This window comes from Salvelinus namaycush, chromosome 4 (genome assembly GCF_016432855.1).
Source record: "Salvelinus namaycush isolate Seneca chromosome 4, SaNama_1.0, whole genome shotgun sequence".
NCBI classification, from domain to species: Eukaryota; Metazoa; Chordata; class Actinopteri; order Salmoniformes; family Salmonidae; genus Salvelinus; species Salvelinus namaycush.
In genome coordinates, this window is record NC_052310.1 from 25946705 (window position 1) to 26018793 (window position 72089).

The following is a 72089-nucleotide window of genomic DNA, read 5'->3' on the forward strand; positions in this document are numbered from 1 at the left end:
GTCAGGTTCCAAATGCCAAAATCAGCAAACCATGTCCAAATGGCCTATATAACGTCCAAATGGCACATGTAAATATTGAAAGTACCAAATCAGGATGTTATGTCCATTTGAAACATATGATCATAGGAAGTCAGGTACTAAAAGTCAATGAAGTCAGGTACTAAAAGTCAATGAACCATGTCCATGTCCTACTGTAGGGGCAGTGCTCAGTGACATAATTTCCTGGAACAGGAGGTAAAAATATACAATGTAGGTTCACAATATCAACACTTAGTATATTAAAATATATAGAACCATACATGAGGAATGTGATATATTTACAGTGATATATACACTGAGTGTACAAACTATTAAAAACACCTTCCTAATATTGAGTCCCTTTTGCCCTCAGAACAGCCTCAATTCATTGGGTCATGGGCTCTACAAGGTTTCAAAATCATTCCAGAGGGATGCTGGCCCATGTTGACTCCAATGCTTCCCACAGCTGTGTCAAGTTGGCTGGATGTCCTTTGGGTGGTGGACCATTCTTGATACACACAGGAAACTGTTGAGCGTGAAAAACCCAGCAGCGTTGCAGTTCTTGACACAAACCGGTGCACCTGTCACCTACTACCATACCTCATTCAAAAGCACTTCTGAATGATCCCTCTGAATGTCACACATAGACAATCCATGTCTCAAGGCTTAAAACTCCTTCTTTAACCTGTCTCCTCCCCTTCATCTACATTGATTGAAGTGGATTTAACAAGTGACATCAATAGGGATCATAGCTTTCACCTGGTCAGCTTATGCCATGGAAAAAGCAGGTGGTTTTAATGTTTTGTACACTCAGTGTGTATATATACTACCGTTCAAAAGTTTGGGGTCACTTAGAAATCTCCTTGTTTTTTAAACAAAAGCACATTTCTTTTGACCATTAAAATAACATATAATTGATCAGAAATACAGTGTAGACGTTTTTAATGTTGTAAATGCCTATTGTAGCTGGAAACAGCAGATTTTTTATGGAATATCTACATAGGCGTAGAGGACCATTATCGGCAACCATCACTCCTGTGTTCCAATGGCATGTTGTGTTAGCTAATCCAAGTTTATCATTTTAAAAGACGAATTGATCATTAGAAAACCCTTTTGCAATTATGTTAGCACAGCTGAAAACACTTGTGCTGATTAAAGAAGCAATAAAACTGTCCTTTAGACTAGTTGAGTATCTGGAGCATCAGCATTTGTGGGTTCGATTACAGGCTCAAAATGGGCAGAAACGAATAACTTTCTTCTGAAACTCATCAGTCTATTCTTGTTCTGAGAAATGAAGGCTATTCCATGTGAGAAGTTGCCAAGAAACTGAAGATCTCGTACAACGCTATCTGAGCAGCTTACCGATCGCTGCAGCTGTACATAGCCCATCCAACTACCTACCTCATCCCCATATTGTTTTTATTTATTTACTTTTTTTCACACCAGTATTTCTATTTGCACATCATCATCATCTGCACATCTATCACTCCAGTGTTAATTTGCTAAATTGTAATTACTTCACTACAATGGCCTATTTATTGCCTTACCTCCTTACTCCATTTGCACACACTGTATATAGATTTTTCTATTGTGTTATTGACTGTACTTTTGTTTATCCCATGTGTTGTTTTTTGTCGCACTGCTTTGCTTTATCATGGCCAGGTCGCAGTTGTAAATGAGAACTTGTTCTCAACTGGCCTACCTGGTTAAATAAAGGTGAAATAATTGTTAAAAAATATCTCCATAAAGCTGTGCCCTTGGTGTAATGAACATGAGTGGAGACAGAGAGCTGGTTTCAAGCGCAGGGAGAAGCAGGTGTTTACTGCAAAGGACCACAGGAGGAGGCAGGTTCCTGGGTCCAGGGGCAGGCAGAAGGTCATACACAGGGGGTCCAAAAGGGCACAGTATAGGCAGGGAAAAGGCTAGTAGCGTAGTCCAGGAGATCAGGCAATAAGTAGATATAACAGGAAATCCGATAGGCTAAAGTACAGGCAGGGAATAGGCAAAAGGCGTCGTTAGTGAGGCAGGCAAAAACTATCCTACACGGGAGGAGAAAAACAGAGCTCAGAAAGACGTGTCACACAAAACAAAAAATACCTCACAGTGATGGGGTGCAAATAACTGAACTAAATAGCGTGTGATAATGACATACAGGTGATTAGAATTCAGGTGATTGGGATCTGGAAAGTGAGCTGCGTTCAGGGGATCTACGTGTTTGAGGGTGTGAGTTGGAAGCAGACGTTAGACTTGGTAGATAGTAAAAGAACAGGACGGACTGAAGATCTGTGGTCACTCAGAGGCTCTTTGTCTTATGCCGTGTGACCAAGTTAGTCAGAAGCAAAGATGATTGGGAACAATACAGGTCTATTCTGTTCCTCAACTTTATCTCTATCCCATGTACTTGACTACACACCTAGACCAGTTATGGGGAGTGAACATGGAAGAGAGGAACCAATCTTCCTCAGAAGCACAGCATTGGTAGGATAGATATGTCTTACTATTGTTAAGCATATAATTGCCAACCATTACTATATACATGGTTGGCAATTACAATATTAATTTGAATGTTTACATATCTTGTATTACTCATCTCATATGTATATACTGTATAACATCTATTGCATCTTGCCTATGCTGCTCTGTCATTGCTCATCCATGTATTTTTATATTCTTTTTCCATTCCTTTACTTTCCATTCCTTTCCTTTGTGTTTATTTGGTAGTTGTTGTGGAGTTGTTAGATTTCTTGTTAGATATTGCTGCACTGTCGAAACTAGAAGCACAAGCATTTCGCTACACTCGCAATAACATCTGTTAACCATATGTATGTGACGAATGACATTTTATTAGATTTAATATTAACCAAATCAGGTAAATACTTAATTTCTCTGTCACATTTTGGCAGTACGTCCAACCAGCCTCACAACCGCAGACCACATGTAACCACGCCAGTTCAGGACCTCCTCATCCTTCTTCTTCACCTGTGGGATTGTCTAAAACCAGCCACCCGGAGAGCTGATGAAAATGTGGGTTTGCACAACTAATGAATTTCTCCTCAAACTGTCAGAAATCGTCTCAGGGAAGCTCATCTGCGTGCTCGTCGTCCTCACCAGGGCCTTGACCTGACTGCAGTTCGATTTCAGTGGGCAAATGCTCACCTTCGATTGCCACTGGCATGCTGGAGAAGTGTGCTCTTCACGGATTAATCCAAGTTTCAACTGTACTGGGCAGATGACTAACTGCGTGTTGTGATAGAAAAATTACATTTACCTGATTTGTTGGATATTTGACGATAATATACTTAACTAAACAGTGAGACATTTATGTTCTATTAAATGTCTGTGTGAACTGAGAGGAGCCTAAAAACCTACAGCTGGCATTCCATAGATAAAATGTGGTGCGTGTCACCGAGATAGAGATTGTTCTGTACCTCCAGGCCAAGGCCTCAGTATTCCTAATTATCCTGCTATCTGGGAGACAATAAAGGCAATAAAGACAATAAAGGAGGGGGTGTGATGGTGCTTTGCTGGTGACACTGTCGGTGATTCATTTAGAATTCAAGGCACACTTAACCAACATGGCTACCACAGCATTCTGCAGCGATACGCCATCCCATCTGGTTTGCGCTTAGGGACTATAATTTGTTTTTCAACAGGACAATGACCCAACACACCTCCAGGCTGTGTAAGCTCTATTTGACCAAGAAGGACCTGGCCTCCACAATCACCCGACATCAACCCAATTGAGATGGTTTGGGATGAGTTGGACGGCAGAGTGAAGGAAAAGCAGCCAACAAGTGCTCAGCATATGTGGGAACTCCTTCAAGACTGTTGGAAAAGCCTTCCAGGTGAAGCTGGTTGAGAGAATGCCAAGATTGTGCAAAGCTGTCATCAAGGGAAAGAGTGGCTACTTTGAAGAACCTAAAATATATTTGGATTATTTAACACTTTTTTGGTTACTACATGATTCCATGTATGTTATTTCATAGTTTGAATGTCTTCACTATTATTCTACAAAGTAGAAAATAGTAAAAATAAATTAAAACCCTTGAATGAGTAGGTGTGTCCAAACTTTTGACTGGTACTGTATATGATTGCATGGTTTCCCCATTACTCCCAATGGTTTTGGTTAGCAGTGACGAAAGTTAGCTGAAGTTAGTACTGGCTGTTTTAAGAAATACGAACCGAGGATTACAGTTTCCCTTGGGAGTAAGAAACAATATAACTGCAATGTCTAAAATACCGAACCTATCCTTTAAGTAATTATTTTAGGCACTGTTATAGATCAATTGATACGAACTTCTGACTTAAATCTAAAAGCTTGGTTAGTAAAGTGTAATTCTTAGAATTTCTGTTATTCCATGTTTTACCACAATATTTATTTATTCTGTTTTAAGAATGCATTTCACACAGACACAAAATATTGAAGTATGTTTTCCATGTATTAAGGCACACGTAGTGTATATAACCAATCATTACATAAAAAATACACATTTTCTTCATAAAATATTTTTTTTACATATGGACTCCTCTTTGCACTGTAGCCAGCATAGCTGCATGGTTATTACACATACAACCATATTTGCTACAAAAAGCTTTTATTTTCTTCCTTGCTAGTATGGTGGATGTTTACGTCATGTTTTTTTGGCTCACTGATAGGTAGGAAACATCCCAATCGAACAAACCCTCAATGTACAGTACCAGTCAAAAGTTTGGACACACCAACTCATTCAAGGGTTTTTCTTTATTTTTACTATTTCTACATTGTAGAATAATAATGAAGACATCAAATCTATGAATAACACATATGGAATCATGTAGTAACCAAAAAAGTGTTAAACAAATCAAAATATATTTTATATTTGAGATTCTTCAAAGTAGCCACCCTTTGTCTTGATGACAGCTTTGCACACTCTCTCATTCTCTCAACCAGCTTCATGAGGTAGTCACCGAGAATGCATTTCAATTAATTGGGGTGCCTTGTTAAGTTTATTTGTGGAATTTCTTTCCTTCTTAATGTGTTTGAGCCAATCAGTTGTGTTGTGACAAGGTAGAGGTGGTATACAGAAGATAGCCCTATTTGGTAAAAGACCAAGTCCATATTATGGCAAGAACAGCTCAAGTAAGCAAAAGAGAAAAGACAGTACATCATTACTTTAAGACATGAAGGTCAGTCAATTCAGAAAATGTCAAGAACTTTGAGGCGCTATGATGAAACTGGCTCTCATGAGGACCGCCACAGGACAGGAAGACCCAGAGTTACCTCGGCTGCAGAGGATAAGCTCATTAGAGTTAACTGCACCCCAGATTGCAGCTCAAATAAATGCTTCAGAGTTCAAGTAACAGACACAACTCGACATCAACTGTTCAGAGGAGACAGCGTGAAATCAGGCCTTCATGGTGAAATTGCTGCAAAGAAATCACTACTAAAGGACACCAATAAGAAGACAAGACTTGCTTGGGCCAAGAAACATGAGCAATGGACATTAGACTGGTGGAAATCTGACCTTCGGTCTGATGAGTCCAAATCTGAGATTTTTGTTTCCAACTGTTGTGTCTTCGTGAGACGCAGAGTAGGTGAACGGATGATCTCTGCGTGTGTGGTGCTGGTGACACTGTCAGTGATTTATTTAGAATTCAACGCACACTTAACCAGCATGGCTACCACAGCATTTCGTAACGATACGCCATCCCATCTGTTTTGCGCTTAGTGGGACTATCATTTGTTTTTCAACAGGACAATGACCCAACACACCTCCAGGCTGTGTAAGGGCCATTTGACCAAGAAGGAGAGTGATGGAGTACTAAATCAGAAGACCTGGCCTCAACAATCACCCGACCTCAACCAATTGAGATAGTTTGGGATGAGTTGGACTGCAGAGGGAAGGTAAAGCAGCCAACAAGTGCTCAGCATTTGTAGGAACTCCTTCAAGACTGTTGGAAAAGCATTCCAGGTGAAGCTGGTTGAGCGTGTGCAAAGCTGTCATAAGGCAGTGGCTACTTTGAAGAATCTAAAATATATTTTGATTTGTTTAACACTTTTTTGGTTACTACATAATTCCATATGTTATTTCATAGTTTTGATCTCTTCACATTTATTTTACAATGTAGAAAATTGTAAAAATAAAGAAAAACCCTTGAATGAGTAGGTATGTCCAAACTTTTGACTGGTACTGTATATAAAAATATTCACAAGAAAAAGTACAAAATGCCACCTGCGGTCCCATCCTCACATTAATTTGTTATAAAGGGGAGACTTGGGGAGGGTAGAGGCTGTTGAAATTGTGTGTTTTTTTTTAGATCAACTACATTGCAGTTAGCAACTGCAGACTGACTTATCCAAAAATCATAATGAGTAGTCATTTAGGATGCAAGTTGATTTGTAGATCAGTCAGTCTGCAGTCTCCGACAGCAATGTAGTCGATCTCAAACACGTACACAGATACAGTGTCAGAGTGCAGAACTTCATGTAGGGGGAGGGAACCCCAGTCCTGAAGGGTCAGCTTGGATTGCTTGCACCTCTGTGATTAACTTAGTGGCTGATTGGCTGATGAGCCCACTGATTAAGGCTTCCCAAGTCTAAATTAACCAATGTGGATGGGAGTAAGTATCTCTTGAGGACTGGAGTTGTGTGGTTGCACCTCCAAGTTTAGTTTTTTTTTGCCCTTGTCTGAAATCTCTGGCGTTGTAAAATAGCACTAAACTCTTTAATAGGCCCCAGATTTCTCATATCGTCAGTGGAAAACCTTGTATCTCCAAAAAGTTAACTTTCAGGAATTGAACAAAAAAAATGTTTATTATAGTTTTGGAACCTCAAGGTATTTTGAATGACTTTGATTGGTCCTAGAGTCATGAAACTTTTACAGCACGTGGAAGGGAATGACTGTCAATATACTGTATGTAAAAATCTAAAATAAACGATATGAGATCTGTCAATGGCTCATCAGAAACTGCTGACAAAGCTCGTCTAAATTCTACGAGTACAAAACTGCTGGTTGTATGAAAAGCTATTGGCCGTAACTTCGGAGTTGTATAATCAATATCTATCAAATTTGTTAAGACATCCCAAATGCTTCAGAAACAAAAGCAACACATTTATGAGCGGCTAAAATTCTAAGCTTACCCATATGAGGACAACAAGATTCCAAAGCAAATGTGGCTAGTGCCGTTGCCAATACCTCAGGGAAGAAAAGTTTTTTTTAAAGTCATTAAAAAAATCTAATACTTTAACCATCCCCACCCGACAATGACACACATAACTCATTGTTTGGTCACTATCAGGAAACTAACCAGCAAAGATTAATTGGCACTTGCAAAGTACATTGGATTCCAGGAGTGTTTTCTCATAAAAAAAATGTGCAAGCACCTTAATCCATGATGAACCAATATAGATCTTGGGAACAAACATTTGGCTGAATAGGGGCAAAATGGTGATTTCCTGTCGAAAGCGTTGCAGTTATTCATTCCTTTTAGGTCACGTGTTTAAAAGTCTATGAATCCATACAACCCCTCCCCATACAACCCCATTCAAAAATGGTGGATAGTTCCCAGTCCCTCCCTCCATGCCAACTCCAAAACTTTCACACCAGAAAACCCAGGATTTCGCCCTCTTTTCAAAGCAGAAACGTGTTCACTGGTGGTGGAGGGGACAGTTGGTAGGAGAGTTATTGATCTTCCCACACGTCCATAAAGAAACAATGGCTCCATTGACTTGTCAGTATCCCCCTCACAGCCAGAGAAGTTAAAGGTCCAATGCAGCCATTTTTATCACAATATTAAATAATTTCTGGGTAACAATTTAGAACCTTACTGTGATTGTTTTCAATTAAAATGGTCAAAATTAAAATGGTCAAAAATAAACAAAAATAGATTCTTAGCAAATAGCAATTTCTCAAACAATATTTTTTCTAGGGCTGTCTGGGAGTGGTCTGAGTGGGGAGGGGAAAACCGAAAACTAGCTGTCATTGGCAGAATTTTGGAACTCGTTCTTGTTGGTCTATTAACTAACTTACTGCCTGGTAGGCATGCAAAAACTCCATCCCACCACAACAGGCTGAAATTTCAGGCTGTCTTTTCAAACAGCTCTTATACTAAAAGGGCAATATCACAATTTCACAGTATTATTCCAAACTCAGTGTGGAAATATGTATAAAACAGAGAGAAATCACATTTTTGACTGCACTGGGCCTTTAACATGGAAATCGCCGTTTAAAAAATGCGGTCGATTATTAACTAGAAGTGTGGGCTTGTTGCCCAGAGGAATCTGATCAATGCATTGATTATCAAAAACAACGAGGGACACATTTCCCTCTTCAGAATCACACTCAGCAAGAATAAAAACATGTGTCATAAGAATAAAAATACATTGGTTTCTTCCAACTTCAGGGCCACCAAATTCTCAAAATATTCAACCGTAGTATTAGAACTCAATCTTCACTTTTCTTGGGCGTCCATGATCACAACGTTTGGGACACAGTGGAAGAATAACACTGGACCCCATCTTGGAAACTTTGGGAGTTATGCAGTGCATGTATTGCACATACTGCATTGTAAGCAACTGAAATTAAAACACAAATAACCTTTTCAAATGAAAATGTGAAACTTTTGCCAATGTGGTTTTCCCCTATTCAGCTGGAAACCTGGAATTCCTTCGTACAGTAGTACCTTTTCCCAGAAATGTCACTGGTATGCTGTAAGAACTTATCAAGAACATTGCACACTGCACAAAGTCCAAGTTTACACAAACCCCCTTGGTCTTCTATATGTCAATCTACCATTTTAAAGCCACATTAATGAACACATGTATTCTCTGGCCACAATGGCTGTCTTCTAAATGCATAATGTATTTCTTTCATGGGGTACAGATGTCGGTCAGATGGTCAGCAAAGCCCTTCTCTTGGCCAAACAAAATGGCTTTGATTGTACCGAGCCCCATCAGGTCTTCGAGCTGCTCACCAGAATATTAAACTTCTTCCTTATAAGCATATAAGTGGGGGAAAATGGTTTTAAAAGACATCATATACAGGGCTTCCCTGCAAAAGAGACCTTGGTCTCAATGGGACTCCTTGCTAAAATAGGTTAAATACATTTCAACCAGTTTTGCCAACTAGGTTGTTTTTGTCTGAAGCCCCACACATATTAGTGTGTTGTACATTTTCCCCCCATAAAACCGGGAAGACGAGCAATGTCTTATATGTATGATTACAAGAAGGAAAGGATAAGGGAATCAGACACTCACATAATGATTCACGCACAAATATGACAATATACCACACAAACATGAATGATAACTTTCAATAAAATTAATCTAAAAACTAAAATATTTCAAATTTTATATCCCTAGTCCAGTGTTACTTGGATAATTCTCCCATTTATCATGAGATTACTTAAAATATTTAGATATTGTGGTGCTGTCTGTCTTTTGCCTGCTAGTAGTACCATATAGTCAGGATTTGAGAACTGTTTATTTCCGGTGAGTGAATTTCCTCGACCTTCAAAGTACCCAGTGTTGTTTCCGAGGCTGTGTTAAAAATGTTGACATTGAGGTGCTACCGTAGGGAGACAAGGAAGAAAGAAACCTTGGTGCGCGTTGAAACAAGTTCAGCACACACACGCTAATAATAACGTCCCTCCGATAATGCTACATTGTATTGGGTGGTGTTGTGTAACACCCCAGGTTTTCAGGAGATACAAGCTGGACATCCTCTGGCTGACAGTCCTGTGAGTGCTACTCCAAACAGTACACCTCCATTCACTCGATCACACACTAGTTCCCCACTCATGCTAACTTAATCTCAGACACTCAACGTGCATTCACTCTTAATGCATTTTCTCTCAAATCCATGCACACAGGCACACACAGTCCTCACATACCCCTGCATCCCACACACACACACTCGTTCCCATCGTCCATCCCTCCCCCTCTCCTTCTTTTCTACAGCAGTAGCTACCCTATCACCTGTCTGTAACCCAGGTTCATGCCTCCTCACATAAATTTCCTGTCAGTCTCATCAGGTGTGCTCTCTCTGGCCGCTCCAGGTGTCTGCTAGGCCCAGGTACTCTGGGTTCTCTGCCGTGGGCGTCACAAAGTCATTCACCTGCCTGGGAGGAGGGTTAGGGCCCCCATCCCTCTCCCCACCACCACCCCCTCCGGCCACAGCCTTAGCCACCAGGTCCAGGTAGTAGGGATTGTCGAAGGCAGGGGAGGTGGAGCCGGAGGTCATCATGGGGACCAGGTACTCCGGGTTCTCCACGCTGTGTCCCGAGCTCAGGCCATTGGGGAGGTGCCGATGCCTCTCGGCTGCCCCCTTGCGGGGCAGGGTGCTGGGGCGCTCGACGGCCCCCGGCCGGAGGTCTTGCACCTCCTGGTTGATGTACTCTGGGGGAGGAGAATGAGGAGAGGAGAATAGTTCAGATATGTAGTTTCACATAGAGATATACAGATTTAATTATATTTATACGGTAGTCTTTGAACATAAAGAAGTACAGGTGTAGGCACAGCCATATTACGTGAATGACAAATTAATAGGATAGGGACAACACTCAAAGACTGATTATGACTTGCACAGATGTTTTTCAGCACCACGTATAAGTAGATGAATGTGTATATTCAGACCTGAGCTCAAATACAATTTTTTTCCCTTCAAATACTTGAGCATTTGCTTGAGCTTGCCTAGAGTGCCAGATGCAAGGTTGTAAGTTTACACTTATCCACTGCACTTATCCGCAGTGGTGGAAAAAGTACCCAATTGCCAAAATTGAGTAAAAGCAAAGATACCTTAATAGAAAATGACTCAAGTAAAAGTGAAAGTCACCCAGTAAAATATTACTTGAGTCAAAGTCTAAAAGTCTTCGGTTTTATATATACTTATTTATATATACTTATTTGGCGCTGGCCCCCATGGGAAGTACATTATTTTCTTTAGGAATGTAGTGGAGTAAAAGTTGTCAAAAATATAAATAGTAAAGTACAGATACCCCAAAACTCTACTTAAGTAGTACTTTAAAGTATTTCTACTTAAGTACTTCACACCACTGCTTATCCATTGGTTCCTTTGGACCAGGCAAAACAGCACAAGTCTATTGTGTACTGTCTTTGACCTAACTCACCTGGTAACGCGTGATTATGATTATACGCATTACCCCTACGGGGCAGCGAGTGATGATTAAGATGATTATAATGATGCATCGGTGACGGTCCATCCGTCTCCAGGTCGCTCTCTCCTCCATTGGGGAAGGTGGGGTCTTTGCAATAGCGCCCGGGGCTCGCTGGGGCGTCATCGGGACCCCCGTCCAGGAACACAGAGTCCGAGTGTCCCCCCGTAGAGAGGTGTGAGGTGGTGCGGGCCAGGAGGGAGGGGTAATGGGGGTTCCAGGGCCCGTTGGAGATGGCGCTGGCCCCCATGGGCAGAGTGGGGTACTGGCTGCGCCCCAGGGTGCTCACCGAGGAATACATGCTTCTCGGGCCGCCCGCCATGGAGGGCTCGCTGTCCAATCCCTGGTCCGTACTCTGAGGGGGTGGAAGAAGAGTTTGTGTGTGAGAGAGAGAGCGAGAGAGAGAGAGAGAGAGAGAGAGAGAGAGAGAGAGAGAGTGTATGTGTGTGTGTGTGAGAGTAGATCAAGGAAACTTACTATTAGGGGAAGGAGAGGCAAAAGGGGAGAGGGAAGGGGCAGGAGGAGGGGGAAAGATGGAGAAGGAAATTAAATGAGGGAAGAACAGGAGAGGTAGCAAGTAGAGGGTAAGTGATTGTTCCAAAGACAAACAGGACAGAAGAAACGGGTAAATGGGAGGAAAAGGCAGAGAAAATAATTCAGAGAGGACAAAGTGAGTTGAGTACTGACCCTGTGTGAGTGGTGTCGTGAGGGGCCGTTGGGGCCCGAGGTCTCCGCTTGGGGTCTGAAGAAGTTGGGCTGGGGCACCAAGTACTCCTCAGCATCCAGCAGGTCTCTGATTTCTGCTCCCTCCTCCTCCAGTAGCATCCTGAAGAACTGACTGTCAACCGGACTGGACAAACTCATCTTGTCATCATTCTGGAGAGAGAGAAGGGAGGGAGGGAGAAAGAGGAGGTGGAGGGAGAGGAAGAAAGGAATGATTTAGGAAATAAAGTAAGCTGGTAAGCAAACAGATGGTGAGAGTTTGGCTACATGTATTTGAACAAACAAACTCACATGCACACAGATTCCACTCATACTCATCTCACAGACTGGCAAACAATATCCACACATCAAGCATGTCTACAAGCATGCACACACACAGCCACCCAGTCACAGACAGACAGACCGCAACATACACAGAGACAACAACAGACACACCGACATACACACACACCTGGATGACTACGTAGCGAGGTGGGTCTCGTGCCATGGCGCTGAACTCTGTCACCAGCTCCTTGAATTTAGGCCTGCTGTCTGGTTCAATCATCCAGCCTGTGTATCAAACGCAGACACAGGTCTGAACTATACTAATCAATGAAATACATTTAATTTGTGTTGCGCTTTTTAAAAAGACTTGAATAGATGAGTCTTTTCCATTTATTTGGAGTTTAGGCATATGAGCGGTGTCTACAAACTTTGATTTTGGGGTGAACCGCCCATCTAAGAGGTCATCTCTTAAAGGGAACCCCCCATTTTGTTAGTATGGAAGAAACGCTAAGGTTCCAGTGCCACTTACACTTGACCATGATCATGTAGACGTCAATGGTGCAGATAAGGGGCTGGGGGAGCCTCTCGCCCCCCTCCAGCAGCTCTGGGATGTCTCGTGCCGGGATCAGGTCATAGGGCTTGGCCCCAAAGGTCATCAGCTCCCAAACAGTCACCCCTAATGAGATAGAGAGATACAGTTGCAGATAGAGATGGTTCCAAATGCTCCATCCAACATTAAAAAACAGTATAGTGTAATATGGTATAAATGCTGTAGTGTTTTTGCAGACTTTACTGTTGTATATTCACTTTAGTATTTTTGGTTAATGTTCTATACTGTAGTGTTTTTGCAGACTGTATTATACTGTAGTATTTACTGTAGTGTTTTTGCAGAAATAAATGTAGTATTTACTATAGTGTTTTTGTTGTATTATCTTTTACATAGAGGTGGAGGCTTTCTCCTTCAGGAGAAATACTAAATGAGCAAATTTTCCTTAACCTTTAGGTAGGTAGGACTAGGGGGTGAATGGATAGTTCAGAGCTTCTGCTCCCTAGTTCTATTACCTGTAGGGAACACAATGTGGTCTATATTTGGCATGTAGGTTTATCACTTATGGGTGTCACAAATTGTGATTATGAGGGAGGGGAATTGGCAGGGTATACGCAAATTCAACAATTTAGCATTTACTATAGTTAAAAAAGTGTAGTGTTTTTGCAGACATTACTGTAATTTTTACTACAGTGTATATCTGCAGATAATACTGTAGTAGTTACTGTAATATTCTACGACAGTCTATAGTAAGTACTACACATGATCGAGGGATACTACAGTGTGTAGTATCGTATTCTACACTAAGTACTGTAGTATTCTATAATAAACTGTTGTTTTGTCATGTGTGATATTATGGCAATAACAGTCTATTCAAACTAGAAGGTAGTCTTTGAATGTTTGGTGCCAACATGGCAGCCAATTAAATGTTATCTCTCACACTCAGTTTGCTGACTTTATTCAGAGCTATAGATAAACAGTTGTGGGCACTAAAACCTGTGGTAGAGGTTTTTGTAAACAAACTATTGCTATTCGATAGAGTGCCTTGATGCATACGCATTATGGCAATTGTTCTGCCTATACGACTTAACTTTTAATTGCCCACAAATGTACAGAGGTACTGTTGAGTCTGAAATAGTACAGTCGACGTTGCTGTCTTAGTGAATATTTAAATGCTTAGTGGCATTATTTATATATTAAGTATGTGTATCAAGATGGGTTAGAAGTGTCTAGACTGACCGTAGCTCCACACATCACTCTGGTGGGTGAACTTCCTGTGGAGGATAGACTCCAACGCCATCCACTTAATAGGCACCTGAAGAGCACAGATACATTACATTGAGTGAGCAAAACATTGGGAACACCTTCCTAATATTGAGTTGCACCCCATTTTGCCCTCAGAACAGTCTCAAAGCATCGGGGCCAACGGGATCCCCCCCAGTTTGTTGTGTCAAGTTGGCTGGATGTCCTTTGGGAGGAGGACCATTCTTGATACACACAGGAAACTGATGAGCGTTTAAAAAAAACAGCAGTGTTGCAGTTCTTGACACAATCAAAACGGTGCGCATGGCAACTACTACCATACCCCGTTCAAAGGCACTTAAATATTTTGTCTTTCCCATTGCCTAGTTAAATAAAATACAAAACTTCACCCTCTGATGGCACAAATACACAATCCATGACTCTTAAAATTCCTTCTTTAACCCGTCTCCTCCCCATCATCATTTTTTTTTTTTTAAACAGGGATTCACCATTGAGACCAGCGTCTCTTTCTCAAGGGAGCCCTGCACATACAATTCATAGACAAAATCTAATAAAAATCCGATCAGTACAAAAACAAAGTAAAATATAGCACAACAAACAATCAAGAAAAACAGCAATATTCCTCCGCAAATAGTTCCCCAATTAATATTTTAAGTTGCCCAAGCGGCATCAGAGCATCCAATTGCAGTGTATTTTGCAGTTGGTTCCAGCAATGATGTGCATTAAAACTAAAAGCAGATTTACCTAATTCGGTAGAGACCTGAGAAACCTCAAGTTACCAAACCCACTCAGGGTTGGTTCTCTCATATATTTTTTAAACTTTAACAACAAAGTTAGGTAAGTTGGAAGCTTGTGTAGTAAGGCTTTATAAACAAAAAGGGAGTGATAAATTGATCGACAGGACTTCAACGAGGACCAGCCCACCTTTAGATACAGGATGCAGTGGTATTAAGTATTAAGACTGTCACCATTGATAAAATGAATGGCGCTATGGTAAACGGCATACAAAGTTTAAGAGTAGTGCCTGCTGCAATCTGGTAAATGGTGTCACCAAATATTTTTGCATCAGCACACTCTAGGAGCTCAGATTATACACCATATTTTCAAATGGTGTCACCATAATCATGAACTGGCAGGAAAGTTGACTGTATCATTTTCAATTTAGGGAGAGGGAAGATCTATTTCTAAAAAGAAGCCCACTTTAAAATCTTAGTTAAAAAGCTAACTCATCCATATTTGTTTTTTAAACATTAAGTATTTGTTAATCCAAATGTGCAGATTTGTAGGTGGGAACCTGATAAATGGGAGAATCATCTAGGGCTGGGTGATATGGACAAAATTTCATATCATTATATCTTTCAAATATTTTACAGTATTTGGTGTTATTTTATGTTTATGAATAATAAAGGTTTTACATACATTTATGAGAAGTTCATGACCCTAGGGTGGAAACATACATTATAAGTGATTTCAATGAGACTTTCTCTATTCTGAATGTTTTATACTGTTCAATCCAACTTCAAACCAAAATAACTTTCTGCATTTTCATACATTTCCGGATTTCCTGCACTTCGTTATTATTTCCACACAGTACCCCAGAGCTGCATAATATGGGCAAAAAAAATCTAGGCCTAGTTAATTGGTGAACTGTTGGAATCATGGAAATAGAATGATTTATCTAATTCTATAGTTGGAATATAGTGGGCAGCACCTTGAATACATTGTTGTTTGACATGACAATGAATGAATAAACCAGGGAGGAATTACTGACAGGGTAGAAACCAAAGTTTTGGTCAGTGTTTCCAGGGGACTCTAATTAGAGGTTACATTACATGTTTTCTTACCTCATGTAGCTAGCTAATATATTCATGCTTCGTCTATTCTTCTCTGATTTGGTAGATACCGTTGCACAAACAACCTGGCTGCGTTAGCTAGCTACTTTTGCGCTGACTCATTACATCATCTAACTAGCGATTAGCGGCTAACAATTTATTTTAGCTAGAACTTGCTAAGAAAAGACAAACTAGCAGACAGTAAGATACACAAACTAATAATGTAGTTATAGATAATGATATATAATAATGTAGTTAATGCTTGTAGAAAGCAGCATCCTTGTCACCAACACCAGCATATGACTATGCAGACTGCAGAATTAATGGTAAGAATGTGCTTGTTACACCTTGGTTGAGCAACTGCTCTCTCCTTGAGTGACAGAGGGCAGAGCTTGGTGTGGAAGCAGCAGGGGGAGAGGGAGAAAACGATTCAAGTAGCAAATGGAGTAAACCATTAAAAAACGGACATTACAAGCGCCAGAGTTGCATGTCACATTTAACAAAACAAACATTGAAATACCATTATAGAAGGTAAAGTAAAAACACAAACTGGTTCCAGCCCTAGAACAATCCAATGAATAAATATGTATCCATCTGAAACATTCTTGCGAGAACTAAAAGAACATCAGAGCTGCCAACTCTCACGCATTGGCCGTGAGACACATGCATTTGACGCTCTCACGGCACACCTCGATTATCTCACGCATTGAAAACTGCTTTAAGTTTTCTAATTAGTCCATTATAGTAAGCGCATTAACTTTCAACTGTGCTCCAAATTGTTTTGAAATCGGAGCATCTGCGCCTCGTATTTAACATCACGACCGGAACCTCTATCATTGTCCTGCTATGCCACAGCCCTGTGAACCGCAGATTATTGAAGCATATGATTGGTCTAGTTATGTTAGGGATCAAGGGGATTGGATGAATGTTTTAAAGAAACGCCCATCAAGATTAGAGTGGAACTGAATGGAGAGAGAGAACGTTATCCTCTGAGTTCATAAAACGGTAAAAATAGCAGCACGGTAGTGCTGACAATGTACAACGTCGACAAAATGTAATTGCTGTTACCCCTGCCCCATTGGAGAATGCCGCCTTTTGACAGCATGTCATCCAAATTTGCATTAGTCCCCTGGTTTGGTGATTGGCATTTAGGCTGTGACAAAGAAAAGACAGCAGACAGACCTAGAGCATGTTTTAGCAGGGAAGTTTGGTAGGGTGACCTGATTTGTAACTATGAAAATCATATTGTCAAACAGGTTGTGAACAAAAAAGTGTACTTTTTTTGTTGTTTAATTTTAGAGGGGGGACAATAAATAGAAACATTATTTGGATAGGGTGAAGGGGCAGATTTATGTAATCTTGTTTTGAGGAGATTTTATTATCTCTTTACTTTATTTAGTCTGATCAGTGGAACAATTCACTTTTTTTAATTTTATTTTTTTACATTGGGCAATACTGTAGGGTAATTACTCTGCTTGTCAGCAAGAACATTACTGTTATTCCCCAGTTATTTTATTATTCCACTTCTTGATTCGATTTTTCACAATTTTGCAGGTGTAATCACATATTTGAAATCTGATATGCATACTTGTGTCTTTGAAAATGTATTATATAAGGCTATGTATTTTTTCAGCCATTCATGGACAGTTTTGAATATGTCATACAAATAAGCATTGGATATTGAATGCTCCAGGAATCAAAAAATATTTTTGACATTTTAGGGGGACTCACAACTCATAAACACATATTTTGTATATGTAGAATAAGATGATGGCAAGGATCTTCAACTAGTCTGCATAAACCACCTGAATATTGATATTCATTAGACTTTTCTTGAATGTTGGGTGATTTTGAGAAATGAATTGTTATTACAAGAACATTTTTAAACACCCAGCCCTTGGGAAACATCAGGGGTGGCCAACCCTCCTGGAGAGCAAGCAGGATTTTCTTTCAACCCTATTTTAAAGAGATAGTTTACCCAAAATACAAAATGATTGTGTCCTTACCTTAAAAGGAGAATACAATTTATGATTTGGTTACACACTGCCATCAACTATTAATATTAGTATTTCCTGTGCAGAGCTTTGGTGTAGTGGTAACACTCCCCGGCACGTGTCACATACAGCTTTCCACCTGAGAACAGGGATCAATCCCTGCACCCAACCATCCCAATGTTTCTCCCATTTTCCTGTCACCCCATTTAATTACTGTCTGAAAAAGTGTCAAACCACCCAAAAAATATTAGCACACTCAAAGTAACAGTAGTCCTAAATACACCTGACCTGTGGTAAAAAATAAAATAAAAAAAATCCACCCTGGTCATTGGCCTAAGCCATGTCAGAATATGTAGAATTGCAGGAAATTGGCACAACTAAGGGTTGTGTCATTGGGCAATGAAATTCACATTGGCAGCCCTGCAACATTTATTTAGTCTTGCACGCATTAAGTACAAGTTTTAAACCAACCACGGCTTTCTGTAAGGTAACAAGGTCAGATTGCAGCTCTAACTTAGCCTGGATTTAACAGGTGACATCAATAAGGGATCATAACGTTCACCTGGATTCACCTGGTCAGTCTATGTCATGGAAAGAGCAGGTGTTCCTAATGTTTTGTACACTCAGTGTATATATAAAACACACACACAGCCATACCTTGCCTCCGTCTGCATGGTACTCTGTTTCGTCTATGTCCAACAGGCGAGCCAGGCCGAAGTCAGTGATCTTGACGTGGTTGGGGTTCTTTACCAGGACGTTACGTGCTGCCAGGTCCCTGTGCACAAGACGCACATCCTCCAGGTAGCTCATCCCCTAAACATACACACACAAAATAAGGCATTTCACCCATAGACATTATGATCCCATGCAGACGGACGAACGAATGAATGATGGACAGATCATATCTCTCGTAGCCTCACCTTCGCTATCTGCACACACCAATTGAGGAGGTATTGGGAGCCGATGTGGTCCTTGTTCTCTCGGACGTAGTCCAGCAGGCAGCCGTATGGCATGAGCTGGGTGACCAGCTGAACTGTAGAGGTCAGGCAGATACCCAGCAGACGACACACATAGGGACTGGCCACACCGGCCATTACGTACGCCTCCTATGTGTGTGTGTGTGTGTGTGTGTGTGTTAAAGAAAGAGAAAAAGAGCGAGAAAGACAGTGAGATTCTGTGTGTAAGAATTCATTAAAAGAAGGATGGGTTGATAACAAAACTCACATCCAGGATCTCCTTGTTGGCCTTGGGTGAGGTGTTCTCCCGCAAAACCTTGATGGCCACCGGGATCTTCACATTCTCCCCATCAGGCGCCCACGCCCCCTGGAATGAGTATATTCACATTATAATTACGCTATAATAACATAATAACTTTTGAAAAAGTTATAATTTCAATAAATGATGTTGACATCAATGTTATATTAAATTTCAAACTATTCGATTGGTATGAGGGTATCTTATAGACAATGCAAAGACAGACAGATGCATGCACACAGACCTTGTAGACAGTGCCGAAGGCTCCTGAGCCCAGAACTCTTAGCTTCTTTAGCTCTGTCTCCTTGAGGATGCGCATCTGGGCCTGATTGGGCAGGGCTCCGCTGGGAGTCAGAGGCTCCACCAGCTACAGACAGAGAGAAGACTCCCATCAAGCTTGCAGTTAAAACTAGAACTGCAATCACTGACTCTTTCACTTAGAACTGAAACTTTTATCACGCTTTGTGTTACAACAAGACCTACGACATTGATAATGCCCTGGGAAACACTAATAACATATTAACTACAGGGGTTGTAGAAGAAAAAAATAGTCTGGGGCCAAGTTAACCTCCCCTTTCATGTATAAAAAAAAATAAAAAGTTATTCGGGCAAGAGGATAATTTTGTACACGTATGAAACTTTTCAATGTATTAAAAAAAGAAGAATCCATATGAAGGAAATCCATCGCAGTGACAGAGAACTTTAACCCCTGTAACTATAAGACAGACAGCTTATTAACATATTGTATGATCTCTACAAGTAGCGACCTACTGATATTACAAAGATATCATTTACAAGCTTCGCATTAATCATTTTTTCAAATTCTGTCTTTTGAACAACAACCCCCATGATGCTTCGCGCCACCCCCGTGTGTCATGGCAGTGCCCACACCCACCTCATGCTCCTGGAGGATCCTCCTCAATGTCTCCTTCCTCTTGAGCTGTTTCTGTCGGCGTAGGTAGAACACCAGCAGACCCAATAGGATGAGGAAGAGCACCGCCCCGCCCACTGCAGCCGCGATCGAAGTGCCCGGCCTGGAAAGGCAGAGAGCGACATTCACATTAATCAAGTACCTACTACTTTTATTAATGCTACTACACATTCATAAACCTCTTGGCTTCCTTGTGAATATTTTGTGAATGCATTGAAGCAGATGAAGTAATCCTCAGACAAACAGGACAAAAGGCTCAAAGATGACACTGGAGAACTTCAGTTAAAGAGCAGGAGAGATGAAAGATTACATTTTTTACTGACAGTTGGATAAGAGAGAATGGGAGAGAGTTGGATAGAGGGGAGAAACAGCACCAACGCGGCGGGTGTGGCTTGGAGAAAAAAATAAACGTATTGAAAAAGAGACAATAGGATATCAGCTAGAGTATTGCAGAACATGACAGATATTTGTGATGGAAAACCTTACCCTGTTTTAGTATGGATGGGGCAGCCTCTTTCATCCTTCTGAGTGCACCTAAAAAAGAAAAAGCAGCATTAGCATTGTGCAGTTTAGTGGTGGTGTGTTTGTGTTCACGCGGCTGTTTGTGTGTGTGTGTGTGTGTGTTCACACACCTGTTTGTGTGTGTATATCTCATGTCATATCTGTGTGTGTGTTTAAGTTTGTGTGTGTATGCGATCACATGCCTGTGTGTGTGTATGTTCACATGCCTGTGTGTTTGTGTGTGTATGTCTCATGTCACATCTGTGTGTGTGTGTGTGTCTGCTTAAGTTTGTGTGTGTGTACACTCACGAGAGAGTGCAGTTGGTGTTGCAGGAGAGGCAGTGGCCCGTGGCGTTGCTGTATTTCCACACAGTGTGCTGCTCCTCCTTCAATCCACTGGGACATTTCTCCACACACACCTCCCCATCCTGGTAGTGCAGGCAATCTGTACATTGGTGGGCCCCCTATAGGTAAGACAAAAGAGTGAGCTTAGATTCACACACACACATACAGTATTTAAAAACACATATATAGTAAAACGTTTTTGCCCCTTCCTGATTTTATGTTTTTGCATATTTTTTTATATTGAATGTTATCAGATCTTCAACCAAAACCTAATATTAGATAAAGGGAAACTGAGTTGACAAATAACCACATTTTTAAAAACTTATTTAATTAGAGTTATGCAACACCTAATTCCCCTGTGTGAAAAAGGAATTGCCACCTTACACTCAATAACTGTCTGTGCCACCTTTAGCGGCAATGACTCCAACCAAACGCTTCTTGAAGTTGTTAATCAGTCTCTCACATCGCCGATGAGGAATTTTGGCCCACTCTTGCATGCAGAACTGCTTTAACTCAGCAACAATTGTGGGGTTTCAAGCATGAACTGCTCGTTTCAAGTCCTGCCACAACATTTGAATTGGTATTAAGTCTGGACTTTGACTAGGCCATTCCGAAACTTCAAATGTGTTGCTTTTGAACCATTTTCATGTAGACTTAATTGTGTGTTTTGGATCATTGTCTTGCTGCATGACCCAGCTGCGCTTCAGCTTCAGCTAACAGACAGATGGCCTGACATTCTCCTGTAGAATGTTCTGATACAGACTAGAATTAATGGTTCCCTCTTAAGGCAAGTCATCCAGGACCTGAGGCAGCAAAAGATCCCCAAACCATCACACAACCACCACCAAATCAAATCAAATTTTATTAGTCACATGCGCCGAATACAACAGTGAAATGCTTACTTACAAGCCCCTAACCAACAATGCAGTTTAAAAAATACGAATAAGAAATAAAAGGAACAAGTAATTAATGAGCAGCAGTAAAATAACAATAGCGAGACTATATACAGGGGGTACCGGTTAGTCAAGGTAATTGAAGTAATATGTACATGTAGGTAGAGTTATTAAAGTGATTATGCATAGATAATAACAGAGTAGCAGCGGCGTAAAAGAGGGGGGTGGGCAATGCAAATAGTCTGGGTAGCCATTTGATTAGATGTTCAGAAGTCTTATGGCTTGGGGGTAGAAGCTGTTTAGAAGCCTCTTGGACCTAGACTTGGCGCTCCAGTACAGTTTGCCGCACGGTAGCAGAGAGAACAATCTATGACTAGGGTGGCTGGAGTCTTTGACAATTTTTAGGGCCTTCCTCTGACACCGCCTGGTATAGAGGTCCTGGATGGCAGGAAGCGTGGCCCCAGTAATGTACTTGGCCATACGCACTACGCTCTGTAGTGCCTTGCGGTCGGAGGGCGAATAGTTGCCATACCAGGCAGTTATGCAACCAGTCAGGATGCTCTTGATGGTGCAGCTGTAGAACCTTTTGAGGATCTGAGGATGCCATGCAAAATCTTTTCCGTCTCCTGAGGGGGAATAGGTTTTGTCGTGTCCTCTTCACAACGGTCTTGGTGTGTTTGGACTATGTTAGTTCGTTGGTGATGTGGACACCAAGGAACTTGAAGCTCTCAAACTGCTCCACTACAGCCCTGTTGATGAGAATGGGGGCGTGCTCGGTCCTCTTTTTCCTGTCGTCCACAATCATCTCCCTTGTCTTGATCACGTTGAGGGAGAGGTTGTTGTCCTTGCACCACACTGCCAGGTCTCTGACCTCCTCCCTATAGGCTGTCTCATCGTTGTCAGTGATCTGGCCTACCACTATTGTGTCATCGCAAAAACTTAATGACGGTGTTGTAGTCGTGCCTGGCCGTGCAGTCATGAGTGAACAGGGAGTACGGGAGGGGACTGAGCACCCACCCCTGAGGTGCCCCTGTGTTGAGGATCAGCGTGGCCGATGTGTTGTTACCTATCCTTACCACCTGGGGGCGGCCCGTCAAGAAGTCCAGGATCCAGTGGCAGAGGGAGATGTTAAGTCCCAGGGTCCATAGCTTATTGATGAGCTTTGAGTGCAGTATGGTGTTGAACGCTGAGCTGTAGTCAATGAATAGCATTCTCACATAGGTGTTCCTTTTGTCCAGGTGGGAAAGGGCAGTGTGGAGTGCAATAGAGATTGCATCATCTGTGGATCTGTTGGGGCGGTATGCAAATTGGAGTGGGTCTAGGGTTTCTGGGATAATGGTGTTGATGTGAGCCATGACCAGCCTTTCAAAGCACTCATGGCTACAAACGTGAGTGCTACGGGTCGGTAGTCATTTAGGCAGGTTACCTTAGTATTCTTGGGCACAAGCACTATGGTGGTCTGCTTAAAACATGTTGGTACTATAGACTTGGACAGGGAGATGTTGAAAATATCAGTGAAGACACTTGGCAGTTGGTCACCGCATGCTTGGAGTAGATGTACTGGTAATCCTTCTGGCCCTGCGGCCTTGTGAATATTGACCTGTTTAAAGGTCTTACCCACATCGGCTGCGGATAGCGTGATCACACAGTCGTCCGGAACAGCTGGTGCTCTGTGTTATTTTCCAAATGGAGGGCGAGGGAGATCTTTGTACGCGTCTCTGTGCGTGGAGTAAAGGTGGTCTAGAGTTTTTTTCCCCCTCTGGTTGCACATTTAACATGCTGATAGAAATTTGGTAAAACGGATTTAAGTTTCCCTGCATTAAAGTCCCCGGCCACTGGATGAGCATTTTCCTGTTTGCTTTTGGTGGAATACAGCTCATTGAGTTCGGTCTTAGTGCTAGCATCGGTCAGTGGGGGTATGTAGACAGCTACGACAAATACAGATAAACTCTAGGTAGATAGAGTATCTCATGATAAGCTGTAGACCACACTACCTCAGCCGAGCAAAACATTGAGACTTCCTTAAATATCGTGCACCAGCTGTTGTTTACAAATATACATAGTCCCCCCTTGTCTTACCAGACGCCACTGTTCTATCCTGCCGATACAGCGTATAACCAGCCAGCTGTATGTTGATAATGTCGTCGTTCAGACACGGCTCCGTGAAGCATAAGATATTCGTTTTTAATGCCCAGTTGCTAGTTTAATCTTCCTCGTAGGTCGTCGATGTTATTATTCGGTTTTGGTTGAAGATCTAATAACATTTGGGATCAAAGCTATGCAAAAGTAGAGAAAATTAGAAAGGGGGAAAATACTTTTTCACAACACTGTAAATGAAAACACACACAAAAACTCATAAATGAAAATACAGAGGAAAATAGTGTACACACACACACAAAATTAACACAAACACCCACTCATATACGAAAACACACGTCTTACCGAGCCTAGGCAGGAGGCAGAGCCATTGATGGGGCGACACTCTGAGTGACAGGCGCCACAGACTCTCTCGGAGCTGTCGAAAAACTCCCTCGGGGAACTGCACCAAACACATCATCATCAGCATCATCATCAACATCGTCCTCATCACCATTGTCACAGTCATTATCACTGTTATCATTATCATCACAATCATCGCCTTATTTACACATACAAACAGTCCACACACTCTACCTGCATCTCAAGATGATCTCAAGATGATCCTTAAATCGTAGGTGGCTCTTTAAGCTAGTTGTATCTTATTCTTGATACCATATCTTGTTTTGACTTATTTTTTCACGTTTATGCTAATATGGCAAGAATTTGCTAGCTAGCTAACCAACAGCTGTAGCGATGTATTTGAGAGACAACAAGTGCGTATTGTGCAAATTGTTTTGTGTTTTCAATAAACATTTGGAGACAAAATATAGATCACATGTTGTCAATAATCCTTTGAAACGAAGCCAACCCTGTCTGTTTTGCCCCAAAGTTGTGCTCGCATCCATTTTGTTGCTAGATGACGCACCAGTCTATACATTGCCCTACTTTTGACCAGAGCTACATAATGCTGGGTTGTGTTCAGTAGACACCAAACAGACTGAAACGGACTGAAACAGGGAGGAACTACCAGGGCTGGATTTATGTTTTCTGTTGCAAAATGTTTAACATCTTCCATTGTGTGTCCTAATGAACAAAACACACACACAATCAACTCTTCACACACGCTGCTGCTGCTCTGTTTATCTATCCTAATTGCCTTGTCACTTTTACCCCAACTACATGTACATATTACCTCAATCACCTCAACTACCTCGTACCCCCACACATTGACTCTGTACCGGTACTCCTTGTACATAGCCTTGTGTTACTATTTCCTTTTATTTTTTGTGCAAATTTTCTTTTTAACTCCGCATTGTTGGGAAAGGGCTCGTAAGTAAGCATTTAAATGGGAAAGTTGACACCTGTTGTATTCGGGGTATGTGACAAATACAATTTGATTTACTCTGTTGCATGGCAACTTGGTCTCTCTTTTGTATTTTTAAACATCATTCCGTTCTATTGGGAGATTGTGGCCAACACTCATGCAACAAATATAGCTAACACCCAAATATTGCGTGCGCAAGCATTGCGAAATAAATGTACACATACATGTTATTCAATCATTTCATCCACACTGGTCACACGCATCAACAGGTGTCTGCGTAGCCAGGCGCTAAAACACAACTTGGTTCTCATTGAGATGCTTGATGCGCTGCAAGTCCCGCCTCTCTTATCTATTCACTGGTTTTCAGGAGCATAAGTAAAACAATATTTAGAACGGCCCTTACAACGGCAGTTATTTTTGCGCGCGGTACCAGAATTCTATGCTGCTTTTCTACCAGTTGATTGTTGCATTTTGCTGCTATTGTATTCAGCCCTCACGGCTTCATATTAGGCTTTATAAAATACATTTTTTTAACCACTCAATCTCTTAGCTGCGAGTATCTATAGTATTATTGATAAATATTTAATTATAATTATCATCTATATTACATGTATTATTATCTGAAAGAGACTTTGGTATTAGCCTTTGGTATTAGACACCTCAAAATAAACTTCCTTTAGATTTTATTTGGGGGGGTGGGGGGGGCACTATCTGTTGCTCCATGTAGAGAATCTGTATGGGCTAATACAATTTTCCTTTAAAATAAAAATGATTTGATGCAGTACCAGTCAAAAGTTTGGACACACCTACTCATTCCAGGTTTTTATTTTTTTTAAACTATTTTCTACATTGTAGAATAATAGTGAAGACATGATATAACACATATGGAATCATGTAGTAACCAAAAAAAAAAGTGTTAAACTAATCAAAATGTATTTTATATTTGAGATTCTTTAAAGTAGCCATCCTTTGCCTTGATGACAGCTTTGCACACTCTTGGCATTCTCTCAACCAGTTTCATGAACGGGATTGCTCAACGCCCAGATTTTCTAGTGTTAATAGTCGGAGTACAGAAACACACAATTTTGTATGACTCCAGGTCAAAATTCTACAAAGTTCTTTTTTTTTAAAGGACCATATGCATTTCAGGTAAAATAACCCAATGTTCATCTCCCAGGACAAATTGGCTAGACATAACAAGCTAGCTAAAAGTCCATGAATGTGTCATGTGTGTTTCGACATGCTCCTAAATTAATATACTTGGTTCACAGTTGGTTTAGATATTTTAACCTGTGTGTCATGATGGACAAAATCAACATGTGCGCGATCGCCAGTGTAGTCAACATGTAATACTGTACAAGCTGCTTTGGTCTGGATCAACCAAAGGAACCAGAGGGCAGATTCAACAATAAAAGGTTTTCGATTGATTTACTAAATGCTTTATCACTTGATCCACTTGTCATTTCCACATATGTATCGATTTGCACTGCCATACAGTACACTCCCTATTCATTTTTGACCATTTCCATTTTGTGGAAGCAAAAGACAGCAATGTTTGCATTTCATGGCACAAAATGCACCTTTTTCATAACATACAGTTGTTACTAAAAGCATCCCATTCGTCCATCATCCCTAAAAGATATTGCACTCCTCCACACACTCCGACTTATTCTCCAGCCATAGAAGCCGGGAGAACGCGTGTGTATGTGCGTATGACAGATTGTTTGACCGTCTCTCACCCCTGATAGATGTCGCACTCCTCCACGCACTCCTTCCCACGCTGGAATTTCACACAGGCCACACACTGGCTGGGCCCTGGCCCCCAGCAGCCATTAGCACACAGCAGGTGACACATACGGCCCTCCACCACTAGGAGGAGAAGACAGGGAGAATTCAATTAGATTCAATAAACTTCACTGATCACCAAGGACACAGCTTTTGGTGCCACATGGAAAATACTAACATTCACACACATGAATGCACACACACACGCTGATGTTTCTTCCCTCTCAACACACAACCACCATACACACATAGACAGAAACATAGACATCCACAAAATGTGCATGCACGTGTGCTGCTTGTTTTCGTTCATGAAGGTGTGCGCGTTATGCATACCACACTCCTGGGGGTCCTGGTTGGCATTGACGATTCGGTGGGGCCCCTGGGTGGGGTGCAGCAGGGTCCCCCAGGGCAAGTCCTGGGTGTAGCAGAGCTGGGAGTTGTTGTGGAGCAGGACCAGACCCCCGCTGATGCTCCTGAGTGAACGCAGACCCAGAGAACGGATCTGTATTGACTGGACCCCCAGAGAGAACACTCCTCTAAAAGGAAAGAGAGGAGAGGAGGGAGCACATTTAGTCATTTAGTAGTATGGGCGAAGACACTTGCGCTGTGAGCCAACAGCTATTAGTCAAGTTATATTCTGCAGCGTGACTTATGCTGTGAGTTTAGTTTAACAGCAGATTTAGTTACAGCGCGATACAAGCACCACACACAATGCAAATCGGTATAGTATGAGAGCTCCCGTTATTTAGAACATTTAAAATCTATTTTTTGGAGTGAAAAATGTTGAAGGCGAAAACAGGGTTAAGAGGAGATAGAAGGATGGTAGAAGAAGGGTAAGGGGAGGAGTGAAAGAGTAGACAGCTTGACAGAAACACAGAAAACGGAAAGCAGAAAACCCCATACCAGTAGCAATTGCACAGATTTCCATCCACTAACCTGCAATATTTACAATTTCACCCTGCAGCCTCAGGCAGCTGTACTAGGTAATCATTAGCTTTTATAACCCAAAGTTCAAGGGATCCTTGATCAGACAGACAGGCAGACATACATATAACATGGACACATATAGTGAGGACAAACCTAGACAGGCAGGCAGATAGACAAAGAGACAGCGAGACAGGTAGATAGATATAATTGATATTGACTGGCAAGACAAAAAGAAAAAAATGATTATTATATAAGACAGACTTCATGAAACATTAGTAGACCAAAACTAGTGGACAGACGGACTTGGCCAGCGGACTGACAGACAGACATAATACTGTAATGACATGGCGGAGACGAACAGACCGATGGACAGTTCTACAGACTTACTTATAGAGCATCCTTCCTCGGATCACTTTCAGGTTCTCAAACACACTCAGGTTAGTCCAGTTGGCTGGCCACGCATCAATGTACAGATATCCTGAAGGGAACAGAAACACACACAAACACGCATACAGAATCAATGCTATCCCAAAAGAAAGTGTGTGTGTGTGTGTGTGTGTGTGTGTGTGTGTGTGTGTGTGTGTGAATGGCTATGCGTGTTTGTGCATGTGTGCGGGTAAGTGTGTGTGTGTGTGCATGTGCATTCCGTTTATGTGCACATACATGCATGTACGCATATATGCGTGAGTGTGTGCGTGCATGTGTGTGTGTGTGTATATATGTGTGTTAATGTGTACATGCATGTGCACGCTTGTGTTCAGTACCTGTGATCTCCACCAAATTCTTAAATGCATCCAGCTCACTAAGGGTCAGACCTGTCATGTTAGCCAATGGGTCCCTGGACAAAGGAACACAGAGATCACACATGAGTGTGGTCAATATGGACATGAACAACACCATAACTCAACATGTGACAGCTAATGTGAGGTGAGCTTTCAGGCATAAAATAGCTGCTGTGACATCACCCTGGAGGGTAATACTGCTACACAATAGCCACTTGCCCATTATTGTGTCATATCCGCGCGAGGCAGTGCGTGCTAGTGCCAGAAAGGTTTGAAGTGATTGCTTCCCGTGAGGAAGCGTGAATGTGACAAGTTCTTCCATACTAGTTATTTACAGGAAGAAGTCCCTTGCTGAGTCTTTCTGGTGTTAGCACGCAATGGCTTGCATGGAGATGGCACAATAATGGGCAAGAGGCTCGGACCTGATTGCTGGATTGAGCTTGCCTGTAAACCTCGCCCAGGTTGAACCCAGGTTTTTAGTGGCTGTTGGTAACAGACAAATCCCCCTCTCTTAGTGGGCCAGATATAAGGTAAAAAAGAGACGTAAAGCAGTTACCCTGTGAAGCTCTGTGGAAGGAAAGCCAGACTGCCATAGATCTTATTGCAGCCAGTGAACTGGGCCACGTTGGAGGAGCTCACCCAGGAGGAGCTCTGGAGATCACCCATGCCCAGCCCATAGCACACTGGAACACACATAGATACAGTCAGGGTGAATAAGCACACACGCAAATGTTAAACACACACCACCACCACCGTCATAACATATGAGCACATACGAACTCAAAAACATACACACACAAACCTTTTGGACATTCCCCTTCACACTTCTCACACTTCTGTGTCTGTGTCTCCTTGCCGTCAGGCTGGGTGATAATCACTTCCTGGTTAGCTTTAGGACACACCATGGTACAGGCCACCTCCATGGCTAGGTAGTTATCTATAGAAAGAGAAATGTTGATTTTAAAATATAATTGAGATATTTCTGTTTCTATATGTTTTCTTTGGCAATGTACAGTAAATGTGTCGCTACACTCTCCATGCCAATAAAGCCTTTTGAATTGACCTAAAATTAATTGAGAGAGAGAGTGTGTGTGTGCGTTAAGAATAAATAGGTGAGAGGGGGGGATAGAGATAAAGAGACAATATAATTCCTTAAAGAGACACAGAGAGAGGAGAGAGAGACAGACATAGAAAAAGGGACATCTATAATATACAGGAAAGTAAGCCAAGCTTACAGGGACATGTCTTGACGCAGGTGGCCCCGAAGCTGAACTTCCTGTTGGGGTTGGGTTTGGACACGAAGGTGACCGGGTCGTAGATGGTGGGGGGCGGACAGTTGTCTTTACACGTCCCGCTGTCGTTGAAGTGACGGCACGACTGTAAAACAGAGGCAGTTCTTTAGAAGTTTGTCCGAAGGAAATGAAAAAGTTAGTTTGTGCTGCAGTATTGGCAGAACAATTTCCGCAATGCGTTTGTAACACACCACCTTATTTTCACCTGGCGCAATTGTAGGAACCAATACAGTGGAAAATTGACACATTGGAGGCAAGAGTCAAGACACATTAATTAAACTAAGACAGGGAGTTGCTGTGTGTGTGTGTGTGTGTGTGTGTGTGTGTGTGTGTGTGTGTGTGTGTGTGTGTGTGTGTGTGTGTGTGTGTGTGTGTGTGTGTGTGTGTGTGTAATGGCAGTATTCTCACCAGGCAGTCTGAGTCTTTGGGCCCAGTGCAACCGGCAGCACACTGCATGTGGCAGCAGTCATTGGGATCGGGTCCCTTACAGCGCAGACACCCCGATGCACAGTGCACATGGGTCACTATAAGGGGAGAGAGGAAGTGTGTGAGACAGAGAGAGGGGCATAGACAGAATGGAGACATAAAGACAAACGGATTGAGAGAAGAAATGATGGAAAGAGACAGACTCACGGGTCTGGCAGTCTTTCTCCGTCTCTCCCCAGCAGCTTCGCTTTACACAGGCAGGGGAGCACTTTGGACCTGGGACAAAAGGCAGACGGTCAACAACACCTTGACAGACGGTCACCGACCACTGACCTCTGGAGACAGACTGTTGCAGAGACTGACCACACTTCAATCATAGCGATAGTTGACTTACAATTGGGATGTACAGTGCCTTCGGAAAGTATTCAGACCCCTTGACTTTTTCAACATTTTGTTACAGAATTATTCTAAAATGGCGTAAATCACAAAAAGTCCTCAGCAATCTACACACAATACCCCATAATGACAAAGTGAAAAAAGGTTTTTAGAAAAGACAAAAAACAGAAATACCTTATTTACATAAGTATTCAGAACCTTTGCTATGAGACTCGAAATTGAGCTCAGGTGCATCCTGTTTCCATTGATCATCCTTGAGCTGTTTCTACAACTTGATTGGAGTCCACCTGCGGTAAATTCAATTGATTGGACATGATTTGGAAAGGCACACACCTGTCTATATAAAGGTCCCACCAGTTGACAGTGCATGTCAGAGAGCAAAAACCAAGCCATGAGGTTGAAGAACTTGTCCGTAGAGCTCCGAGACAGGATTGTGTCGAGGCATTGAAGGTCCCCAAGAACACAGTGGCCTCCATAATTATTAAATGGAATAAGTTTGGAACCACCAAGACTCTTCCTAGAGCTGGCCGCCTGGCCAAACCGAGCAATTAGGGGAGAAGGGCCTTGGTCAGGGAGGTGACCAAGAACCTGATGGTTACTCTGACAGAGCTCTAGAGTCCATCTGAGGAGATGCGAGAACCTTCCAGAAGGACAACCATCTCTGCAGCACTCCACCAATCAGGCCTTTATGGTAGAGCGGCCAGACGGAAGCCCCTCCTCAGTAAAAGGCACATAACAAGCCGCTATGAGTTTGCCAAAAGGCACCTAAAGACTCTCAGACCATGAGAAACAAGATTCTCTGGTCTGATGAAACCAAGATTCAACTCCTTGGCCTCAATGCCAAGCTTCACGTCTGGAGGAAACCCAGCACCATCCCTACAGTGAAGCATGGTGGTGGCAGCTTCATAGTGTGGAGGTGTTCTTCAGCGGCAGGGACTGGGAGACTAGTCAGGATCAAGGCAAAGATGAACGGCGCAAAGTACAGATAGCTCTCCAGAGCGCTCAGGACCTCAGACTAGGGGTGAAGGTTCACCTTCCAACAGGACAACGACCCTAAGCACACAGCCAAGACAACGCAGGAGTGGCTTCGGGATAAGTCTCTGAATGTCCTTGAGTGGCCCGGCCAGAGCCCGGACTTGATCCCGATCGAACATCTCTGGAGAGACCTGAAAATAGCTGTGCAGCACCACTCCCCATCCAACCTAACAGAGCTTTGAGAGGATCTGCAAAGAAGAATTGGAAAAACTCCCCAAATACAAGTGTGCCAAGCTTGCGGCGTCATACCTAAGAAGACTGGAGGCTGTAATTGCTGCCAAAGGTGCTTCAACAAAGCTCAGAGTAAAGGGTCTGAATACCTCTGTAAATGTATTTTATTTTTGTATAAATTAGCAACAATTTCTAAAAACCGGTTTTTGCTTCATCATTATGGGGTATTGTGTAGATTGATGACGGGGAAAAAACGAATGCATTTTAGAATAAGGCTGTAACCTAACAAAATGTGGGAAAAGTAATAGGGTCTGAAAACTTTCCGAAGGCACTCTGTGTGTGTGTGGTGTGTGTGTGTGTGTGTGTGTGTGTGTGTGTGTGTGTGTGTGTGTGTGTGTGTGTGTGTGTGTGTGTGTGTGTGTGTGTGTGTGTGTGTGTGTGTGTGTGTGTGTGTGTGTGTACACGTGCGAGTGTACGTGTGAGTGTGTGTGTAAACTCCCATAACAGGAACACTCACAGTTGGGGGCCCGGGCCTGCAGGCGGAGCTGCTTGGCATGCGTGTTCTTTTCATCCAGTGTGTCCCTCCACTCCATGTGCTGGGGGTCTGGGAAACAGAGCTGGGGGTTTCCCCAAATATGCACTCCACCCAGCAGGATCTCTATGGGGTTAACAGGACAGGGAGAGAAGGCTCAGTTCAAAATGTTCAGAGGAACTGACAAAAAAACCTAACAAGAGATTACGTTCCTTGAAGTAATTACTGATGAGAAATGACTGGACAGGAAAAAGCCATGTGGTAAAGCCCTTGCATTCACCTGTTCAATCATGTCTAATTAGTTGTTACGACAAAGAAGGAAAGCACTTTTAAAGAATTAAAAAAGGGCCTATAAGTATCCAATCCATCCCTTCATTCAATTACGATTACATCCCTCCTGTATCCCAAAAAGTCTTCCCTCTCACTCTCTGGCCCCTCCCTCACCTGTGAGACTGCGGAGGCGGAGCACCCTCAGACCCACCCCTTCTTGAGGGAGGGTGTTGTCCAGGACAGCCAGAGCATAGCTGGAGTTGTACAGCTGGCTTCCCCGGATGATGCGCAGGTTGTCCAGCGGCACCACACTCACAGACACACGGGCAATCAAGACGTAGCCCTGCACCTCCACGATACCCTGGAGAGGGGGAGGGAGGGAAGAAAGGGGGAAAGGGAGGGATGTTAGCATTGATAACAGGTGGGGGGGGGGGAAATCAGGCAAAGAAAACGTACCTGTAGGAAGGAGAGGTCCGGCTTGCCCCGAAGATGTGTGATCTCTAGGTTGCCGTGCACCACCTGGCAGTCAGTGTAGAGCAGCCGCAGGGTCTCATAGTGGTTCTCCAGACTGGAGGGCAGGGCCAGCTTCATGTCTGTGCCCAGACACACTGACAACACACACACAAAAAATAGATACGTTAATACATGTTACCTTTAATTTAAAGAACAGGATCCTGAGTTGAAGCAGGGCTTTGTGTCAACCAGTGTTTCCGCGCATCTTGATGCCTTTGATGACGCATTTGGGTAAATTGGTAATCAGGTGTGCCATTTCTGTTGCATGTGCAGAAAACAAATGGAGGTGTTTTATTGACACATACACCGCAGGTGTATCAACAACTGACAATATACAGTACACCATGCAGTACATGTATTTTTCACTTTAAGATTCACTATAGGTTTTTTCATCCCTCTACAATAGCATGATGAACAGTCATATGCATATTGTCTGTATAGTGTGCACACTATAGTGTGCACACTTTTTCCTAAAGACAAGAAAGAAAGGAGAGCCTTGAGTCTTCCCCACACACACACACATTAAATTACTTCCTCCCCAGATCCCTGGAAGACTCCCATAACACTTTTTTCAACCCTTCTTCCAGAAGTTCACTTCCACCGCCTCTCATTCTCCCCCCTTCTCCAGGGCTATCACTTTCCCTCTTTTCGGAGACAGCAAGCCGGACACTGGGTGACACAGGATACAGGGACACAGGAAATGCAGAGAGAGAGAGAGGAAGATGATTTGGCCAATGGCTGAGCCTCTGCCAAGGGTCTCCAAAGTGCATGGCTTCGTCTCAAATGGCACCCTTTTCCTTACATAGTGCACTGCTTTTGACCAGGGCCCATCAAGTTTAAAGATTCAAGTTTTTATTAGTTGTAGGTGCGGGATACTCATGGTATACACCGTCCAACTAAATGCTTACTTGCTGATTTGTTCTCGGCAATGCAAACAATAAGAAATAATCAAAGACACGAATACGAACAAGTAAATGTCAGTAGAATATAATAAATATTTTAGCTTAAGTGTAATACAGGAAGGAACAATTTATAGTCCGATATTTACTTGTGTATTGTGGAAGGGGAGGATGAGGTCAAGTGTATAAATTGAGCAGTATAATAAGAGTCTGGTAGCAGAAGTTGTGATGTGTGAGTAGCTTTAATGTATATGTGTGTGTGTGTGTGTGTGTGTGTGTGTGTGTGTGTGTGTGTGTGTGTGTGTGTGTGTGTGTGTGTGTGTGTGTGTATATACATATATGAGTGAGTGCATGTGTGCTAAGGTGCGGAGAATCAGAGCAGGTAGTCAGACCTGTTCAAGTATTCAGCAGTCTGACGGCTTGTGGATAGAAACTGTCTCTGAGCCTGTTGGTATCAGACCTCATGCCTGACAGTAATGGAGAGAACAGCTCTTGGCTGGGGTGTTTGGGGTCCTTGATGATGCTGTGTGCCTTCCCCAGGTACCGTTTTGAGTAGATATCCTGGACAGGTGAGCGCATGGTCCCAGTGATATACTGGACCGTCTTCAACATCCGCTGGAGGGCCTTGCGGTTGTGGAAAGAGCAATTCCCGTACCATGTTATGATGCAACCAGTCAGGACGCTCTCGATGGTGCAGCGGTAGTATTTTGAGAGGATACAGGGCGGCATGCCAAATTTCTTCAGCCGCCTTAGAAAGTAGAGACGCTGTTGCACCCTCTTGACAAGAGTGGTGGTATTGGTGGTCCATGACAAGTCCTCGATGTGAACGCCGAGGAACTTAAAACTTGTGACTCTCTCTACTGCAGTCCCGTTTATGTGGTTCGGGGCATGTTCCCTCCTCTGCTTTCTGAGGTCAACAATCAAGTCCTTTGTTTTGCTCACATTGAGGGAGCTGTTGTCATGACACCACAATGGTAGTTCACTTACCTCCTCCTTATAGGCTGACTCATCATTGTTGGTTATCAGTCCTACAACCGTGGTGTTGTCAGCAAAGTTGATGATAGAGTTGGTGTTGTGCAAAGCCACGCAGTCGTGCGTGAACAGGGAGTACAGCAGAGAACTGAGAAAACACCCCAGGTGGGCCCCTGTGTTAAGAGTCAGAATGGAGGTGTTGTTGCCAATCCTCACAGCCTGTGGTTTGCCCATCAGGAAGTCCAGGATCCAGAGAGTGGTGTCCAGACCAAACTGAAATCAATGAACAGCATTCTCACATAGGGGTTCCTCTTGTACAAATGGGTTACGGCCGTGTGTACAGTGATGGAAATGGTATCTTCTGGTGATCTGTTGGAGTGGAAAGGAAATTGGAGTGGGTCCAGTGTGCCTGGCATGCTGACCTTGATGTAGGACCAGGCTCTCAAAGCACTTCATGATGACGGAGGTGAGCGCGATGGGGGCGATAGTCTTTTGGCATGTCACCTTGTTTATCTTGGGCACTGGCACGATAGTGGTCTCCTTAAAGCATGTGGGACTACAGCCTGGGACAGGTTGAAGATGTCCGAGAAGATGCCCATAGGGCTCTGGTAAAAAGTAGTGCACTATATAGGCAATGTAGTAGGATGCAGCCAAGGAGATACGAGTCGTTATCGCGCCTGTAGTACTGTACCGTGTACGAGCTCTTACCACATGCTATGTGACGTGTAGTGTGTTCTAAACGCAGCCCAGTGTTCTCACAGTGACCTACATAATATCAGCTGCACCTAGGGCTGTTACGGTGACCGTATTACCGCCACACCGGCAGTCATGATTCATGATGGCAGTCAAATTCCATGTGACCGTTTAGTCACAATAATTATGCTTCCCCAAGCTCTGATGCTGCTGATGGCCATTAGCAGCCTACCAAACTTGCTAACTGCCTGCTACTCCGCACTCTGTCCCTCTAATCACTCTGACATCAATGCAAATGTAATCAAAAATCTAATCAAACACTTCACGAGAGCCCATGAGCTCATGTTCTGCAACATTTCTATAGGCTATGCAATTGCGTGAGAAAACAGAGTGATGGCCTTTATTTGAAAAAAGGAGGATCCCATCAGCTTTCCAAAGGCTAGGCCTACTATATTTATTTCTCAACTTTTCTTATATTAAGCACATTGCTTCTCATTAAAACAGGAGTATAGCCTACCTGGCTGGCATGAAAATGAACCACGAGAAAAGCGCCCTCCATTCACTATTTAAGTGCATAGATCACATATATTTTTCCCCCGCTGCTCCTGTTGAGACTGGATCATTATCACGCACCTTTCTAAATCAATAAAAATTTCACACATATTATTTAGTATTTGTAAAAACAAGAGTAAATCAAGAATAGTCTGATGGGTGACAATATCAGCCTATCACTTGTGAATGATGCCCAGCTTAAGGCAAACAGTGCAAGCTTTTTTGTGCAACTTTTTCAAATCATAGTCACACACCTCATGTAGCCTAGCCTATAGGTATCACAACTAAAGTGGCCAAATAACTTCTTAAATGAAGCACATTAATCCGCTATACAATGGTTGTAGAGCCTAACTGGCATACATACGCAGCATGTGAGTTTCAAGATTGGGGAAGATAATTTTCACCATAAAAAAGCAATACATGCATAATCGCATTTGTGGTCACTTTTGAGAATGGTGTTTTCTTCTAATGGAACATTTGTGCTTATAGCCAACTTCTGTGTGTGCATTGCTGTGTTTATAATGTGAAGAAATAGCCTAATAGTTTATCAACATTTTAAGTTAAACATTTTCATCTGTTGTGTCAGGTTCATTGCATTCATTTGGGATCTATTGCATCCCACAACTGTCCCGGACTTTCTTTGGAATATTTATTTCTCGCACATAATAGATCAACTTTTGTACTATGGGGGATAGTAGATTGACATAGGCTAGTGCTTTTGCTGTTCGTTAGGCCTAGTCATCTTGCTGGCTGACGAAAAGTAAATGTGGACAGTTCTTCCAAGATCTTCAATATGCGCCTCGGAATTGGATAAGGAAGCGCAGTTGCGTCCCAGATTTGTCTGTCTTCACTTGTAGCATGTGAGAAAGACCCGATCACGTGACTGAGAGCCATGTGAGTGAGAGGTCCTTCGGCACGCAGCGGGGAGAAGGGAATTATAATTATTATATTCAGCCCAAGGGCATAACGGCTACTGGCCGCAAAAGGCATGTTTTTTTAGGGGGATTATGGCCACACAAAGGGGATGCAGCCGGGAAATTCGACACATTATCAAGTGGCTTGTCAAATTGTGAATGAGAGACTAATGAAGTGCGTACAGGCTGCGCAAAAAAACAAAGCAGAGCTCATGCCTTTCGTGCGACTTTTTTCAAATCATTAGAGTCGCATCATGCAGCCTTAGAATGTATTAAAATTGAACATTTAACAGTACCTGTTTCTTTGTTCATCGCTCAACACAGAACAGCCGCATGTGCGCACTCCCTCAAATCGTTGAGAAAATATCCTTTCTATTATATTCAGCTATGTTCAATTGTATTCTTCATTCTATAAAATAATGCTAAGGAATTCTAAGCAAATCTTGTCTGCTAAATGAACTAGTGTAGCCCACAGCCATATGGCATAGGCAGATCAAGGCCTAACATAAGGACAACGCAGAGTATGCCATTCTGTTCTTCTCAAATAGACTACATTTTCTTCATATCATGTTTCTTTAGACCTGTCTAAAATAAATAATGTATTTATTGTGATGGTGTAGGCTATATTATATAGATTTATTAGACTTTTTAAAATGTAGATGTTCCAAAGGTCTGCATCAGTGGCTTGTAGGCTATGCGTGGAAGACAGGAGATGCTAAATGTGTTTATGTTAAATAACGATCAATTTTTTTTATTTTTTTTAATAATTTTATCCCCTTTTCTCCCCAATTTTCGTGGTATCCAATCCGCCACAGGAGTCTGTATCCGCCACAGGAGTCGCTGGAGCGCGATGAGACAAGGATATCCCTACCGGCCAAACCCTCCCTAACCCGGACGACGCTAAGCCAATTGTGCGTCGCCCCACGGACCTCCCGGTCGCGGCCGGCTGCGACAGAGCCTGGGCGCGAACCCAGAGACTCTGGTGGCGCAGCTAGCACTGCGATGCAGTGCTCTAGACCACTGCGCCACCCGGGAGGCACAAATAACGATCAATTACCGTGAGATCAGCACATATTTGGTTGACAATCACCGGCTGACAAAATGTTATGACCGCCACAGCCCTAGCTGCACGTTAACAAGCTAGCACAAACAAGGGGGTTGTAAAAAGGGAAATGTTTGTTAATCTAAAGACTGTGTATGACTGTGGGAGATGCTAGATGCTATACAAGGCAACAGTAAACAGGTCGTTATCCAAACATATGTTGCATGGATTGATGAGAGAGAGAAAAAAAACAATTAAGTATTTTTTCCCCCCACTGGAAATCAAAACTATGATAGCTCACAATGGATGGGATGTCAGAGACTCCACTGCTTGAAAGGGAGATGCATTGATATAAAACACTATTTATTTTTATGTGCAGACAAGGGAGTTATACTGATAGTAGTCTCGCTAGACTATACTTATAGTAACAGAATAGTTGATGTCAATGAACTGACTGTGAAATATTCAAATCGATTCCCTGGTGTGACTTGTGAATGGGCGGAGCTTATAGATCCTTATGGTAAACTTGATTCACATGAGGATATGCATTGATGTACAAAATGCCATGACCGTAGCTCAAACAGGACATCTTCTTGTTCAAAGTTTGCAATTTCAGTTGATTACTATAGCGCCCTTATTGTAAATGCCGGATCTCTACGACAAGACACATTATTCAGCGATATATAGTGCACTACTTTTGACCATGGCTCATTTAGCAGATGCTTTAATCCAGAGCAACTTCAGTTAGTGCATGCAATGCAGGTAGATAAACAATCACATGTAAAAAGTATCAAGTCAAACGGAAACGGATAATGTTATTGTAGTTAAAGTGGTCTGTTGGCTGGTGAAAAAGCTCACACATGATTAAGAGACAGATGGGGGTATAATGGTCCCCACTGAAATCTCTATTATATCATTGCTAGAGTTATGGTTGTTTAGTCAATGCATATATAGTCTACTTAACTGGATAGTAAGTTAGATTAATTGAAAATATTACGTCATTTTTCAAAATGGAGGCTAGTTATCTCTACTAAAACCTCAATTGATTCAACTATAAATAGTACATTATACTGACAAACTGTAAAGTTGACTTGACTTTGTTTTATTAAATTAGGTGTTAGTTAGGATAAAGTTGATATAACTAAAGTTGAAATTGATTCAACTAGGAATAGTAGGTTATACTGACAAATGTTGAAGTTGACTTAACTATCTTTTATTAGTCAAAGTAAATGTTGTGTAAGTAAGGATAGCTTGACATATAAAGTTGATAGAGCTTGAAAAGGCCATGCAACTTTATGACTGTAAATAATAAATTGAAACAAATTATTTTCTACAGTGTAGATCAAATGACTTAAACTTCTTATACTTAACTTCTTATGTTATACTGACTTGGTCATGTAAAATATTTCGTAGGGAGCTAAAGAGGAGTTTGTTAGATTGTTTTCCTAAACTGCTTTCATTTCTTTACTGACCCACCAAATCAAACCGAAACTCACTCCCACGAACACACGCGTGTGTGTGTATGTGTTTTGTTCATTGTCCGGCTTTGGCATTGAGTAGAAACCCACCCCTTCCTTTCCCTATCCAACCAATTACTGTAAATACTCTCACTTTCTTTCTCTCTCTCCTGCTCCAGCTCTCTCTCATCTTATCTACTCCCTCTCTCATTTCAGATCTCCCTCACTATCTCCTTCCCTTCATCCATCCCTCCCTCTCTTCCCTTCTTTCTCAGATGGGCACGAGTGCCGGCGTTATGCATGTGTCAGTGCCCAACAATGGAATGCCACTGACACCTAAACAAACACACATTTACCGAGGTGCTCGCTAATCGCTAATGCTGGCTAATGCTGGCTACATAGCGCTTCTCTACACCATATCCTAGCAACTTCACTTGGAAACATTCATTTGCCAAACGCCTTCTGCAGTAACCACCCAGGTGGTGGATTTTTCTGGGAAAAAGAAGAAAAAAATAACACACCAAACAGTTCGGTCAGCATGAAAACTAAAGAGCCAGCGTACCCCGGACTATTCCATGTCTATCATGACAGTTGAATGCAATTGTCAAACACATTTGCTTGAAAATGAAACTGCATGTTAGTTTTGAGAGAGTAATTATTAGTGTTTGGGTATACTTTCTGGATTACATTCGTCTTTATGAAAGTGAGGATGGAACGCCATTGAGGTTTTGAATTGAAAAATAAAATGTTGCAAGTTAATGTGTCCTACTTCCTGTAAAGCATACTTCAAGATTCAAGTCACAGGGTCTTTTCAAAACATTGGCAGCTATACCTTTGGGAACCGTCAACTTCTAATGAAATGTGATTGCTAGTCATCCCAAGACAAATATTTTGATTGGATTACATTTTCAAATCAAAATATTTTTCTTCCCACATAAAACGTGGAAATCCTTTGCTCGCTATAAGCTCTCAAGTCGACTTCTTTCTGGTTTGTCATTGTTGGAGTGTACCAAATGTCTTTCAAGCATTAACCATGACTGACAGGTTAATTGGGACAGCTTGAGTACCTACTAAATGTAAATTGAATGTGACCTATACCTGTAATGCAGGAGCCTTCGAAAGCAAACAACCAAACCTGCACGGGCAGCCTGCCAGTCAGCAAAGGGTGTGTGTGTGTGTGTGTGTGTGTTGTGTGCACTGACTAACAAGAACAATGTTCACGGCTGCCAGCAATGTTACTGCAGGTGTAGGTTCATTCAACCCGGAAAAGCTGCCACCACCGAGACACACCAAAACAATTCCCTTTGCTGTACCGCCCCTTCCACTTCAACTTCCTCCTTAACTGGAACCCTAATCATCTCCTACCCCAAGATACTCAACTACTTCAACATCTTCCTTTCAAACCTAGTATTGTCTGACAGATAAACAGACATCCTTTAAAGGGGAAATCTGGAATTCCTTTGTACTCTGATGGCCACAGGACAAATGCACAATCAAAGCTAGTAAAAAAAAAGCACAAAAACAAACAGTTCTATTTCAGCCAATCAGTACACCTGCCCGCAAAGACCCTCCCACTCAGTCCTGTATATAGTCCACTCAATAACAGAAACTAAATTAGAGATTGCACCTTCAGGTGGGCTTTGCCTCCCCAACAACCCTAATCCTAGCAACTTGCCTTGGATAAACATACATTTCTATTCTAACTCCCCCCAAAAGCATTCCTCCTTCTTTCACTTGCCAAGTACAAACAGGTATTGCTCAACTGACAGGAAGAACAGGATCTGTACCTGTTGCTGCAGTGCAGAGCGTACTCTATGCGCATGAACATTCACTCTTTGTCACACACACACAAGCGCACACACAGGTCAATACAATGGCAGGCAGAGTGCAACACACACAATACATGCATGATTGCTCCTCCAAACCAATCTGAGGACCGGTATCAGAAAAAGAGTCTCTTGCACATACAACTTTTCACTGTAGACATCCTTTGCGTTGAGAACCTCAATACACAAAACGTAGCTCTATTGCATTTGATTGTTCATTTTATTTTTGCACGCAGCCTGTGGAAGGTCCTAGGACGGAAATGTTGCAGCAAACGCATCTGCTTCAAAAACAAAACTGAAATTGAATGCTGTAGTAGCATCCATCCAACAGTCAGTCCAGTCGTATCCTTGTCTTTTTTTACTCCGTCTCTATCAACAGGTATCAAGCTTTATCCAAAGGAAAAACGTGGATGTATTTTACTGTAGGTCAATCAAACATTAAGCCGGCAGTTATAATGCATTGTAAAACTTGTCATACAAGCATGTTTGACTGACTGCCTTGTAATGTCTTGTGAAACTTTAAAATAAGACATTATAAAGACATTGGGGCTCCTGAGTGGCGCAGCGGTCTAAGGCACAGCATCTCAGTGCTAGAGGCGTCACTACAGACCCTGGTTTGATTCCAGGCTGTATCACAACCGGCCGTGATTGGGAGTCCCATAGGGCTGCGCACAATTGGCCCAGCGTCGTCGGGGTTAGGGTTTGGCCGGCGTAGGCCTTCATTGTAAATAAGAATTAGTTCTTAATTGACTTGCCTAGTTAAATAAAGGTTAAATAAAAATGTTAATAAAAGGCTCATATATGCTTATAACAACTTGTAAAGCACTATACCTGCAGGCTTTAAGTAATGTGTTACCAATATGTTCAATAATTTCAATGCTCATACGCATAGAAATAAATACTCAAGTACAGAAATAACAAGTGTCCTTTTTTGCTGTGTTATGAAATAACATATATTAAGCTTATAATAAAGGCCATGCTTTTTAGGCCCTTTTTGGGGCACTTTGCTTTTACCGGTATTTCCAGCATTATCCACTAGAGTTGCTGTAGTTTATAAAATCCTAGGAAATGTTATTTAAAATGGCACAAACTGTATCCGATCAAATCATTGCCTGGTTGTGCATGCGTGTTTGGCGGGGGTGATGGCCTGAGCCAGGGTAGGCATAGCTCTGCACATAAAACCTATTATTTGGTAGGGAATACTATTTGTAGGTAAGTGATTCTACATCTCACTTTGCTCAAGCTGACTTTCCTCTCCAACGGACTCGGAAGTTGTAGCTAAAAATGGGTCAACTAGGGGCAGTTAAAGAGTAGAGTCAATGAAACCAACCATAGAAGTGTATTGTGGTGAATCCGGGGTAGCCCCGACCGGGACTCAAATCTGGCTCTAGCGACTGTCAAGGCAACACCTTAACCATCACGCCAAGAGGTCCAAACCTCTTGATGAGCTCGCTAGGTGTTGGGTTAGGGTCGCTACACTACCCCCATCCTTCGCTCCTCTATACCAAGTCCATCACATGTACACACCTCATTGCACTTCTGACACCAATGTATATAAAAAAATTTGGGGGGGGGGGGGTAGCCCCAACTGGGACTTGAATCCTGATCCAGCAAGTGTCAAGCCAAGAGGTTCACACCTCTTAGAGTAACGGTTAAGGTGTTGGTTTGACTCTCCCCTTTAACGCCCCTAATTCATCTATTTTTAGCTACAACTTTCGAGTCCGTTGGAGAGGATCAGCTTCAGGAAAGTGAGGTGTAGAATAACTGATCTACAAATAGTATTCCCTCCCAAATAATAGGTTGTGTGTGATTAAGATTTGCAGAGCTACGCTTCCCCTGGCTCAGGCCATCCCCCCGCTTAGCGCACACGCACAAACCAGACATTGATTGGAGACATACACTACATGACCAAAAGTAAATGGACACCTGCTCGTCAAACATCTCATTCCAAGATCATGGGCATTAATATAGAGTTGGTCCTCCCTTTGCTGCTATAACAGCCTCAATTATTCTGGGAAGGCTTTCCCCGAGATGTTGGAACATTGGTGCAGGGACTTGCTTCCATTCAGCCATAAGAGCATTAGTGAGGTCGGGCACTGATGTTTGGCGATTAGATCTGGCTCGCAGTCGGCGTTCCAATTCATACCGAAGGTGTTTGATGGGGTTGAGGTTAGGGCTCTGTGCAGGCTAGTCAAGTTCTTCCACACCAATTTTGACAAATCATTTCTGTATGGACCTTGCTTTGTGCACAGGCGATTGTCATGCTGAAACAGGAAAGGGCCTTCTCGACTGTTGCCACAAAGTTGAATGCACAGAATCGACTAGAATGTCATTGTATGCTGTAGCATTAAGATTGCCTTTCACTGGAACTAAGGGGCATAGCTTGAACCATGAAAAACAGCCCCAGACCATTATTCCTCCTCCACCAAACTTTACAGTTGGCACTATGCATTCGGGCAGGTAGTGTTCTCCTGGCATCCGCCAAACACAGATTTGTCTGTCGGACTGCCAGACGGTGAAGCGTGATTCATCACCCCAGAGAACCCATTTCCATTGCTAAGAGTCCAATGGTGGCGAGCTTTACACCACCCTAGCCGACACTTGGCATTGCGCATGGTGATTTTAGGTTTGTGTGCAGCAGCTCAGCCATGGAAACTAATTTTATGAAGCTCCCGACGAACAGTTCTTGTGCTGACGTTGCCTCCAGAGGCAGTTTGGAACTAGGCATTGAGTTTTACAACCGAGGACAGAAGATTTTTACGCGCTTCAGCACTCGGCGGTCTCGTTCTGTGAACTTGTGTGGCCTACCACTTCGCGGCTGAGTAGTTGTTGCTCCTAGATGTTTCCACTTCACAATAACTGCACTTACAGTTGACCGGGGCAGCTCTAGTAGGGCAGAAATTTGACGAACTGACTTGTTGGAAAGGGGGCATCCTATGACGATGCCATGTTGAAAGTCACGGAGCTCTTCAGTAACGCAATTCTACTGCCAATGTTCAATTTTAGACACCTGTCAGCAATGGGTATGGCTGAAAAAGCCAAATCCACTAATTTCAAGGGATGTCCACATACTTTTGTATATACACTACCATTCAAAAGTTTGGGGTCACTTAGAAATGTCCATCTAGGCAGAGTTGCAAAGAAAAAGCCATATCTCAGACTGGCCAATAAAAAGAAAAGATTAAGATGGGCAAAAGAACACAGACACTGGACAGAGGAACACTGCCTAGAAGGCCAGCATCCCGGAGCCGCCTCTTCACTGTTGACGTTGAGACGTGTTTGTGGGTACTATTTAATGAAGCTGCCAGTTGAGGACTTGTGAGGTGTCTGTTTCTCAAACTAGACACACTAATGTACTTGTCCTCTTGCTCAGTTGTGCACCGGGCCTCCCACACCTCTTTCTATTCTGGTTAGAGACAGTTTGCGCTGTTCTGTGAAGGGAGTAGTACACAGCGTTGTACGAGATCTTCAGTTTCTTGGCAATTTCTCACATGGAATAGCCTTCATTTCTCAGAACAAGAATAGACTGACGAGTTTCAGAAGAAAGAGATTTGTTTCTGGCCATTTTGAGCTGGTAATCGAACCCACAAATGCTGATTCTCCAGATACTCAACTGGTCTAAAGGCCAGTTTTATTGCTTCTTTAAATAAGGACAACAGTTTTCAGCTGTGCTAACATAATTGCAAAAGGGTTTTCTAATGATCAAATAGCCTTTTAAAATTATACACTTGGATTAGCTAACAATGTGCCAATGGAACACAGGAGTGATGGTTGCTGATAATGGGACTCCGTATTAGAGGTCGACCAATTAATCGGAATGGCCGATTAATTATTCATAACAATCGGAAATCACTTTTTTTTTTTACACTAGGCAAGTCAGTTTAGAACACAATCTTATTTTCAATGAAGGCCTAGGAACGGTGGGTTAACTGCCTTGTTCAGGGGTAGAACGACAGATTTTTACCTTGTCAGCTCGGGGATTCAATCTTGCAACCTTACGGTTAACTAGTCCAACGCTCTAACCACCTGCCTTACATTGCACTCCACGAGGAGCCTGCCTGTTACGCGAATGCAGTAAGAAGCCAAGTTAAGTTGCTAGCTAGCATTAAACTTATCTTATAAAAAACAATCAATCAAAATCACTAGTTAACTACACATGGTTGATGATATTACTAGTTTATCTAGCGTGTCCTGCGTTGCATATAAATCGATGCGGTGTGCATTCGCGAAAAAGGACTGTCGTTGCTCCAACGTGTACCTAACAATAAACATCAATGCCTTTCTTAAAATCAATACACAAGTATATATCTTTAAACCTGCATATTTAGTTAATATTGCCTGCTAACATGAATTTATTTTAACTAGGTAAATTGTGTCATTTCTCTTGCAACAGAGTCAGGGTATATGCAGCAGTTTGGGCCGCCTGGCTCGTTGCGAACTATGTGAAGAATATTTCTTCCTAACAAAGACAGCCAACTTCACCAAACGGGGGATGATTTAACAAAAGCGCATTTGCGGAAAAAAGCACAATCGTTGCACGACTGTACCTAACCATAAACATCAATGCCTTTCTTAAAATCAATACACAGAAGTATATATTTTTAAACCTGCATATTTAGCTAAAAGAAATCCAGGTTAACAGGCAATATTAACCAGGTGAAATTGTGTCACTTCTCTTGCGTTCATTGCACGCAGAGTCTGGGTATATGCAACAGTTTGGGCCGCCTGGCTCGTTGCGAACTAATTTGCCAGAATTTTCCGTAATTATAACATAACATTGAAGGTTGTGCAATGTAACAGGAATATTTAGACTTATGGATGCCACCCGTTAGATAAAATACGGAACGGTTCCGTATTTCACTGAAAGAATAAACGTTTTGTTTGAGATGATAGTTTCCGGATTGGACCATATTAATGACCTATGGCTCGTATTTCTGTTATTATGTTATAATTAAGTCTATGATTTGATAGAGCAGTCTGACTGAGCGATGGTAGGCACCAGCATGCTCGTAAGCATTCATTCAAATCGCACTTTCGTGCGTTTTGCCAGCAGCTCTTCGCAATGCTTCTGTTTATGACTTCAAGCCTATCAACTCCCGAGATTAGGCTGGTGTAACCGATGTGAAATGGCTAGCTAGTTAGTGGAGTACGCGCTAATAGCGTTTCAAACATCACTCGCTCTGAGACTTGGAGTAGTTGTTCCCCTTGCTCTGCATGGGTAACGCTGCTTCGAGGGTGGCTGTTGTCGATGTGTTCCTGGTTCGAGCCCAGGTAGGAGCGAGGAGAGGGACGGAAGCTATACTGTTACACTGGCAATACTAAAGTGCCTATAAGAACATCCAGTAGTCAAAGGTATATGAAATACAAATTGTATAGAGAGAAATAGTACTATAATTCCTATAATAACTACAACCTAAAACTTCTTACCTGGGAATATTGAAGACTCATGTTAAAAGGAACCACCAGCTTTCATATGTTCTCATGTTCTGAGCAAGGAACTTAAACGTTAGCTTTCTTACATGTCACATATTGCACTTTTACTTTCTTATCCAACACTTTGTTTTTGCATTATTTAAACTAAATTGAACATATTTCATTATTTATTTGGGGCGAAATTGATTTTGATGTATTATATTAAGTTAAAATAAGTGTTCATTCAGTATTGTTGTAATAAATTTTAAAAATCGTCCGATTAATCGGTATTGGCTTTTTTTGGTCCTCCAATAATCGGTATCGGCGTTGAAAAATCATAATCAGTCGACCTCTACTCTGTCAGAATTGCCAGAATTTTCCGTAATTATAACATAACATTGAAGGTTGTGCAATGTAACAGGAATATTTAGACTTATGGATGCCACCCGTTAGATAAAATACGGAACGGTTCCGTATTTCACTGAAAGAATAAACGTTTTGTTTGAGATGATAGTTTCCGGATTGGACCATATTAAATGACCTATGGCTCATATTTCTGTTATTATGTTATAATTAAGTCTATGATTTAGATAGATATGTAGATATTCCATAAAAAATCTGCAGTTTCCCGCTACAATAGTAATTTACAACATTAACAATTTCTCCACTGTATTTCTGATTAATTTTATGTTATTTTAATGGGCAAAAAAAATTTGCTTTTCTTTCAAAAACAAGGACATTTACAAGTGACCCCGAACTTTTGAACGGTAGTGTATATAGTGTATTTCGTAGGATTTTCTACCTGCAGCAATACTAGTGGATAATGTTGAAAATATTGGTAAAAGCAAACTGCCTCAAAAAGTGCCTAAAAAGCATGGCTCTACTGATAAAAAGGCATTCTGAAGGCCAATACATACTTAAAACAATTTATAAAGCAGTTACAGTCGAAAAAATATCACCCCATCACTCCCCCGCAAGACATGCTAACCTCTCCCCATTACAATAACAGGGGAGGTTAGCATTTTTGGGGGGGTATGATATTTATTGTGCGCGGCACCATGGGTCTCCTAGTCACGGCCAGCTGCGACAGAGCCTGGACTCGAACCCAGAATCTCTAGCGGCACAGCTAGGACTGCAATGCAGTGCCTTCGACCACTGTGCCACTCAGGAGGCCCTCAAATACTTAACTTTTGACCATTTTAATACACATATAAGTAGGTAAATCTGACCCAATACGTTTGGTCCCCTAAAATGGGGGGACTATGTACCAAAAAGTATTGTAATTGCTAATCACCTGATATGGATGACAATACCCTCAAATTAAAGCTGACAGTCTGCCTCATAGTCATTGTATCATTTCAAATCCAAAGTGCTGGAGTAGAGCCAGAGCAACAACAAAATGTGTCACTGTCCCAATACTTCTGGAGCTCACTACTATTAGCGTAATACCTGCAGGCAGGTAGGTTACCAATGTATTTTAAAAATGTATTCTGAGGCCAGGAAATTTGGGGATGACCCTACAGATAAGAGGATGCACTAGTCATTAGTCAGTTAAGTTGCATGGTGTCCAGACTAGCGAGTCATTGTGCTTCATTGAGTTTTAACTAGAGTGAGTGATACTAACTTGAGGCTTAATCACCACCAAGTGAGTTTCAGTCAATGGGTGCACCGGAGTGTGAGAGTTAAAGGGTTGTGAAGACTGTCAAACACACACACACACAAAGCTACATGCTCTAATCTGAGTGTGCACATTGACATAGAGCCAAAGGTTTCAGTGTGTTCCCACCTGTATAATAGGAACCCTGACACAGTTGCATATCAAACCCCAACAGCTGACCTTTGGAATATCAACCTATCAAAAAACAAGGGTGTGTGTGTGTGTGCGTGTTGGTGTGCATTTGTGTATCCATAAGTCTTCCCGCTTTAGCTCAGGAAGATTCCGTTTCTATTAGTGTTTTAGTGAAAATATGAATATATTTACATGACTCGAATGTGATGCTTTGTGCGCAATGAAAACATTACTATGAACACCAATGTGGTAATGATTTGCTTCCAAAGAAGAAAGAGACTGATTGGTACAAAAACTGTACAGACCTGTTACAGACAATGCAATTGTATTTGGTAACCACGTCACCTGTGACTAGTAGTTACGTGTGTGTATTTATGTATGTATGTTTTTGAACCAAAACAACTAATGAAACACGCACCAATATACTCAATATGCACTGTCTGCAGCTGGTGACTAAGTGTAAGTTGTGGTAGCTGTTAAATCGACTGAACTTTAGATCGCAAAATACAATAAGTCAGTTATGCCTCCATGTCAAAAAATAGGCTACAACTGGTAATGTAGGCTAGCTATAGGTCTACATTGAGAAAGTTTGTATCTGTGATTCTGTTTAGTCTTCTTACAAAGACTGAATTTGATATGAGAAAGTTGGAGATACAACAATTGCATCAATACAATTGTACAGTAATAGCTTGGTTGTTGTGAATGAATGCATGGTGCCCTTTGGAAAGAGGTAGCCTACATGTAGGCCTATGTGTTTGCAGAATATTTTGCTCTTCCATTTTTCACTGGTTAATATTTGAAGTGCTGCAGTTTCAAGAGTGACAAGTGGTCTGTTCTATGAGACAATGTCCTCTTTAGCGCAAGCAGTGAATAATTGACCTCGTCATGAGCCCATGGAGCATACAATGCAATCACTGTTGTTTTGATTTTGTTTACCACAAAGTGAACTCTTCTCAACTATTCGTACAAGTGCCATTTTCACACAAAGTTGCTAAGCAGGTTCTCATATTTCTTGGCGGCGTAGGCTACTTACGGCCTACTTGTTTCACTCCAATTTATTAAGTTACTATAGGCTGCTGTATGCTACGCTGTGTCACTATACGCTTTAACACAACACATTAAATTGTAACAGCATTACCAAATGAAGCGCGAACTCCAGCTCTTTACTGCGCTTCCATTTTAACCGTTTGTCGTTATCAATAGTGGCTAATAAATCTCGAGCCACAACATTGAAATCAGTGCGAGGGGGTGGTTGGACTCACATAGGAATGCGGTCTATTGTCGGAGCACAAAGTCATGCTCTCTGGGTCGAGTTGAACTCCCCACAATTTCGAGAATTCACATTGTTTTCAATTATTCCAAGGTTTTACATAGGCCTATCACATATGATTAATTTAATTATTCAGACACTGTGTAAAAGAGAAGAGGATCCAACGTGAGACCCACCTTCTCTGCCCAATGCGCCCGAAAGTCCGACCAGCAGTAACCGGAGAAACAGAAAACTTCTCGCCGCCTCCATCGATTGCGACCACCACTAGTCCATAGTACCCAACACTTTTGTATTCCTACAGAGGAGCGCCCCTACACCTTTATTCATGCAGTTAGTTTTGAGGTTGTTTTTCCAATCCCAGTAACTTCCTCCTCGGAATTCCGTGCCTGTGGCTCGCCTGTCGGTAGTAGGCTTGCGTGACACAGCCAGTCGGCGCGCTCCCGTGAAGGGCTGAATGGGGAGTGGCAGATAGGGCCGATTGACTCCAACAGCCCAATAGAGTCGCCCGCGGCCCGCCTCAGTCAGAAAGTCACTCAAAATGGTCTGACGAAGAATTATCTGGGATTCTACATATTGAGTTCTTGAAATAATTATTAATTGCTTATACAAGTCTATGCCGTAGATTTAGTCTTATTAAAATGCTTCACTGTTCTCAGGCCCTTCTCTGGGAGCGCGAAATTAGGAGGAAGAAGAATAAGCTCTATTCATACCAACTATCCACTCTCCACCAACATCAGTTAGGGTCAGAGTCCAACAGACTGCATATAACGAATCAGGAAACTGCACAAAACTATTCATAAGTCCATCTGTGCACATGCTCCATGTCTTGCACAAGGTTTGTTCTCGGTCAAGCCTGAATGTTAGGTTCTCAGAAAGTGAAAGATTGATATGGTTAGCTATTGATAGCAACAGTGTGGAGGGGTGCCCTTGTCTTACTTCACTGCATGACATTGTCCAGGTTCCAAAAATCTTTAAACATTTCCTTTCCTTATCTCCTTTCCTTCATGAACCAAAAGAGGTTAGGGCAGGTTATATTGTGGAAACATTGCATTCCCCAGAAAGGGATGGGGGGGGGGGGGGGGGGGTAGTAGTAGGCCTAGCAGTGTACACTATTAGGGGTAGAAGTGCACAGTCATGGTCTACCTAAATGTTATAGATTAGTCTCAGTGAGGTTTTAAATGGTTTAAAAGTTATTTATTAACAGTGATTGAATTCTTAGTTTGTGTTCTTTTTTTTCAACTCATTGTGTATAAATGTGTGAGTCAGTTTTGTGTTTGCTAAATGATGGGTTTTATGGCTGCGCTGTAATGGATTATTACCTGTATAAGCCTATTGTTACCGTACAGCCAATACCCTATACGATCACTATTTGGCAAACAACATACAATTTCATACAATTTGAATCAATGAATAATAACTGTTTACTGATAATTCACAAACTACAAAATTAGTTAAGTGTCTAATTAGTGTATTTGTAAACCCTTAAAGTAGAGTAACCTCCCTTAAAGTAGTCCCATTATGGGCAAGTTAGGTCCATAAACAGTGTAAGAAGGTTGAGAAATAGATCCCTTTCCCGTTTCACTTTCAGTTGAAAAGTCAAAAATGTCATGATCTTCAATAACAGGAGCACTATTCAAAGGAGCCTTACAAGGCAAGACCTGGGAAGTTAGCAATGTGGTGAGAGATACTGTTGAGTAGTGAGAGGCTCTGTACGGACAGCTTCCCTAGTCACTGCAAAGCAGCATCTTTTTTAAAGCTGCAATATGTAACTTTCTGGGTGACCTGACCAAATTCACATTGAAATGTGAGTTATAGGTCTGTCATTTTCCTTAAAAGCATGTCTAAAGGCCTCCCGGGTGGCGCAGTGGTCTAGGGCACTGCATCGCAGTGCTAGCTGCGCCACCAGAGTCTCTGGGTTCGCGCCCAGGCTCTGTCGCAGCCGGCCGCGACCGGGAGGTCCGTGGGGCGACGCACAATTGGGCTAGCGTCGTCCGGGTTAGGGAGGGTTTGGCCGGTAGGGATATCCTTGTCTCATCGCGCTCCAGCGACTCCTGTGGCGGGCCGGGCGCAGTGCGCGCTAACCAAGGGGGCCAGGTGCACGGTGTTTCCTCCGACACATTGGTGCGGCTGACTTCCGGGTTGGAGGCGCGCTGTGTTAAGAAGCAGTGCGGCTTGGTTGGGTTGTGCTTCGGAGGACGCGTGGCTTTCGACCTTCGTCTCTCCCGAGCCCGTACGGGAGTTGTAGCGATGAGACAAGATAGTAATTACTAGCGATTGGATACCACGAAAATTGGGGAGAAAAGGGGATAAAATAAAATATTTTTTTTTTTTTTTAAAGCATGTCTAAGAAGCAGTAGATATGTTCTATGTACATTATTTCTATGCTGTTCTAAGTTGTCAACCGTGATGGAGAGGTCTTGGAGCAGTCAGGCCTTCCTTGGGAGGAAGAGCAGCTCCATCTTGTCGTGGTTGAGCTTGAGGTGGTGGCCCGACATCCAAGCTGAGCTATCTGCGAGGCATGCAGAGATGCGTGTCGCCACCTGGGTATCAGAAGGGGGGAAGGAGAAAAGTAGTTGAGTGTCATCCGCATAGCAATGATAGGAATGATCATGTGAGGATATGATGGAGCCGAGTGACTTGGTATATAGAGAGAAGAAGAGAGGGCCTAGAACCAAGCCCTGGAACCAAGCCCTAGAACCAAGCCCCTAGAACCAAGCCCTCTCACTAGTAGTGAGAGTATGTGGTGCAGACACAGATCCTCTCCACGTCACCTGGTAGGAGCAGCCTGCCAGGTAGGGTGCAATCCAAGAGTGTGCAGAGCCTGAGACGCCCAGGCCTGAGAGGGTGGAGAGGAGGATCAGATAGTTCACGGTGTCGAAGGTAGCAGATAGATCTAAGAGGATGAGAACAGAGGAGAGAGAGTCAGCTTTGGCAGTGTGGAGAGCCTCCGAGACACAGAGGAGAGCAGTCTCGACTGAGTGATCCGTCTTGAAGCCTGACTGATTAGGGTCAAGAAAATCGTTCCGAGAGAGATAGCAAGAGAGTTGGTCAGAGACAGCAAGCTCAAGTGTCTTGGAAAGAAGAGAAAGATGGGATACCAGTCCGTAGTTTGACATCAGAAAAGTCGAGTGTTGGTTTCTTGAGGTGGGGAGCGACTGGCAGTTTTGAAATCAAAGGGGACGCAGCTAGTGGTCAGGGATGTGAGGAATGGGAGAAGGTGTCCGAACCTTATTAATTGCAGGAGAGGGTGGAGAATTAAGGAGGAGGAGAAGGTGGAAAAGAGTTTCCTAGGGTTAGAGGCAGAAGGTTGACATTTAGAGTGATAGAAAGTGGCTTTAGCAGCAAATACAGAGCAGCCATGGAGCAGGAGGGGAGGGCCTAGCCAGCCAGGAGTAAAGAGGACACTGTGAGTCGTAGGTTCCGGAAGGGAAGAAGGGTAGGGTCGAAAGAGGTAGAATCAGGAGACAAGAGGGAGAAGGATTTAGCAGAAGGCAGAGATGATAGGATAGAAGAGGAGAGAGTAGTGGGAGAGAGAGAGCAAAGATTTGGACGATGCATGACCATCTGGGTAGGGGCTGAGTGGGTACACTGGGGGGGGGGGGGGGGGGGGGGGCACTAGTAATGTCTGCAGTTTTCGGTTTGGCTATTTGTTTCAAGTGTATTAGTCTATAAATAAATCTCTTTGCCAAAATTCGTCGTCTCTCCCATGTCTTATTCGACTAGAAGTTGTTCTGAAATGTTTATTGCTTGCCAACATTTTACTCTCTCCTCTATGTTTAATATAACACACATACATTAATTATTAATTTCGGTTGCCTATGCTGACGTGAAGTTTGTTCTATAGAAAGTATTTGACTCTGATGTGTGCCACAGAAAGTATTTGGCTCTAGCCACAAAATTAAGGAAATTAGAAGGGGGGTAGGATTTCGGCAAGGCCATTTTCTTGCCTGCCGAAATCCCCCCCTTCGGTCTGCGGTCCAGAGCCTCCTCCGGACTGGACAGTTCCCAGTCCGGAGCCTCCGGCAACGATCTACGGTCCGGTTCCTCCGGTGACGATCCACGGTCCGGAGTCCCCGGTGACGATCCACGGTCCGGAGTCCCCGGTGACGATCTACGGTCCGGAGTCCCCGGCGACGATCTACGGTCCAGAGTCCCCGGCAACGACCTACGGTCCGGAGTCCCCGGCGACGACCCACGGTCCAGTTCCTCCGGCGACGATCCACGGTCCGGAGTCCCCGGCGACGATCTACGGTCCGGAGACTCCGGCGACGAGCCACGGTCCGGAGCTTCCGGCGATGATCCCCGCACCAGAGCCGCCATGGAAGATGACGTATCTGCGAGCGGAGTGGGTACTTCGCCCCGCACCGGAGCTGCCCCCGACGGTAGCTGCCCACCCGGACCCTCCCCTATTGAGTCAGGTTTTGCGGTCGGAGTCCGCACCTTTGGGGGGGGGGGGGGGGGGGGGGTACTGTCACGCCCTGACCATAGAGAGCTGTTTATTCTCTATGTTGGTTGGGGCGTGACAGTGACTAGGGTGGGTTATCTAGGTGATTTATTATCTATAAATTATCTATAAATGTTGGCCTGGTATGGTTCCCAATCAGAGGCAGCTGTTTATCGTTGTCTCTGATTGGGGGTCATATTTAGGCAGCCATTTCCACATTGTGCTTTGTGGGATCTTGTCTAGGTATAGTTGCCTGCGAGCACTACTTTGAGCTTCACGTTTCATTTTTTTTTCCTTTGTGTTTCTCTTCCAAATAAAAAGGATGGAAACATACCACGCTGCCTCTTGGTCCACTCCTTATAACGATCGTGACAATTAGAAATTGAACATACCTGTGTTTTGGAGGAGAGTGACTGCTATTTCTTCTCTCATGATGTTAACATCTTTGTCCGTATTTGAAAAGACAATTGATTCCTCCTTCAGAACACATTCAGCAAACTGGGAAAAGAATTTGATGGGAATTTCAGTTTTCCCCAACAAAATTGTTACACTTAAGATTCTAATTCGCAAGTATACAACGACACAGCTATAATATAATTTGACAGTTCTGTTTTGCCTTTTAGTCAGTATACTTCCAGTAGGTTAATTATACATTACTTATACTCTCATACTTACTTTCAAGGCAAAGACTCCACAAGAAGTAACAAGGGTACCACACGCCCATCTGGAGATATTACACCCCTTCTCTCTCAGGAATGATCTGAACATAAAGTATAGCATTTTGAGGGGAATCTGAGAATGCAGGGATTCCAGCAGGGTTTGAGTTGAAGTAGTCAAATCTGGAGCTGACAAGGCTCTGACTTAGAATCTTGGGGGCATCGCTGGATGGTGTGGAGGAAGAAGCAGAACGTCCAGGTTAGGGCTGGAATGTAAATGACATGTGATCATCTCGGATTATCTAACATCTGAGAATGGGCAGGCATTCCCTCGGATGAAGAGCATCTCCGTCTTGCTGATTATGTGCTGTCATCCAGGTGGAAATGTCACCTGCATATCTGATGTAGGAAAAGAGATAAGAGATAAGTTGAGTGTCCTGTGAATTTGTTTATGTATATGTACTGTACATGTGTGTGTATGTGTATATATATATATCTATATATATTTTTTACATTTCAATTATTATTATCCATATTGTGTTTTGTGGTTGAAGGGTGGGGGAGGTTGATGGGGACAGTGGAGGTGCTGGGGGTGTCCTATTGAGGGATAAGGGACCTATTGGGGAGGGGATTCTTCATGGAGGCACATTCAGTCATAGTTTTGTTTATTATATTATTATACATTTATAAATGTTATTTTTTTCTATTATTATAAAAGTTACTGTGATTATGAATATGCACTGATGTTGAATTATAGGTTTTTGATTTATTATTATTTTACTATTACTACTGTATCTACAGTTAAAGTCGGAAGTTTACATACACTTAGGTTGGAGTCATTAAAACTCTTGTTAACAAACTATAGTTTTGGCAAGTCGGTTAGGACATCTACTTTGTGCATGACACAAGTAATTTTTCCAACAATTGTTTACAGACAGATTATTTCACTTATCATTCACTGTATCACAATTCCAGTGGGTCAGAAGTTTACATACACTAAGTTGATGTCTTTAAACAGCTTGGAAAATTCCAGAAAATGATGTCATGGCTTTAGAAGCTTCTGTTAGGCTAATTGACATCATTTGAATCAATTGGAGGTGTACCTGTGGATGTATTTCAAGACCTACCTTCAAACTCAGTGCCTCTTTGCTCGACATCATGGGAAAATCAAAAGAAATCAGCAAAGACCTCAGAAAAAAAATTGTAGACCTCCACAAGTCTGGTTCATCCTTGAGAGCAATTTCCAAACGCCTGAAGGTACCACGCTCATCTGTACAAACAATAGTACGCAAGTATAAACACCATAAACAACGCAGCCGTCATACCGCTCAGGAAGGAGACGCGTTCTGTCTCCTAGAGATGAACGTACTTTTGTTCCAAAAGTGCAAATCAATCCCAGAACAACAGCAAAGGACCTTGTGAAGATGCTGGAGGAAACAGGTACAAAAGTTTCGATATTCGCAGTAAAACGAGTCCTATATCGACATAACCTGAAAGGCCGCTCAGCAAGGAAGAAGCCACTGCTCCAAAACCGCCATAAAAAATCCAGACTATGGTTTGCAACTGCACATGGGGACAAAGATCGGACTATTTGGAGAAATTTCCTCTGGTCTGATGAAACAAAAATAGAACTGTTTGGTCATAATGACCATCGTTATGTTTGGAGGAAAAAGGGGGATGCTTGCAAGCCGAAGAACACCATCCCAACTGTGAAGCACGGGGGTGGCACCATCATGTTGTGAGGGTGCTTTGCTGCAGGAGGGACTTGTGCACTTCACAAAATAGATGGAATCATGCGGTAGGAAAATTATGTGGATATATTGAAGAAACATCTCAAGACATCAGTCAGGAAGTTAAAGCTTGGTCGCAAATGTGTCTTCCAAATGGACAATGACCCCAAGCATACTTCCAAAGTTGTGGCAAAATGGCTTAAAGACAACAAAGTCAAGGTATTGCAGTGGCCATCACAAGCCCTGACCTCAATCCTACAGAAAATGTGTGGGCAGAACTGAAAAAGTGTGTGCGAGCAAGGAGGCCTCCAATCCTGACTCAGTTACACCAGCTCTGTCAGGAGGAATGGGCCAAAATCACCCAACTTATTGTGGGAAGCTTGTGGAAGGCCACCCGAAACGTTCCCAAGTTAAACAATTTAAAGGCAATGCTACCAAATACTAATTGAGTGTATGTAAACTTCTGACCCACTGGGAAAGTGGAAATTAAAGCTGAAATAAATAATTCTCTCTATTATTCTGACATTTCACTGTAACGATCGTCTAAGTCGTCCTCCTCATCGGATGAGGAGAGGCGAGAAGGATCGGACCAAAATGCAGCGTTGGTTGAATACATAATGAATTTATTAAATCAAGACGAATACGAACACGAAGAACACTTGAAAACTACAAAACAATAAACGACGTGACCAAACCTGAAGGGCACTAGTAATGTAACTATATGGCAGGACACAGAGGCCAAGAATTTTCGATGTCTCCCATTACTACTGTACATACATAGAACTGTACATTCTTAAAAACTAAAACAGATAAAGTGTAAAAAAAAATGTAGGAAAATGTAGGAAAAGCCAAGCACGATGGGATGGGGGATTGAGGGACTGGTAGAGAGAACAGTAGAGGGCTCTGAAAACTATTATTGCTGAAATAACCACTTCCTTTTGTGACTAGTCTATTACTTCATGTGGCACACATCAGAGGGCACGATAGGTCACCAAAATGATCCTGAAGTGTGCCAGGCTTTGCAGTCCCAAGATAGAAGAGGGGGAGAATTTCTGCAGGCAAGAAAATAGCCTTGCCGAAATCCCCCCCCCCCAGGGGGGTAGTGTGGCACACACTACTGGTCAACATAAGCTACCAAGATTATTCTAAAGTGTGCCAGGCCTTGCAGTCCCAAGATAGAAGGTTGGGGGGGAATTTCGGCAAGCAAGAAAATGGCCTTGCTGAAATCCTACCCCTTCTAATTTCCTTAATTTTGTGGCTAGTCAAATACTTTCTGTGGCACACATCAGAGTCAAATACTTTCTATAGAACAAACTTCAGATCAGGATTGGCAACTGAAATGAATAATTAATGTATGTGTGTTATATTAAACATAGAGGGAGTAAAATGTAGGCAAGCATTTCTGAACAACTACTAGTTGAATAAGACATGGGAGAGATGACGAATTTTGGCAAAGAGATTTATTTATATACTAATACACTTGAAACAAATAGCCAAACCGAAAACTGCACACACATTACTAGTGCCTCCCCGGCGATCAAACCGACAAAAAAATCTAATGAAACGCAGTTTAACGTGATCAGAAATCTCAACTAGCAAGCAAGTCTCAGCAATGAAGAATTTAGTTCGTGCGCGTTCACGCGAAGAAGGCAATTCTGGCAGGGGGGAGCTTTTCGGCACAGCATCTGTATTGGCAACGTCAAACCGAAGAGGAAAATTAGCAAACAGGTGAGTTTATACTAGCATTGGACAGTTAACGTTTGCATGTTGATTGAGTCTTACTTATTAGCGAGTTCTATGAAGATGTCGTGCAATTCAGTTTAGATAACGTTAGTCTAAGTTATGTTAACGCGCTGCTTGACAAGTGCATGTTTTGACCGCGTGTACCGTACGGCGACGGCATGGATTTAACGTTATGCCAAGGGTGCACGCGCTGAAGAGATGCAGCAGAAAGTATATATTTTATTTTTTATTAACAAATATCAACAAACAAAAGAGGAATAGTCACATGCAAACAAGCATACAAACAAACTATTTACATTGCCAGGAATCCTAAACAAACAAATCATATTCATTAATAATACAAGTTTTAATTGCCTTTTTGTTTTTTATTTTAGTTAAAGTAGTGCCATATTGTTTAAACTCATTTATAAAGTGAAAAAAAGTTAGGTTTTGAATTAGACCATTTGCATTTGTAAATATGAAATGTACCTAGTATTATTAGCAGTCGAATTAAATATACTACATCTTTATCTATGTCAGAATTTCTGAAATAAATCATTATATCAAAACCATTAAATAGTACAACCGGTCCAATTATTTATTTTTTTTAAACAAAATTCTGTATGTCAATCCAAAGAATTCTGTTTTGGAATTCTTTCTAAAACATGTTTCACAGGATAAATTCTATGTAACATTTCAAATGAAACTTCCTTTACTTTGTTACTGATTCCATATTTGTTAGCAATTTTCCATGCTTTCCCCCATTGTATATCACCATAGATATTTGACCAAAAGAATCTTGCAGAGGGAATTGTAGTATCACAAACAATATTCCTAATCTGTTTATTACAAAAATGTTCTTTGATGTTACTATTGCCAATGAATATATTTTCATGATAAATCTATGTTACTTACATCAACCACAGAGGAATTTAAAAGCGATACAACCCCCCTTGGAATCGCATCAAAAACTATTGCATATTCTTTCGGGGTTATTGGAATTTTAAACTTATCAAGAAATTCCCCATATGAGAGTAGATATCCATCCTCATTCAGTAACTGACCAACCAAAATAATGTTATTCTCAAACCAGTTATGGGAAAAAAAAGAGACTTATTTTTAAATCGTATATCTTTGTTGTTCCATAAAAAGTATCTGTGAGGGGAAAAATTGTGTTTATACGCTAACATCCAAGCTAAAATTGCCTGCTTATGGAATTTGGCCAACTTTACAGGGATTTTATCAACATCAAAATTACATCGAAGCAAAAATTCTAAACCACCAACAGAGTCAAATAAATACGTAGGGAAGACATTCCAAATACTGTTCTGGTTCTTAACATACTTCAGAATCCAATTTATTTTAAAAGTATTATTTAGAGTATTGAAATCTAAAACCTCAAGACCTTGTTCTTGGGAATTAGTGAGAATATCTTTTGGTAGATAGTGAGGCTTGTTCCTCAGAAAATTATAAAGAATCTTATCTAAGTCCTGTACAATTTTAGGGGGTAAGTCAAGTAAGTGATAACGAGACATAAACCGATCTGGATAACCCTTCAGCTTTGGATAATAAAACCCGACCGTATAACAAAATATCTTTCATTAACCAGAGGTTCAATTTCTTCTTTGTTTTCTCAATAATGGGGTTAAAGTTCAATTCACTCCTTTGTTTTTCATCCTTGCATATAACAATTCCAAGATAAGTAACCTTATCTTTAATTGGGATACCATATACTTCCTGTAAAACACAATCCTTGAGTGGAAATAAGACTGACTTATTGATATTAATTTTCAAACCCGAAACTAAGGAAAAGTATTCAATACAGGAAACTTTAGCTTTAGAAACCTCATTCCTGTCTCTTAAAAATATGGTGGTATCATCAGCCAGTTGACATAGTTTAAATTCATTGCCAAGTGCTGAAACACCTTGAAAATTCCCTTTCTTGATAGGAAGAGCCATAATTTGAGTAACAAATAAAAATGGTCTAATTGGGCAGCCCTGCCTAATGCCACGGCCAATATCAAATCTTTGGGATGTCCCGTGAGAAAATTTTACAGAGCTAGTACAAGCACTATATCAAGTTTGGACTGCTCACCAAACCCCCAAAAAACATATTGCTTTGAACATAAACTCATGTTCTACAGTGTCAAAAGCTTTATAAAAATCAACAAACATAAGAAAACTATCATCAAGGATGAGGTCATTATAGTCAATCATATCTAAGATCAACCTGATGTTATTACTAATGTGTCGACCATACATAAAACCAGATTGTTCTTCATCAATTATATGATGCAAGCCTTGTTTCAATCTCTTAGCAAATACAAGGGCAAATAATTTCCCATCATTATTCAACAGGCTAATGGGTCTCCAGTTGTCTATAGAAAGAGTATCCTTATTAGGCTTGGGAATCAAAGTAATTACACCTTGCTTTAAGGAAGCTGGTAACTCCCCTTTTTCTATTGATTCTTGAAACATAGCAAGAATGAAAGTAATCCATTTATCATTGAATGCTTTATAAAATTCGCTTATTAAATCATTTCCAGGGAACCTATTGTCCTTAAGGCTTTTAATACAGTCTTATCTCAATTTCAGATATCTCATCACAAAAATCCCTGAAATCATTATCTATCTTCTTAGCAATGTTTGCTACATTGTCTAAGAAAAGATCCATATTGGAAGTTGGCTGGGCTGATGTATACAGATTCTGATAAAACTGGGCAACATGCTGAGAGATTTCTTTTGGATTTTCATTGGGAGTATTATTAATCATTAATGTACAGCAGAAAGTAGTTGGTGCCATTGGTGTTAACAGTAGTGATGGGCATTCCGGCTCTTTTCAGTGAGCCGGCTCGTTCGGTTCAGCCTACCCAAAAAGAGACGGCTCTTTTGGCTCCCAAACGGCTCTTTAAAAAAATATATGTTTTGTATTTTTTAAGTCAAACAGTTTGCGATAGTTTGACTATGATTGGTGTTAAAACAATTCAAATTAAATTATTAAATGAAATCATACTTTACCTTAACCACAATGTATTTAAAAATGCATTGGTTTGTTATGAAAAAGAATGTTATTAAACATTTAAAGTATAACTTTTTAATGTATATTAACAAAGTGCATATAAATCTAACCATTCAAAACTAATACAATCTGAACAGCATAATAGAATATTGTACCATATCAAAGAAAAATAAATAACAATTTTCAAAACCGCAGCATCCCACAAATTTAAATAAATGTAAAAAAGAAGGATGCTATTACACATGGGCATTTAAAGTATAACTTTTTAATGTATATTAACAAAGTGCATATAAATCTAACCATTCAAAACGAATACAATCTGAACAACATAATAAAAGAATATTGCACCATATCAAAGAAAAATAAATAATGTGCAAAACTGCAGCATCCCACTTAAAACATTAAACTGGTCCCTCTTTTCCCGCTCTTCTTTATTGCCATGTTATAACCAGCAGCACACAGCAATGCTGACCATATTTTGCTTTTATGAGAGATTTGCATTCAGAAATGCAAGCTGCCTCACTTTTGAGGGGCTGATGCGGTTTCTTCTCTCAGTAGTTCTTTTTCCCGTTTTCGAGGAGACCCTCAGAGGGAACGGATGTGGCCACTATGCAGAGTCTCCCTGTCATGACTTTAGTAAGCCGTGGGTAGACAGATGCCTTGTTCTTCCACCAGCTCAGAGGATCTGCAGATCTTTGGAGGAGGGGCTCCTCCAAATAGGATCGGACCTCCATTATGGCATCTGCTGAGGGATTCCTTCGTGCTGCATCCCCAGTTGCTCTCTCGTCAAACAGCAGACGTTTGTGGCACTAATGCTAGTGCTTCTCCATTTGATCCCTCTTCTTCCTGTTGCCCTGGTGCCTGAGCCAGCTGGCTGCTGGGGCTATCCCTCCCTGCTGCTGAGGTTAATCTTTGAAGAGCCTCATCAATCGCTCTGGCATCACTGAAGGCTAACTTCTTAAACCTGGGGTGGAATAAGTGAAAGGGATTTCTTGCTTGGAATTGTGTACATTGGATTTAGACTATTGCTATAATTTCTTAAACCTCTGTCCTCCACACTCGAAAATGGCTAGAAATCAGTGGCAATCATTTTAGCCAACGCGATACCAATTTGGCCTTGTTTTGCTACAGACATAGACTTTGGCATAAACTGGTCCATAGAAGACTAAGTAGCTGTGGGTCGCGGAGTAGGCCTACTTGACTGAGTGGATACATCTCCACATGTGGAGGTGCTGGCTCCACCACTATCATTAGCAGGCCCGCTAGTTTCTTAAAGCTCCACTACAGCTAGCTTCACAGTTGGGTGCACAGTTCACATATTTTTATTTTATTTATTTCATCTTTATTTAACCGGTAGACTAGTTGAGAACAAGTTCTCATTTGCAACTGCGACCTGGCCAAGATGAAGCAAAGCAGTTCGACACATACAACAACACAGAGTTACACATGGAATAAACAAACATACAATCATTAATACAGTAGAAAAGGTCTACATACAGTGTGTACAAATGAGGTAGGATAAGAGAAGTATGGCAATAAATAGGTCATGGTGGTGAAGTAATTACAATATACCAATTAAACACTGGAATGTGCAGAAGATGAATGTGCAAGTAGAGATACTGGGGTGCAAAGGAGCAAGATAAATAAATAAACACAGTATGGGGATGAGGTAGATTGGATGGGCTATTTACAGATGAGCTATGTACAGGTGCAGTGATCTGTGAGCTGGTCTGACAGCTGGTGCTTAAAGCTAGTGAGGGAGGTAAGAGTCTCCAGCTTTAGTGATTTTTGCAGTTCGTTCCAGTCATTGGCAGCAGAGAACTGGAAGGAAAGGCGGCCAAAGGAAGAATTGGCTTTGGGTGTGACCAGTGAGATTTACCTGCTGGAGCGCGTGCTATGGGTGGGTGCTGCTATGGTGACCAGTGAGCTGAGATAAGGCGGGGCTTTACCTAGCAGAGACTTGTAGATGACCTGGAGCCAGTGGGATTGGCGACGAGTATGAAGCGAGGGCCAGCCAACGAGAGCGTACAGGTCGCAGTGGTGGGTAGTATATGGGGCTTTGGTGACAAAACGGATGGCACTGTGATAAACTCTACTCAACAAATTGGATGTAGTCTTGGAGGCTATTTTGTAAATGACATCGCCAAAGTCGAGGATCGGTAGGTTTACGAGGGTATGTTTGGCAGCATGGGTGAAGGATGCTTTGTTGCGAAATAGGAAGCCGATTCTAGATTTAATTTTGGATTGGAAATGTTTAATGTGAGTCTAGAAAGAGAGTTTACAGTCCAACCAGACACCTAGGTATTTGTAGTTGTCCACGTATTCTAAGTCAGAGCCGTCCAGAGTAGTGATGCTGGACGGGCTGGCAGCGATCGGTTGAAGAGCATGCATTTAGTTTTACTTGCATTTAAGAGCAGTTGGAGGCCACGGAAGGAGAGTTGTATGGCATTGAAGCTTGTCTGGAGGTTAGTTAACACAGTGTCCAAAGAAGGGCCAGAGATATACAGAATGGTGTCGTCTGCGTAGAGGTGGATCAAAGAATCACCAGCAGCAAGAGCGACATCATTGATGTATACAGAGAAGAGAGTCGGCCCGAGAATTTAACCCTGTGGCTCCCCCATAGACTGCCAGAGGTCCGGACAACAGGCCCTCCGATTTGACACACTGAACTCTATCAGATAAGTAGTTGGTGAACCAGGCAAGGCAATCATTTGAGAAACCAAGGCTGTTGAGTCTGCTAATAAGAATGTTGTGATTGACAGAGTTGAAAGCCTTTGCCAGGTCAATGAATACGGCTGCACAGTAATGTCTCTTATCGATGGCGGTTATATCATTTAGGACCTTGAGCGTGGCTGATGTCAGTGTAGGTTGTGCGTAGAACCGGCTTTATATGAGATTTTGTTTTGGCAAATTCTACACTGTGCTCTAACATTGTCTACATTATTAAAATGCATCCAAATGCTACTGTGCTTCCGACTAATTTTCCAGCTGTTATTTTCACAGCAGTCCTTCCTCTCTCTCCTCGGCTGCTAAGTGTGCGACTGTGAGTGAGTTGGCTCGGCCCTCCCTCACGCATCTTTGGTTCATTGGTTGACACTGCATGTCTGATTTGACAGGAACAACAGGTGAGGCTGTTAGTCTGAGCAGGCAGTCAGAACAAATGTGTGTCTCTGTGCCAGTTCGTCTTGTATGTTTCCAAGTCAACCAGCGTTTTTCCCATTCTCCTGCTTTTTGCATTCTCCTTTTTCTAGTCCTCCCGGTTTTGACCTTTGCCTGTTTCTGGACTTTGTACCCGCCTGCCTGACACTCTGCCTGCTTTGACCACGAGCCTGTCTGCCGCTCTGTACCTCCTGGACTCTGATCTGATTTTGACCTTTTTGCCTGTCTTCGACCATTCTCTTGCCTACCCCTTTGGATTAATAAACATTGTAAGCCTACCACTGTTGTGTCATCGGAAAACTTAATGGTGTTGGAGTCGTGCCTGGCCGTGCAGTCATAAGTGAATAGGGAGTAGGAAGTGACTGAGCCCCTGTGTTGAGGATCAGCGTGGCGGATGTGTTGTTACCTACCCTTACCACCTGGGGGTGGCCCGTCAGGAAGTCCAGGATCCAGTTGCAGAGGGAGGTGTTTAGTCCCAGGGTCCTTAGCTTATTGATGAGCTTTGAGGGCACTATGGTGTTGACTGCTGAGCTGTAGGCAATGAATAGCATTCGTTGAGCTCGTATTGTCACCAACATTTACAGCTGAAACTGTCCAGTATTTGCAATCTAAAATCAGTGATCATAGACAGACTCTGCAAGAGGTCTTTCCTGGGTTTAGGCTTTGACCCAAGCACCATTATGTTGAGCATTAGTTTGAACTCATCAAGTGTTATGGACCTCTTGTATACCTTTGGACCATGAGGTTTGAGGGTAAACGCCACTTTTTCAAAAGGGTTGTGCATGACTCTCAGAACTTCAAGAATGTCCTGAACACCTCTGCCCTTGTTTCAACACTACCCGATGTAGCTAATGACTTCATTGAACAAGAGACAGAAAGCAACACTGTTTACTGCACATCAAAAGTCACTCTTGATAGCACTGATTATGTCAATGGCGTGTTTGTATCAGTGGGAATGGATGTAGGACTCCCTCAGTTCTGCAGAATTTAACAGATCTTCCTTGTGAATAATAATGTTTCCTTTCTCTGTTGAAAGTATGAGTCCAGCTAAGTGGAACATCTTCGGTCCTATGAACTGTCCTCAGGCAATCTGTCGGTTCACTCAATATCAGAGTTCAACGATACATCCACCCTCTCAGCATACAACACCGGCTCAGATTGCTACTGACGCTCAAGAGATTCATACTACTACACTGAAAAGGTGACATATTATATATATTTCCCCTTACTCAAAAAAAAGGAATTGTTAAATGAAGGAATATGATGGATCATATAATGATGTGTATTTTTCCTCCCTCAGATGGCAGAACCTACACTCCAGACCTTACTTTCTGTCCGTGTAGCAACGGATATGGTGAGGAAGATGACCCTTCCGTCCACAGTCGGTGGATGACCTGAAGATCATCATGCAAAACAAACTAATTTGGACTAATGACTTCACCCTTTAAGACGAAGACCCTAACTTGGATGGACAATTGTGCTGTCTAGTGGACATTGAGGAGCTTCCTGAGAAAGCTGTCCTGGAGGTAATCAGATCAGAAAGTGATGCCAGCTCAACCGGAACTGGAAACAGAGATACTGCCCCACGCCAGAGAGTCTCCAGAGCACCCAGAGAAGTGGCCTGATGGCTTTCTGGTGCCATCTTTTTCTTATGATATTGAGCACCTGCTTAGAGAGGGAAATATTTGCTATGAGAACTCGAAAGACTCTTAAATTAACAAGAGCCCAGAAGCATGACGTTCTTGAGAATATACTGTAGCTAAAGCAATACACAGTTAAGGCCTATCCAAGTGGGGGAGAAATAGGCAAGGCTGCCTAAGTGCTTGTTACCAAGCACCCATGTCTCAAAGAAGCAGGGAGTCAGTCTGGATGGTATGCATGGATGACTAGTCAGAAGTTCAAGATGGGGAACTATTGGACCAAGTTGAGCAGAGCTGGAGTTCCTGAGGTCTCTGTGAATATCAAATCAAATGTATTTATATAGCCCTTCTTACATCAGCTGATATCTCAAAGTGCTGTACAGAAACCCAGCCTAAAACCCCAAACAGCAAGCAATGCAGGTGTAGAAGCACGTTGGCTAGAAAAAACTCCCTAGAAAGGCCAAAACCTAGGAAGAAACCTAGAGAGGAACCAGGCTATGAGGGGTGGCCAGTCCTCTTCTGGCTGTGCCGGGTGGAGATTATAACAGAACATGGCCAAAATGTTCAAATGTTCATAAATGACCAGCATGGTCAAATAATAATAAGTAGTTGTCGAGGGTGCAACAAGTCAGCACCTCAGGAGTAAATGTCAGTTGGCTTTTCATAGCCGATCATTAAGAGTATCTCTACTGCTCCTGCTGTCTCTAGAGAGTTGAAAACAGCAGGTCTGGGACAGGTAGCACGTCCGGGGAACAGGTTCCATAGCCGCAGGCAGAACAGTTGAAACTGGAGCAGCAGCACGGCCAGGTGGACTGGGGACAGCAAGGAGTCATCATGCCAGGTAGTCCTGATGCATGGTCCTAGGTCTCAGGTCCTCCGAGAGAGAGAAAGAAAGAGAGAATTAGAGAGAGCATAATTAAATTCACACAGGACACCGGATAAGACAGGAGAAGTACTCCAGATATAACAGACCTAGAACAAGCATCTGTTTTTTTTTTTTTTTTTTTTTTTAAATAAATGTTACCCCCTTTTCTCCCCAATTTTCGTGGTATCCAATCGCTAGTAATTACTATCTTGTCTCATCGCTACAACTCCCGTACGGGCTCGGGAGAGACGAAGGTCGAAAGCCATGCGTCCTCCGAAGCACAACCCAACCAAGCCGCACTGCTTCTTAACACAGCGCGCCTCCAACCCGGAAGCCAGCCGCACCAATGTGTCGGAGGAAACACCGTGTACCTGGCCCCCTTGGTTAGCGCGCACTGCGCCCAGCCCGCCACAGGAGTCGCTGGAGCGCGATGAGACAAGGATATCCCTACCAGTCAAACCCTCCCTAACCTGGACGACGCTATGCCAATTGTGCGTCGCCCCACGGACCCCCCGGTCGCGGCCGGCTGCGACAGAGCCTGGGCGCGAACCCAGAGACTCTGGTGGCGCAGCTAGCACTGCGATGCAGTGGCCTAGACCACTGCGATGCAGTGGCCTAGACCACTGCGCCACCCGGGAGGCCCAAGCATCTCTGTTTTGTTCGAGTTTAAAAGTAGAAAGTTTGCAGCCATCCACTTCCTTATGTCTGAAACACAGGCTTCTAGCGAGGGCAATTTTGGGGCTTCACCATGTTTCATTGAAATGTACAGCTGTGTGTCATCCGCATAGCAGTGAAAGTTAACATTATGTTTTCGAATGACATCCCCAAGAGGTAAAATAGATAGGGAAAACAATAGTGGTCCTAAAACGGAACCTTGAGGAACACCGAAATTTACAGTTGATTTGTCAGAGGACAAACCATTCACAGAGACAAACTGATATCTTTCCGACAGATAAGATCTAAACCAGGCCAGAACTTGTCCGTTGTAGACCAATTTGGGTTTCCAATCTCCAAAAGAATGTGGTGATCGATGGTATCAAAAGCAGCACTAAGGTCTAGGAGCACGAGGACAGATGCAGAGCCTCGGTCTGACGCCATTAACCACCTTCACAAGTGCAGTCTCAGTGCTATGATCGGGTCTAAAACCAGACTGAAGCATTTCGTATACATTGTTTGTCTTCAGGAAGGCAGTGAATTGCTGCGCAACAGCTTTTTCTAAAATTTCTGAGAGGAATGGAAGATTCGATATAGGCCGATAGTTTTTTATATTTTCTGGGTCAAGGTTTGGCTTTTTCAAGAGAGGGTTTATTACTGCCACTTTTAGTGAGTTTGGTGCACATCCGGTGGATAGAGAGCCGTTTATTATGTTCAACATAGAAGAGCCAAGCACAGGAAGCAGCTCTTTCAGTAGTTTAGTTGGAATAGGGTCCAGTATGCAGCTTGAAGGTTTAGATGCCATGCAGCTTGAAGGTTTAGATGCCATGATTATTCTCATCATTGTGTCAAGAGATATAGTACTAAAACACTTGAGTGTCTCTCTTGATCCTAGGTCCTGGCAGAGTTGTGCAGACTCAGGACAACTGAGCTTTGGAGGAATACGCAGATTTAAAGAGGAGTCCGTAATTTGCTTTCTAATGATCATGATCTTTTCCTCAAAGAAGTTCATGAATTGATTACTGCTGAAGTGAAAGCCATCCTATCTTGGGGAATGCTGCTTTTTAGTTAGCTTTGCGACAGTATCAAAAATACATTTTGGATTGTTCTTATTTTCCTCAATTAAGTTGGAAAAATAGGATGATCGAGCAGCAGTGAGGGCTCTTCGATACTGCACGGTACTGTCTTTCCAAGCTAGTCGGAAGACTTCCAGTTTGGTGTGGCGCCATTTCCGTTCCAATTTTCTGGAAGCTCGCTTCAGAGCTCAGGTATTTTCTGTATACCAGGGAGCTAGTTTCTTATGACAAATGTTCTTAGTTTTTAGGGGTGCAGCTGCATCTAGGGTATTGCGCAAGGTTAAATTGAGTTCCTCAGTTAGGTGGTTAACTGATTTTTGTCCTCTGACGTCCTTGGGTAGGCAGAGGGAGTCTGGAAGGGCATCAAGGAATCTTTGGGTTGTCTGAGAATTTATAGCACGACTTTTGATGCTCCTTGGTTGGGGTCCGAGCAGATTATTTGTTGCTATTGCAAACGTAATAAAATGGTGGTCCGATAGTCCAGGACTATGAGGAAAAACATTAAGATCCACAACATTTATTCCATGGGACAAAACTAGGTCCAGAGTATGACTGACAGTGAGTTGGTCCAGAGACATTTTGGACAAAACCCACTGAGTCGATGATGGCTCCGAAAGCCCTTTGGAGTGGGTCTGTGGACTTTTCCATGTGAATATTAAAATCACCAAAAATGTGAATATTATCTGCTATAACTACAATGTCCGATAGGAATTCAGGGAACTCAGTGAGGAATGCTGTATATGGCCCAGGAGGCCTGTAAACAGTAGCTATAAAAAGTGATTGAGTAGGCTGCATAGATTTCATGACTAGAAGCTCAAAAGACGAAAATGTCGGGGGGGGGGGTTTATAAATTGAAATTTGCTATCGTAAATGTTAGCAACACCTCCGCCTTTGCGGGATGCACGGGGGATATGGTCACTAGTGTAACCAGGAGGTTAGGCCTCATTTAACACAGTAAATTCATCAGGCTTAAACCATGTTTCATTCAGGCCAATCACATCAAGATTATGATCAGTGATTAGTTAATTGACTATAACTGCCTTTGAAGTGAGGGATCTAACATTAAGTAGCCCTATTTTGAGATGTGAGGTATCACGATCTCTTTCAATAATGGCAGGAATGGAGGAGGTCTTTATTCTAGTGAGATTGCTAAGGCGAACACCGCCATGTTTAGTTTTGCCCAACCTGAATACAGTGAATACAGTGAAGAAGAGCATAAACAACCCAGAGAGAGAGTCACTCCACTCAAACATCAAGATACCAAGACGAGGTGAGGTAAACTTCCTGCCATACTTCCCAAGAGGGAAAGACCCCGAGTCTCTCTTAAGTAGCTGAGACAGCGAATCATCAACAAAGTTTCAAAGACAGGTTTCTCTCTAACATTAATAGACAGACGAAATGAGATCATCAATGATGGACCGCCAGTGAAAGGGTTCCTAAAGAACTGTCCAGCCCTTCACTTGGAGTCTCAGGTAAAACAGCTGATACTCCTCTCTCTCTTTTTGTCTCTGTTTCTGTCTCACTACCCTTTAACCCTCTTCCCCTTTGGAAGATATTTTTCAGTAAACATTGTTCAATGTGGCTTTTGTTTGCGGTTTGTTGGAATTTTTTTTGCAGGTGTGTGCAGACTTCCACCGCATAACAAACATCAATCTGAAGAGCCGATTCTACGCCGAACTAGACAGACACCACCCGACTGCCTTGTTCAGGCAGAGGGCAGCACGGACAGGCCATGCAGCAGAGGCTATGAGAAGTGTCTTAAGGATCTATGATTTCCAGGTAGGTAAAAATGGAATACCACTCTGAGCATTCAAACATTCATTTTATTGTATTCAACATAACAGTGCATGACCATAGACAAGCTACATTTTAAACTCTACTCTGCACCATGTGTGTCACTCTTAAAAGGAGCAACTTGACGTGAACACCAGGCGCACTACTGCCCTTTGTGGTCTCCCCATCTACCTTCGCGAGGAAACCACTGGAATGTAAGTATTTCCTGCATACAGTCTTAACAGTTAACATCTTATGTTTGTTCGCTTGTATGGTAAAACACTTACATTTATGCATGTTTCAGGTAGAGGAAACTGAAGAGCCGGACATTACAGACACACCTGTCTCTCTCCTCACAGTCGTCAGTGAGAACTAAACTGATCATGTCCAGTTCAACTCAGCAAGGATTGCTGTTGTGCTAGCTAGAAGGTGACATTGTAATGAGTGATGTTCCCAGGTTGGCTGATGCACTTATGTTGTTATTTGGTTTGATTTACGCCTTGCATCTGAGTTATCCCAAGCAGCTGATCCACACTTTTGACTTCATACAAAAAGGTCCTGATGGGCTTGGATAATGGGAAAATGCTTAAACCCAAGCTTTTGTCTCTGAAAAAGGACCTATTGAAGCAAGATTAATGATGTATGGGTATTTGCATTTACCGTCATTGAGGTTGTCTCCAACTCATGCCCTTACATGGCTGCAAAGGCATTTCTCGTAGATACATCTTTAATGTGTGGCTCCACATTGTCCCATCTTTGCCTTGTTAATCGTAGCATAGCCTCACACAGACAGTTTTTCCAATCGAAAACCCTACATTCTTTAGAAGTTGTAAATGTTTTCCTTTCATTGTCATTGACGTTTGACATAAACCAGGTCCAGTGGGTGTTATTTTTGACCACACACGTGTTTCAGCTGTTCTGCCCTTCAGTAGAACTCAATAGAAAGAGAGATGGCTCTTTCTGTACTGCCGCTGTCAGTCAATATGTAAACAATGTGGAGTGCTTGATGAGATAAGCGAGAGTTGAGATTTGATATCCACTCCAAATAAAGTTGTAACATACACTATGTTCTGAATGTAACGGAGATAAGCGAGAGAGAGTTCATATGCACTAAAATAAAGCTGGAACATGTTTTCTAAAATGTATGTATTACAACGGTTATAACAGTTAATGGTTTTTGATCATGGCTGCAGCTTTAATGTGTGTCTCCTAATTTTCCAGTTTTAGTCTAATCGCTGCAGACTCATACGGACAATGTTTCCAATAGAAAGTTCAGT

The 72089-nt window shown here is 42.4% G+C and overlaps 1 protein-coding gene across 1 annotated transcript; it reads right to left on the reverse strand.

The window, feature by feature from the left end:
* Positions 1-6792: 6792 nt before the first annotated feature.
* Positions 6793-50728, reverse strand: erbb2 (erb-b2 receptor tyrosine kinase 2). The gene is made up of 27 exons (XM_038991567.1): positions 50251-50728; positions 33192-33343; positions 32910-33096; positions 32451-32591; positions 30539-30607; positions 30314-30429; positions 29849-29990; positions 29416-29550; positions 29170-29296; positions 28596-28669; positions 28219-28309; positions 27238-27440; positions 26859-26988; positions 24159-24255; positions 20788-20942; positions 20464-20511; positions 19942-20080; positions 19291-19413; positions 19017-19115; positions 18713-18898; positions 18450-18605; positions 13943-14018; positions 12686-12832; positions 12344-12441; positions 11857-12045; positions 11125-11524; positions 6793-10393 (listed from the first exon to the last, which is right to left on the reverse strand). The coding sequence occupies exons 1-27, from the start codon at positions 50321-50323 to the stop codon at positions 10026-10028; spliced, it is 3921 nt and encodes a 1306-aa protein (XP_038847495.1). The 5' UTR covers positions 50324-50728; the 3' UTR covers positions 6793-10025.
* Positions 50729-72089: the final 21361 nt, after the last annotated feature.

Coding starts and splice junctions, on each gene's coding strand:
- erbb2 (XM_038991567.1), bottom strand. CDS start 50,323: ATGGAGGCGGCGAGAAGTTTTCTGTTTCTCCGGTTACTGCTGGTCGGA. Junction 33,344..50,250: donor GGGCGCATTGGGCAGAGAAG/GTGGGTCTCACG, acceptor GTGTGTTGTCAG/TGTGTCTGGGCACAGACATG. Junction 33,097..33,191: donor CGGACCTCTCCTTCCTACAG/GTACGTTTTCTT, acceptor CCCCCTCTCCAG/GGTATCGTGGAGGTGCAGGG.